The sequence below is a fragment of the Adiantum capillus-veneris genome, chromosome 13 (genome assembly GCF_014529385.1).
Source record: "Adiantum capillus-veneris isolate H3 chromosome 13, ASM1452938v2, whole genome shotgun sequence".
NCBI classification, from domain to species: Eukaryota; Viridiplantae; Streptophyta; class Polypodiopsida; order Polypodiales; family Pteridaceae; genus Adiantum; species Adiantum capillus-veneris.
Genome location: NC_140943.1, coordinates 150300277 through 150369393, shown reverse-complemented (window position 1 = coordinate 150369393; position 69117 = coordinate 150300277). Strand labels below are relative to the sequence as shown.

Here is a 69117-nt window from a genome sequence, read left to right as displayed (position 1 = left end):
TTCATATTTTGCGTGATTAATTTGATTTGAATGTGTTGCTAATTTATTGCTAAAATTAGGTGTGTAAGTAAATTGACATACTTTGAGAGCCTAATTTGATTGTTTTGGAATGAAATTGAAGGTCAACTTTGACTAATGAATGATGTGTGTGTCAAGATTAAGCTTGATTTGCAACAAGAATTCATGTGTGTGCATAAAAATCATTGTGTGTGTAATGCACCAAAGAGGAAAAAAACTGCATAAAATTCAAGTGCGTGTGCACCTGATCTTGAGTATGTGCATGCATAGAAATTGATGAAATTAATGATTTATGAATGTGCAATCATGTAAGTGATGTGTATGCTAGGTTAATTCAATCATTGGATAAACCTAAATGCCAAAAAATTGGGCAAAATTTGTGTGCGTGCCCATCCAATACCACTTGATTTTCAATGATTGATGGTCAATTGGGGCACCCAATTACTTTTTGATCGTAAAATGTGCATCAAATATGTGTGCAATCAGTAGGTGTAAACCTAATTGCATTGCCAATTGAGCCAAATTTAAACTTTTGTGCTTCATTTTCGAGTGTGTGCATTGCTTGATTAGGTCAAAATAGTGTTAATTTTGTTGGAATTAGGGTTGCAGAGAAACACACACAACTTGGAGAAGACGAAGGAAGCTCAAGGCACACAATAGAGAGTGTGTTACTTGGTGTGCAATGGAAAGATAGATAGCCCTAGAGTGATGGGCGTATATACAATGCTCGGGGGAAAAAACCTCCTAAAGAGGGAAGAAATGCCCTGGCGGTCCTAGTGTGTTCACACACATCACTACCACATGTATATGGTAACAAATCTCCCCTGGAGTGATGCTGTGAACGAGAGCTGGCACATGAATAAAGAGAAGTGCCATGCCCTGAGGACATGATCACTCCACAAAGGGGAGTAAGCCCAAAGCTTTGCGGAAAGCTTCAAGCTTCTCACGAGACAATGATTTTGTGAAAAGATCTGCAAGGTTGTCTTGTGTTGGCACATAAGCCAAGCTGATCTCTCCTGCTAAGAGCCTCTCCTTGACATAGTGGTAATGCACCTCAATGTGCTTTGTGCGAGCATGAAAGACTGGGTTCCTCGCAACTGCCAATGCACTCTGATGTCAGTGTAGATAGTGTTGGCAGTGTCCTATCCAACACCCAAATCAGCCATAAGGCGTCTGAGCCATACACACTCAACCGTAGCTGTGAAGACTGCCCTGTACTCAGCCTCACAACTCGAAGTGGCCACAGTAGGTTGCTTCTTGCTCAACTATGATATACATGCACTGCCAAGCATGAAACAAAAACCACTTGTGGACACTCTCGTGCCAAAACAAACAGCCCAATCTGAGTCCGAAAAAGCATGTAAGTCTGGCGGCAATGATCCCCTCTTGGGATAAAACAAGCCAAGATGTAAAGTGCCACTAAGATAGCGGAAAATCCTCTTGACAGCCTGCCAATTCTTAGACCCTGGGCTATGCATAAATCTGCTGACCTGTGAGACTGCAAACTGAATATCCGGCCTTGTGTTGCATACATAAATGAGGTAGCAAACAACAGTTTGATAAAGAGTGACATTAGCAGGATCACCAGCATCATGTAGACTCAACTTCAAACCTGTTTCCATGGGAGTGGCAATAGGTTTGCAATTATCAAGTCCAAACTTACATAGCAATGTCTCTATGTCACTTTTCTGACACAAGGCAATACCACCATCACATTGCTTAAACTGTATACCGAAGTAATGATGCAACAGCCCCAAATCTTTCATCTTGAAAGTAGCATTCAAATCAGCCTTAAATTCAACAATATGTCTCTCATTTGGTCCAGTGATCAGCAAATCATCAACATAAAGCACCACAATATAGAAGTACATCACCCTCACGCTTTACATACAATGTTCTTTCTGTTGGACTGTTATGAAAGCCTTGTTTGACCAAATGAGTGTCAGCTTTCTCATACCAAGCACGAGGAGATTACTTCAATCCATACAAAGCCTCGTTACATTTGCACACTTTGTCCTCTTGTCCTTTTATGACAAAACTGCGAGGCTGCGTTACATAAACTTCCTCAAATATGTCACCATTCAAGAAAGCAGTAACAATGTCTGATTGATGTACATCCCAACCAAAATGAGCTGCCAATGCACATAGAAAACACACTGTAGTCATACGACAAGTGGGAGCAAAAGTCTCTTCATAATCTATGCCTTTTTGTTGTGCATAACCCTTTGCAATAAGTCGAGCCTTATGGCGATCGATCTCACCATCCGGCTTGCGTTTCAACTTGTAAACCCACTTCGTACCAATGGCGTTTTTGCCAGGAGGCAAATCACATAAAGTCCATGTGTCATTTTCTATAAGTGCATCATATTCTGCTTCCATGGCAGCCATCCAATTTTCTGAATTCTGTGCTTCATCAAAAGACACAAGCTCCTCAACATCATGTAAACTAGACACAGCCAAAGCATAACAATCTGATGCATAAGATGCATGGCGAGAGCCTGAACGAGTACGACTAGACAAAGGTGCATCCAATTTACTGTCACGCAAAGTGTGCACCAGCCATTTTGGCATACCTCTTGCCTGCTCATTTTCAGCCCTTTCCTCATCAAGTACATCATGTACATTTGCATCAGTACTAGGTTGATCTGTAACATTTTCAGAGAACCCCCATAGGCTGTACATTTGCCTCATTGGAACTTACATTCGTATTTCCACCACTGAAAAGAGGCAACAAAGTGTCATAAATGTCCTGTGAGCTTACATTACTGTCTTTAGTACATGACAGCAAGGGTTGAACAGAATCTTTCACAAACACTACATCCCGTGAAACCAGAATACGTTTTGTTTGTGGATGATACAACCTGTAGCCTTTGCTTTCAGCACTATAACCAACAAAAATACATTTGACAGCTTTATCATCCAATTTTCTGCGCTGCATTTGTGGCACCAAAGCATATGCCAAATAGCCAAAAACACGCATGTGCTCAATAGAAGGCTTTCTATCATGCCATGCTTCATTTTGAGTAATAGATTACAAAGCTTTCGTAGGACACATGTCAAGTACATAAGTGGCACACATGATGGCCTCAAGCCAAAAAGAATGCGGCAAAGCTTGACTTTTGACCATACATCGTGTCATTTCCATTTGTGACCTGTTTTTCCTCTCAGCAACACCATTTTGCTGAGGTGTATAAGGCACTGTACATTGGTGTTTTATCCCACGACTAGCCAGAAATGCATTAAATTCATGAGACATATACTCCCCCCCTCGATCGGCACGGAGGGTGCCCATAGTACATTTCTAGACATTTTCAGCCATAGCCAAAAATTGTTTGAAGCACATAAAAACTTCGGACTTCTCTTTAAGCGGAAATACCTATGCATGCCTGGAGTAATCATCAAATGAAAGACACGAAGTACAGGTAATTGCCCAAGGACGGAGTTTGCATGGGCCCACAAACATCACTATGCACAAGCTGCAACCTGCATGTGGCCCAAACTGAACCATCCTTTGGAAACTTAGAATGCTACATCTTACCCAAAATACAGCCTTCACAAACATGTTTGACAGGTGCTTCAAGAGGGGAGGCGGCAAAGAAGCAACCATATCAGATTTTTGCAAACGCAGCAAACTGGCAAAATTCAGATGACCAAAACGTGCATGCCAAAGTTTTGCATCTGAAATAGCCCTTGAATCTGCAACAGCATTTGAAATTTTTTTTCCACACTTGTCATACAAAGTGAGCTTATACAGCCCACGGCACAAAAGGCCAGATGCAACAATTTCATCACCAAAACTGAGATCATGAACTGTACATCTGTCATCCACAAATTTGACTACAAGTCCAAGTCTAGCAAGTGCAGATACAGACAAGAGATTCTTCTTGATCCCAAGTACATAAAGTGCATCAACAAGTGTGAAAGAACTGCCATTAGCAGCAGTAAGCACAATCTTTCCAACTCCCTGAATTGGATAAGAGGCATTGTTGACACAAGTGACTGAATTCCCATGAGGGACAGACTCGAGAGAGGTAAACAATTCACGATGTGAGGTAATGTGCTTTGTAGCACCAGTGTCGAAATACCACACATGGACAACAAGATTATAAGTGCACTCTGCACTAAAAGCCCATTCTACATCAACATCAGCATTACAGTCTCCTTTTACAGAAGACTCAACAATGGCTGCATTTGTAGTGGAACCAGCATTTGCAGTGGAACCACCCTCTTTCTTCTTAGCCTCTTTTGCCTTCAACTTAGGACACTGCTTGATCAAGTGATCATTAGCTTTACAATAATGACACGTATCTTCTTTTTTCCCTTATCACCAGAATTTCCATACGAATTGCTGTCAGCAGAAACATTAGGAACAGAATTTTTGCCACTCGCAGCAAAACCATAAGAAGTGGCTGCATTGCTGTTACCACCCTTTCTTTGAGAAGCAATAAAAGCATGTTCAACTGCACGCTGCCTAGTCCTGTTTTTTCTGGAAAGTGACTCTTGCAACAGCAATGTGCATAATGCATCAAACTTGACAACTTCAGGATTTCCTTGGGTCATAAGTCTCCAAGTACTAGCAAAAGTCTGGTAAGAATCTGGTAAGGCATCAAGAACAGTCTGCACAAGGGAACTGTCTGAAATAACTTCACCTGCAGAAATAAGTTGCTCATTGATATCCTTGACACTAGCAAAGAAAGTGTCCATATCTTAAGACCTCATGGATAATCTTCAACTCCAACTCTTTACGCAGCAAAGCAATTTTAGCCTTATTGCGACTTGCATAAAGACTTGCTAAAATATCCCAAGCCTGTTTTGCAGATTTTGCTGAACGGATGTGAGGAACAATGGTGCGCTTCACAGACAACGCAATCAATGCGTGAGCCTGCGCATCCTTAACATCCCAACAAGCTTGTTCTGCCGTAGGCAAAACAACTCTAACAGCTGCGATCCTTGCAGCAAGACCTGCAACATCCTCAACATCGCCTACATCCTCAGAACCAAGATGTACATAAATGCCCTGCACAATGTTCCAGATGCCCTTTGACACAAGAACATGTTGCATCATATAAGCCCACATAGGGTAATTGTCCCCATCCAACCTATCCTCAACAGCAAACATCTTGAACACATCTGTGTTGTTGTTGTTAGCCATGGTAAATGATGCACCTGATGTGAAAACTGCTCAAAAATAGGAGAAACGAAACGGGAACAACACGTGCTATATAGCACAAACCGTAGAATACTGTAAGGCACCTATTATGCAGAAAAGGGCACTGACAGAAATTCTGCACAAAATGACGAAATTGCCTGTGCAGACCTGTCTGTAGTGGAAACAGAGGCCAAAATGAGCCCAAATCAAAAATTCACCTGCGAACGCTCGCCAAAGCTCACTGAAATCAAAGAACGTGAGCAGGCGTGTACTGGAGCAGCTGGCGACTAAGCCTGGGAGGATGCAACCTGCTCTGATACCAATTGTTGGAATTAGGGTTGCAGAGAAATGCACACAGCTTGGAGAAGACGAAGGAAGCTCAAGGCACACAATAGAGAGTGTGTTACTTAGTGTGCAATGGAAAGATATATAGCCCTAGAGTGATGGTGTATATACAATGCTCGGAGAAAAAAACCTCCTAAAGAGGGAAAAAATGCCCCGGCGGTCCTAATGTATTCACACACATCACTACCACATGTATATGGTAACAAATTTTTGACAAATTGAGCATGCATACCTTCATTTATGCTTGATCGAAGGTACAATTTGAGCATTACAATGTGGAATTGATGGCTTTTTTGCATATGATTTTCGGTCTAAATTTGGGTGTGTGTGTGCCTACTCAATGGCGTTTGATATCCAAATTGTGGATGAATAATTGGGAGCAATTACCAATTATGATGATTATTAGACCTAAAATATTGGTGTGTATGATTGATTGAATTGGATGATTCATTTAGTAGTCAATTGAAAATGATTTATGTGCATCACCATTCTGATGCTTTTGTACCAATTTGATTGAAAATGGTGAAGATTTCAATGATTTGTGCATGTGCCTATGCCATAATCAAATGTGTATAGCCTCACAAACTAAAATGACAAATCCAATCGGGTTTGATTGATTAGGGATATTGGATATGAGCAATTCAAGATTGCAATGATGATAATCGGGAATGGTTATACCAACTTCAAGTTATTCACCCATTTTACGGACCAAATTGTTACAACAAATAACTTAAAATGGGATTCTAAACGCTCAATGTGGAGGTTATACATAATTGATTGAGTTGAATATCAATTTTGTCAATTTTTGTGCAATATTGGATCTCACTTCATTGAAAGTTGGAGTGCGGCATGGTGAATGAAAATCAATTTTATGGAAAGAGTCCCAAGTTTTGGCATAAAAGTGCATTGAAATTGAGTGCATAACCATGATCTATAGAATTTTCCATCATTTTTAAACCAAAAATATGAAAAACTGGGCTTAGTCCGTTTCTTGCCAATTGTTTGTGTGTATGGAGAACAAAATTACGAAGGCCCATGTTGGTTTTGTGATTTCCCAATGTATGCAAGGTTTACATATTGTCTAGGGAGCCAACTCCATAGCCTTGTATGCCTCTTGGCCAAAGACACTCTCCCTCGCTCACCCACTACATGGCCAGGACCACTATCAATCTCTTGCGCTAGTGGCCAAAGGTAAAAATTCAAAACACACCAATACATGGCGTGGGAAAGTCCTCTTGGGGGATAGGTCAAAAAAAGAAAGGAAAATTTACATACTCTTGTGTCTGGTCTGCCATGCTACATTGAATTGGGGCATGCCTTTGTCATCACGTGCACACTCTTTCCTAATTTTGCAAATGGCGGATGCGTTAAATTGTCTTCTTCCGCTACTTGCGAATAGTCGCACACCACCACCCTGATTCTCTGCACCACTTTCCATGTACTTATTGTACCTAGCTAGCTAGTTGTCGAGGGACTTTCCACTTTCACTTCATACTGGCAGCTGTAAACGAGTTACGAAATGCCCACGGAACAACTCCCAAACAAAAAAGCACCCACACACTCGCCTGCTCGCTACAGAATTGGTGGGCTCAAACCAGGGTCTGCGCAAAACCTATATGGAAACCAACTAAAATACCTGCGTCCCAAAATCTTGGCCAGTTTTTGAGATCTCTAATCGGTTTCAAAGGGAAAGAAGAAAGATTAACCGGTTTTTTAAAGAAGCCCAAAAAATTTACCGTTTTTTTTTAAAGCAAGACAAAATAGAGAAAATGGACCACAAAAATATGTTTTAAAATGGAAAAACAAGAAAGTAAATGCATACCTCTATTGGTTTGACATATTGCTCATAAATATATCACTAGAATCGTTGCTCATTCTGAAAGAAGTCATCTAGATGGACAATTTATCAAAACAAATGCCAAGATTTACATTCATACCACATAGCTTAAGAAAAGTAACAAATACTTGCACCTTGAATGACCACTTGATCTTGGTATGTCAACCTGCATAAACTACAACCAAACCAAGTAAGAAGAGAGTAGGGGATTCGAACCCCATCACCATGGACGCAAATCCATGGGCTACGCCGAACTCTCTACGGAAAGAAGATAGCTGGCTCCCTCCGATTGCTCAACCGAGACATGTGCAAAAAGAGGATGCCAGCTATCCTCCCCCCAAACAAACAAGTCAGAACATTAGTATGAATATGAAAAAATTCAATTCCATAAGTAAAACAAATTAAAAAAACATTGAACTTACCGCATCTACCTATTTGATATGGCAACCATAACAAGCTATTATCCATAACAAACTATCATCAACATATATCCACTAATAACCAATCATCTTCCTTATAACCAACCATCTTCCTTATAACCAACCATGACAAAATCCCAAAATCATGTTGCTCATGTGAAGTGATAACCACCATAACCTCAATATGACCAATTTTGCACATACGCATGACAAGCCATGACCAACAATATTGTATATCAGTCGTAATATTGATAAGCAGTGAGCATCATCTTGTGCATGCGTCATCAAACCATGATCACAAACCAAACCAAACCATACCCTACCACATGTTTAAGCAACCAAAACCTGTCACAAACTCTGTCATGAAGCATCATAAGCTGCCATACGCTTTGCCATACATAACCATGGCTGTCCAACGATAAAGTCTCCTGAAATAACCAAAACTAACCACATGTTTAGCCAACAAAAAGCTGCCACATACTCTTCCATAAAGCATCATAAGCTGCCACACGCTTTGTTATACATAACCATGGTTGTCCAACCATAAAGTCTCCTGTAATAACCAAAACTAACCACATGATTAACCAACAAAAACCTGCCATAAAGCATCATAAGCCTCCACACACTGGGAGTCATACATAACCATCATTGTCCAACCATAAAGTTTCTTGGAATAACCAAAACTAACCATGACAAGCAATCTCACAAACAATGAAGCATCAACCTCCAAGAGATATGAATCAATCCTCCATAAAGACTCCATTCATCCTGCATAAGAACAATGGATAGTAAGATTGGTTCAATCAATGCACGTTGTTAGCTGATCAAGTACGTGAATAACCAAGAACACATTTAAGACACTACCTTTTGGACTCGCTGAAGAGATGGCGACTTGTCTTTGCTCCATTTCTCCACAACTTAATGGCATCCTCAAATGCATAAGCTCTCAATGGTGGCCCTTCAATGGATACGCGCATTAGAGCGTCTAAGTTGTGAGTGCTCAAATGGCTACGCAATCGAGTCTTGATAAGATTCTAGACACTGAAACCACGTTCGCAAGCAGCTCTACTTGCACATTGTAGCATGGCAAGCTCTGCTAGTTTCAAGAGGGTTGGATATTTCTCTCTAGTGGTAGGATTTCTACCAATAGAGAGCCATACATCTTTTAAACCCCTGCCCTTCCACTCATAAGGTGCTTGCTCTCTAAAAACATCATACTCTCTTTTTGCATTTACTTTACTAACTAGAGGGTCTATAATCTCCCCATGCAAGACCTTTGGCTCACCATAAAATGACAAAAGGTTATCAATCATATCATATCCAAAGTTCCGATATGCAATGCCAGTTGGAAAACAACATGGAGATAAAGCTTTGAAAGAACTCAATAAACCCATATCGGGAAAGCGTTGTCGCAAATTAGCAACAATGAATTGTGAAAATTGCTTTTGAAAAGAAATAGCAGCATCCATATCCTTACCACATTTTGCTCTTTCAAGCTCAACAGATCTATACATGTTTCCCCAAATAGAGACGCGGAGAGCCGCAAGCTGTCCATTACGCGGTCCATAATCTAGAATCATAGGATAATCCAAGCCATCAAGCACAAAAGCATTAATATCAATGACAGGAACTTCTATAAATTGTGAAGTAATTAGCCGCATCTCTGCTTCAATCAAACCAACTACAGCGGTTATATCAACAAAAGTGCTCTGGAATATCTTTGACAACATCGCTAACCGCTGCAAGATGTCATCCATAAAGTGCAAGCTATATACAAACTGAAAACCTTTTACCTTGTCAAAGAGAGAAGAGTTATGCTCCTTCAAAAAGACGAGTAGCGCTTCAAGAGACTCGCATACCTTGTGCACACACATAGATCTACTTAACCAACGCACTTTATGAATGCGGCTCATTTGCAACACTCCACATCCAAATTCAGCTTCAAGATCTGCCAATTTAGCACTTCTAATCGAGATCTTACTAAAAGTGGATGCAATCTCATTCATAATTTGATCAATATATTGTGCATAAGCATTGCCTTTCACTGCATCAACCAAGCATAGACTGGCTCGATGTGCAATACAATGAATAGAAGTCATGTAAGGGTTTTCTCGTTTTAAAATGAGTAACCACCCCATTGTGCCTTCCTATCATTGCAGATGCACCATCGGTCCCAATACATATCATTTTTTATCTATCAAGTTGCAACTCAGCCAAAAGGAAACTTGCACGCTCATGCAAATGCTCAGATGTACCTTCTGCAACCTCCAAGAGTCCCAAAAAAATTGTAACAGGATCTGAATCCTCGATGAAGGACGCATAGACGATCATATGCTGGCATGTGGCTATATCTGTTGATTCATCCATCATTATGCTATAAAAGTTTGAAGCATTTAGACGCAACAATATTTTTGTCAGCAAGTCCTCACTAATATAACGCACAAAAGAGCTGCATGCTTTATCATTTTGATACAAATCTCTCACCAAGTTTGGACAATCACAAAACTCAAGTAAATCCAGAGTAGAAGTAAACTTACTAAAAGTCAAAGCCTCCTTGGCAACATGGTAGGCAGCAGCAAACAGTCGTTTACTACTTACCATCGCAACATCTTGACGCTTTTCAACCCCATCTTCAATGGTTATCTTATTTTTTCCAAACATATAGTGTGCATCTCGATGTGCTTTAGTACCTGCATGCTCAGTTAGGGCACTATGCTGGACATTAGTAGATCCGTTCTTACCAAACTCACTGCGCGAGTTATTGACGTGCTTGCAATATTTACAAAACATCCTAGCACTAACAGGATCAAATTCAGCCCATTCAAATGCACCCCTACTTCCATCCCAAGAAGGGTTCCATGCAAGCCTACGAAGTTCCTTTTTTACCTCAGAATCTTTATCATCAAACTTGGAAGCATTAGAGCCATCATTATTACTACCTGTTATGTTGTCCTCCACTTGAAGCTCCACCACTTGTTCAATAGAGGAGCCGGCTTTTGCACGACGCCTCTTCTTTGATTTCTTGACAGGTGGTTGCTCCCTTGTGAAGCCTGGCATCGCAAACAACGTTCTTTGAGATATCCTAACATAAAAGAGAAATCACTTTAATAAGATATCATACCCCTCTCTCTCTCTCTCTCTCTCTCTCACACACACACACACACACACTCACTCACACACACACACACACGTGCACGCGCGCGCGCAAAGTATGTGTGCACATACATAAAATATCCCCTCTAACTATGCATGAACATTGTATAATTGAGCCTTCAAAAGAAGTATCTTAACTCAAAGCTATGCCACTTCAAAATTCAAGAATGCCTGTTGGAAGAGAGGGGATTTGAAAAATTCCTCTAAAATTTGAGACACATAAGTTCAAAAACATTTACAGCCACTCCATGGCTAAGTTTTTCTTTTTCAAAATCTTAAAAAGGAACTGTGTGTCGTTAGAAACATGACTTCTCCCAAACATTATTGTACATTTAGATTCATAGAAGTAGAAATACATACAAACATATTGGGTAAAGAAGAGCATGATCCCGATTCTTAAACATATTAAGCGGCACACAACTTCCATTTTAAAATTTTGTTAAAATCCATAAATCAACCACAAGAAGGGATGATAACAAAGATTGCATATTGGTTAATCTCAATCACATACCTTAAAAAATAAAATCTTTGTGAGTTATGAGTGAGGAGACACCCTCACCTTAGTCCTTTCGTGCGAATACGGACTGTCGAGAGCTGATGGTGCGCAAGCTGGAGTTGATTGTTGCCTGAGGCCTCTTTGTTGTGAGTGCACCAAAATCTGCAGATTGGGCTGGCTCTCCAATCATGCAGATACAACGGAAGCTTAGGGATTCTCCTACATGCTCTTCCTCCTCTTCTACTTCGAACTTTCGAAACCTCCTTGCATCAAAGTGGTGGGTGATTTGTATTGCGCTCAGTGCTCACACGAAAGTGTGTGTGGCAGTGTGCGACGCGTGAGTTGTGAGTGTGTGTGCGTGCCTGTGTGGAATTTGGATGAATGTGATGCGCGAAAATGGGCATGCATTTGCATGCGAGTAGCGTGCAGTTAATACTCAGGAGTCAGAGACTAGAGCTGGAAGTATTAGGTGCACGATCATACTGTGTGTTTAATTCTAGAATCTGCTCCGCCAAGCCCCATGGACCATTTTTGAAGTTTGATAATTTGATTCCAATTTCTTGCTGCCTCGTGCCACTTAAAAGTTGGGCCTTGGCCCTTTGCCTATTTCAATTTCCAAACACTTATAAAGTTATACGTATCTCCAAAGTCCACAGAGTCAAAAACCACTTATATATATCTCCTTATAATCTAATATTCCTTTTTTTAAAAAAAGCCTATCCCTAGTGTAAACCTTTATCTCAAAGCCCACTTTTTTTCAAACTGGTATTTTAAAGATTTCCCCTATTTGTTAACCGGTTTGCTCTAAAGGAAGGGTCCTACGAGACCCGGTTTTTGTGAATTCTAGCCGGTAATTTTACACACAACCCCGGTTTTTTTCAGACACAGCCTCAAACCTATTCCAGCTTGAATTGGTGGGGTTGTCAAATCTCGCCATCCATGCATCACACACACCAGTTTTTTCCTTTTATACGCGTTAATGGACGTTGGTTTGGTGCCAGCTTGCCTGGCTGATGTGATGCCAGCTAATTAGCATCCACTGCCCGCCAAAGTTTCGTGCCTCGAGTGCAAGCATCCTTTGTCTCTCGCCTTACTGTTGATCTGAAGAGATATCCTAGTTGCACTCTAGTTGGCACCCATTTAACATAAAGAGACTTTAGAACTGGAAATGGCTTTCACTATTGATTGTTGTTAATGCTACGTGCACATCTATCCGACATAGTGCAACTCTTGCTATTCTTGGTTGCGGTTAATACACAAAGCGTGAATGCGAAGATGCATGCAAGACCCTTCACTTCTCAATGATAGCAACACCAACATGGTAGGTCAAATTTCTATTTGCCCCTCATTCATGGCGCGCGCAGTCTTGCCAATTTGCAAAACGCAATCTGAACTCTAATATTTCAATCACGAATCTTTCTACTACAGACTAAAGATCGTGCACCATACACACCCCTCACACGTAATTTTCAAGCCCGCCATCTGCCACTAATAGTGTTTCAAGGTCGTAGCTACCACTATTGTCGTGCTCTTCCACATGATCGCAACATAGCATCACATACATCCTTCCCTCCTGGTTGATGTGCTCATTGCCGCCTTGACCATCACCATGTACACAACACCTATCCTTGGTCCCTTGCCTGTAGACCTACTTTGTTGTGCTCCCTTGCCCCACTCACAAGTAGCATGCGGTGCACTGCCGGAATCCATGGCCAATCACCTGACTTTAAATTCCAAGTCCTGAACCCTCACACTACCTTGCTCATCCTGCTTGCATTTGACTACTGACTACGCTAAGACCCACTATCAGCCCCTTTTGGTCGATGCTCTGAATGGTCCCTCTCCCCATCTTGTGCTAAACTTAATGTCGCACACAGACCACTAGCATTTAAAAAAAAAAGTCGATATAAGATGTAGGGGGCGCTTCCCATGGGATCACCCTCCTCCCCTTCAAAAACTGCATGTCCTTGCGAGATTGATCTGAGAAAATTGAAAGCCACTAAGCGAAGAATGAACAATCACTTTGATTCTTTTTGCGAAGGTAAATAATAAGGGCCATGCAATTGCTTTTGACAACAAATGTCACACCTAATGCCTAGATCAAATGCAAGAGTATTTAAACATTTGTTTCATGGTGAGTGCTCTTGCTTGATATCTATGACAATTTCTATAGGAGGTCTACCAATCCATTTGCTTGGTTGCATGGATGATCATTTGTGTGCATTATGCAACTTTGTCTCTCTTTTCTTGCCTCCGGTGTCAAAATTGCTACATAAGAGCATGAGAGCATGTGCATTAGAGAATTTCCATTGTGATGATTGTTTGCATGGAATGCATAAACAATGTGGGCTTTGTTGGTCATGAAATCATTAGTGTACATTTTAATGACAAATGCTTTGATGCACTAATTATTGAGCTATATCATAGAGATATCGACCAATGGCACAAGAATAGGGTTTTGATTATCTCATAAGAGTTGAAAATTCACTCAACACATGCTTTCTCTCCCATTTTCTATGAATTCCATATGTGCTATACATGAGCATGCTGTTGACATAGGTTGCATATGGTTTGATTGTGATGGCTTCTAGGCACAAATGACCTTACTTACGCTAATAATTTGACTTGTGCTAATTTTGTGTAGCATTTGCATTTCACTCAACAAAAAATTCTTTTTGACATGCATGCAAGCATCAATTGAAGAGATACATTGATGATGTAGGGATGATTGGTGAAAAGTGTGTATCAAAACTTGAGCTTGGTATTGCTTATTGCATCTTGGTGCTTGATTTGAATGACAAATCCTTGCATAGCACAATCCATTGAGCTTGTTCAAAGGGCCATTAAAAATTTTTTTTGGTTTATGATTGAGAAAGAACTTGATTTGCATGTACAAATGCAACACTAACAATTGTGCTTTATTTTGAAGGGATGTGGGTAGGCGTGTGCTTTCAATTGATCCAAGGAGGGTTCAACATTGCAATGTAATGCAATATATTGCTATTAAGAGCCTTTTGATTTCATTTGACCCAAGTTGTATAAATTCTAGCTCTAATTTTCTTCTAAATGCAAATTTTTCCATTTGAGCTAGTGTAGACAACTTTTTTGAGAGCTTTGAAGTACAAAATTTGGCTATTGAGAGCCACTCACTTTCATTCCAACAAGTTGTAGTCATCTCTAGCTCATAGATTGCTCTAAAATTGTAAAACTTCATTTGAGCAAGTGTTTAACCAACTTGTTTGGAGCTTTTAAAAATGTAAAATTTGGCTTTCAAGGCCACTTCAAATTCATTCAAAAATTGCATTTTTTCTAGCTCATGGCTTGTTTTAAATCTTCACTTTCATTTGAGCTAGCAATGTATCAACTTTGAATCATGCATAAAAGATTGTAAAAAGTGTAAACTTGCTTATGTAGAAGCACTGTCTCTCTCATTTTTGATACGTATGCATAGATTTGCTACTAAAGAGCATCATGTGCATAACCAAAGACACTTTTTTCCCTTTGGTATATTTGGGTATTTGAGACCCTAGCTTTAGGTTTTCAATAATGTTTTTTGTGTGGCTTTCAATAAGTGGCTTTTGTATCTTGTGTTTACACTTAGCTTCAAGAAGCTTGGATTGTAATAAAAGGGATCAAGAGACTTCTCTACCAAGTGGATGCTTGCTCAAGGATGCTCAAAAGAGCATGAATAGGTGAAATCCTTCCATGTTATTCCTCTTTTGTTTCTCTCTATTCTCTCTGCTTGGATTAAGTGAATCTGCTTCTAAGCTATGGTTCTTTTATTTTCAAAAACTAGGCATACTAAAGTTTCAACACTTTGGCTTTGTGAATATTAAGCTCATTAGAAATTTGATTTTATGTGTGCTAATCATAGGTAATTGGCCTTGACCTTAGGTTAATGTAGGATCATTGCTCATTAGTCCTACACTCTTAGTGATAGTCTTAATACTCCATTCATTTTTAACATGACCTAGGGCTATGAACAAACTTTAGTCCCTTAGTTCAATTGCCATAAACATCTCATGTTGGAAGAAATAAAAAAGTACTAAATAATGAAACAATGAAGAAAAAGAGTGTCAACAAAAAGTAGTAAAAATTCTACTAGACAAAAGAAAATTTCTATGTTGTGTTGTGTCTATGCGAGGCCTAGTGCCTTATTGGCACTTGACAGCGAGGGGAACCACCTTGGCTTGCTTGGTCAAGGCCCTAAACCAATGCCCTGGGCTGATAGGGGTTAGCGGTTGCCTTGGTAGACTAGTAGATTCTTGGAACACAGTCTTGGGGGTTCAAGAAGTCGAGAGTCGTATCTAGAATTGCCTTGGGGTGGTAGCCTTGTATTGTGATTTACTTTTTTGTATGAATGACAGAAAAAAATCTTCCATGAGCTTCAAAAAGCTGTGACAATATACTAATAGATTAGGAATTTTTTAATAGCCCGTAGACTTGATATATTTGGATGCTTTATTAAGATTGATCATATAGTTTTTAGGCTAGTAGGTTTATGAACTTGCATCAGCCTAGGGTCTTACTTGATTGCTTGTGTTTCATGCATAAAATTGAAATTTCAAGTGGTTTAATCTTCATGATAGTTTAAGTGTTTTTTTTGCTTTATGTTGTTTAGTTTTTGACTATGATTGACCCATCTTTTAGAAGCAAAAATTCACTTTGCATGATTGTTCATTGTACTTCATGTTTTATTTATCCTTGTTGGCCTTTGATGCTCATTACTTGTTTTATGTTTTGCAGCTCAACATTTCTTCCATGGACGTGCTTTCTACCATGTCTTTGTGCTCTGCTTTAGCAAAACACGAGTACGGGCGCCAAATTAGGAAGGGGGGAATGTTAGCAGCGGCTTACACATGCGACACCGATTATGCACCAAGTTGGAGTTTTTCTATGGATGTGTACAATATTTCCTATCCACATTGTATAAGGTCTTGGGCTCATTGGGAGTTCCAAATTGTATATGCCAAGAGGGCTCAAACTTAATCCCATAGTAGAAAGGATTGTGGTCCAATTGTATGTGCCAAGAGGGCTCAAACTTAATCCCATAGTAGAAAGGATTGTGGTGCAAGCCTTTATAAGAAAGCCTTTATGCAAAGAGGCTTCATTCTTGAGTATCCATTTTTGAGAGATCTCTCTTGAGTGTTCACTTTATGGATGGCCTAACCTTGAGCTCAATACCCATGCTTAGAAGACTAGTGCTAATCCATTGTAATTAGAGAAATATTTCTGAATCTAATCTCTACTTTCTTCATTAGTCTTTAATTCTTCTATATTCCATTATGTCATGAAGTAGTTTCACCTTCTCATTATTCTAGATTTGAGTGTGTGTGATGACTTCTTCCTTATTGACCACTCCTATCCTTCTATGAGCACTCGATTTGAGATATTTAACATCTCTAATTAGGTTGATTATTAATCTTGTGATTAGTGTATGTGCCCTATTGTTTGCTCGTGTGTGGATGGGTTTAATGAAACTCTAGCACCATTCACCTTGTGTGTAGATTTTGGAAGTACCTTGATTGGCATGTGATGATTGGAGAGGCCAACACCAATGCAATTAGTGTGTGCTTGTCATGAGTGTGCTTTGAGATTCTATTCTATGGCAAGTCAGATTTGGGCTTAATGTGTGTAGGTGATGCTTGATTGATGATGTGATTAGAGTTAGTGATTCATGGCTAATCTCTATTGCATTGTAAGAACATTCTCTTGAATCCTCTCATTCAATACATCCAATGATGCTCATGCTTCCATGCCCTAGCCGGGTTGTGGATCCTAGGATTGACAATTTTGTTGGTCTTGGGTTGATTAGGTTATGCTACGATTTCCCCCAACATCTGCAATAGATGTAGAGTCAAGGAGTCTTGCCTAATCAAATAACTCATGGTTATGCCTCAAGGGAATTATGCAAGATGTTAACGCACCAAAAAACTCAAGCTCGAGGAGTGCATTTCTTTGGAATATTTTGATTCTCATATATGCCTAATATTTTATAAAAGCAATAAAGAGGATCGCAAGTTGGTGCAAAACAATGCAAGGTAGTAGGAAAAAAGTCCACCATGAGTGCATGGTCTTGCTGAGTAGTGAAAATGTGGCTAGCATATTGTGGTATGTGGGTGTGCGTTGAAGATTGTCAAGTCGAAATGCATCGCGCAGGACAAAGGGAGGACAAACAAGTGCATGGGATGAGTAGGTGTTTCTTATGAGTGTTTTTGAGGACATGGGTTGAAAGAGATAGAGAAGGAGAGAGCTTGAGCTCTTGCAAGCACACACCCACACTACTAAGAGATCACATAATGGAGATTGAGGTACGAAGCTGCTGGTTCTTCTTCTTTACTACTTAAAAGAATGATAGGTTTCTAAAACATGTGTGGAAAATACAACATAATAAGAACTATGTATAACGGTCAATGTGAACCGCTAGTGAGTGAAATGGCAATATAAGGGGTCAATACTTGTGGTAGGTAGACCATGCCCATGAAGTTTAGTTGTAGTACTACTCACAATGGTCCTTGTGTTTGCTACCTTGTGCGAGTGATAATGTAGTGAGAAGTCATCCAAGTGGTGTTGAGGTTGATATCTTAACACTCCCCAAACAAGCTCAACGTCATCTCTTGTACACACATAGCTTGAAATCACCTCATTTTCTTTGCCCCCAGGGTTTCTGTGAAGGTGCTAATAACGTGCTCATCTGTACTCATGTACCTAGTGTCAATGCCGCCAGCCAAGACCCCATCTTTGATGAAGTGATAGTGTACCTCAATGTGCTTCATTATCGCATGGAAAATTGGGTTCTATGCAAATTGTATGGTGCTAAGATTGTCGTAGTGAATAACAAGCGGCCTCTAAATATATACATCCAACTCTTGAAGTAGCATCTCAGCCATACTATTTCAAAAGCTACCATTGCAACACCTCTATACTCAGCTTGTATGCTCAGAAAAACAATCGTAAGTTGCTTCTTGATGTTCCATGTGATAGCAGCACTCACAAGTGAAAACATGAACCCGCTAGGTAAATTGCCGATTAGATATGCTAGCCCAATTTGCATCCGTGTAACCATGCAGCTATACCTCCATGACCTGAAGGATTCTATATAGTGAAAAAATAATTATATCCCTATCTTACATGTAAGGTTTTGCGTAGTTGCTTCAAAACACATTACAACTAAAATTAGTCTTTGAAAATATACCTTGATAGGATTCTTCTTATTCTTCTTAAGACCATAAGTGAGGAAAAAAATGAAGAAGCACTTTGTAGAAGATCCTTGATGGTAGCATGTGAGTAGGGACATGAAAATTACAAATATTGTGCACCTAATATATTTATCAAACTATCTATTTATATCAAATGAGATATTGGTCATAGAGAGTATACATTTCTCTTTTCAATATATCTCTATCTTTTCTTCTCCCCCTCTCCCTCTCCCCCCTTCAATTGAACTTGTATCCACCCCCCCTCCTCATAAGTTTAGAAGGGAAATCATTGGGGGACTATCCCTAACTTATATGTTTATCTAGCCTTTTTTATAACCCCTCCCCCCCCCCCCCCGGTCCCCATCTTTACAAGGTACCAAAAGTTTTCCATGGTGGGACACTAGGTCTTCATACAAGCCCCATAACAGAGTGAATAATCCAAGGTAGCACTTTCATAGTGCAATGTGTGCCTCATCGCATCCAAGTGTAGCTTCATGAGAAGCTAAAAAAATTGACTTTGACTTTCATACCCAACCATGTAACTTTTAATCTGGTTGTGAGATTGTCAAGTAGATTAAGCAACCCATTGTCTTCCTATATGTGGTAGCATTCTCAAGCACATTACCCACATTATCTCACACCTTTAAAATTTGGTTCAAGGGAATATGAATAGGCCAATCAGCCATACCATAATTTAACATAATATCCAATGCATATTGCTTATGTGATAGCCATGTGTCCTCTATTGTGTGTATAGTCTCAATGCCTAAGACGTAGCGTATCTCACCCAAATCCTTCATGTCAAACTCATGCCTCAAGATGCTCTCTAAATGCTCAACTTCAACCTCATGATTTCTACCAAAAATCAGATCATCCACAATAATGCATATATGACCACATTACCTCCCTCATTCTCCCATACATACAAGGAGTGATATGCATCAATAATATAAAAACCAATAGTGAGAATAGGTTGCAATCCTCTCGTGCCAATTTCTTGGTGCTTGTTTCAATCCATAAAGTGCTTTTCTAAGCTTGCATACATATCGGAGATGTCTCACATCCTCATGTCTCTTTGGTTGCTCCATATACACCTTCTTGCAAGTCATTGTGCAAGAATGTATTCTTCTCATCCATTTTAACACCCAATCTTTTGCTATGACCACTGCAAAAATGGTACATACAATAGCTATCTTAGATACAACGTTCAAAGTCCCCTCATAATCAATGCCATATGTATATGCATAACATTTGGCTACTAATCTAGCATTGTGCTTACTCATTGTGCCATTTGCATCGTGTTTTACCTTCAAGACCTACTTACTTCCAATCATTTTCTTACTTTTTGGCAATGCCACTAATTCCCATGTCTCATTAGCATCAAGGTCAACCATATTTTCATCCATAGCTTGATCCACTTGGGATCTCCAATAATATCCTCATATAACAAGTAGATCGTATCATCCTTAGTTTCAATGTAACCAAGATTGACCAAAGTTTTCATGTCTCAAAACCATTCGCCATGGCTGGTCATGTGATTTGATGATGCTTTCCACATACCATACATTATCACCAAATCTTGATACATTTGCAAACATCATGTTGACCATATGCTGCATAACAAACAATCTCTTTGGATCATCCATACCTCTAATAGTACCTACAAAGGTTGTTTTGTTGCCTTGTCTGTTGAGAATCGCACTCGAAGTAGCCTTTCTTAACTACTTTCGACATCCCCTAGCATTATTCTGCACATGAGTGATGTGAAAATTTCCACGATCTCTTTGACTGCCTCGAACGTTTCCCTTACCACATGTATTTTGCCTTTGATTCTCAAACATACACTAGTTTCCTTGATCCTATTTTCCACAACCATGGCCAATTCCTTGGTCTGCATCACGTCCTCTATCTCTACTTTTGTTGTTGTAGTAGAAGACCTCATCAAAATTACCTACATTTTGTAAATATGAATCTTCAATTATGTTCTTCTCTTCCACTTGTGAATGATGATGCAAGATTTGGAAAACTCAAAATGTTTTCTCAAGTCTGAATAGAGGTCTTGAATTGCCTGTACGTTGGACCTAAACCACACAAGTATGCTTCCATCTTGTCATCATCATCAATCGTAACACCATTGGATCCGAGGAATTCACATATGTTATTTATCTTCAACACCTATTTATGGACATGTGGATCTTCCTCACAGTGTTGAGGTCTATTTTCAATTGCAGCTTTTTGCTTTATAGTTGGTCACAATTAGTAAGATCAAATTCCTCCATGTCTCCTTAGAATAAGTGGCATCTTGTACAATCATGTTTTTTTTTCTTAAAATGGCCAAACTATTGATAGTATGGAAACCGTTGATCAACACAATCAAACACCAACTCAAGGGGAAGATTTTGGAGGCAACTTTAATCTTTGTTGTCACACCCTTCTAGCAATGCTCCCAATGCAAGAAACTTTTGATTTCTTTTCGCTTCATGCATCAGCATCCAACAACATATATGATATAAGATGGTAGACACAATGCATAAGCTAACACAATGTGGATGAAATTGCTACTAAAGTCATACTCAAAGTGCAGCTAAAACAGCATGAAGGGGCCCATTAGTTGTGTGATGAGGCAATTCCATAGGAGATTCTTCTGATTGCAGGGTACTCTCTGGTTATTGTTCTTGTTTTCAATGTTACAACGGTCCTTTTCACTGAGAGTCAGTTGAGCATTCATGCCTTAAAGAGGTAATCTCTTGTCTCAAAGGCAAGAGGCCTTTTTGGAGGGTGGTTGAACCACCCCCCAAATTGGAGGCTCTTTTTGCTTGGCTCTTGCAATGAGCCTACATGCACGCCTTTTCAATTGGGGGGGTGCCTTCAAAGGCTGTTTTGGAGGGCTTTAGGAAGGGCCTCTTAGGTTTCAGTAAATGTTGCTTGGATGCATTCACGACACTATGTAGTCTGGAATCCGACAACTACACAATCCTTAAAAGTTATGAGAGCCTCGTTTGATAACTTGCACGAAGTGACCGCTATGAGAGCGTGCAAATGGAAACACACGTTCAAATTTAAAATGGGGACCAATTTGTGTGTCGCTCTGCGTATTACCTTTGATTCTAGCATCGTCAGTTATGCAAAAAGTTGGCCATTCTTCCTTCGTCTCCAACTCCCAGCATTCATTGTTAGGGCCTTGCATCAAGCTTGGATGCTTCCACTAGCTTGCTCGCACTCTCTAACAGAGCCCTACATGGACAATTGGCCGTATGCACAAGAGATAGAAGACGGCCACCAGGTAGGAGAGGATGGAAGCTGCTAGATCATGTTGTGAGTATAGGTAGCTTAGAGAATAGGTAGCCAATTGGTCGCATGCACAAGAGATAGAAGACAGCCACCAGGTAGGAGGCGAAGGAAGTTGGCTAGATCATGATGTGAGTATAGGTAGCTTAGAGAATGCAAATTAGAGCATTGGCTCTGGATATTTAAACCCTCCATTCTTTGGTTTTTGTTGTAGGTTTTGCAACAACCCCTCCTGCTTTGTTTATCAGCAAAAACGTGGGTCACTAAGAGCCAAAATTTGACTTTCTTTCAAAAAAGTCACTTTTACTTATTTTTGACTTAAAACTCCCCCCCAACATATATACATACCAAAAAATCATTTTTTGACCTTTTTTTAAACCTATAAGCACTGGAAGTCCACCTTTTCAAACCCCCCCCCCCCCCCCCTCCAAAAAAAAAAAGAACCTTTGTTCTTACCTCCTCCTCCCTTCTTTGTCCCTCTCCTCTCCCTCCCTGCCCCCTTATCTTCCTCCCTCTCCCTCCCCCCTCTTGCTTTTCATCCTTTGCTTCCTCACGCAACAAGTGCCATGGTGCTCACGGACATCACAAATCATGTGCCTTCACCACCATGTACTCCATACACCAAAAGCGTACACATTCACTTGTCCACAATATTTTCTTGAAGGCCGCACATGAGGGTGAGCAGAGATCATCCCAAGAACGTCGTACCATCGGTGAGACGAATGTTCACATTTGGGTGGATGGCCATTTGTACCCTTACGATCCTATAAGCCTTTTGACGGTTCTTCAATATCTTGGGAGGGGAGAAGCAGGCTTGCTAGGCTACTGCAAGCAGTTGTGTATGGGTGAAGGTGCTTCTTTACATTCGTGGATGCATAAATGTCAAGCTCTTCAGCTCAAAATAGTGGCATCACAAGAAAGTATTGCCTCTTCGGAGAGGGAGGTTAAAACTCTCCAACAACAAATGCAAGAAAAGAATGTCCACATTATGAAGCTTGCCAACACCATCACATATTTGAAAGAAACACCCCTTGGTGCAAGGGAACAATATACTTCTTACTTTTGGTTGTGTTCTTCTTATCATAGATTTTGAAATCTAAGGTCTTGCCTCTACTTGTTTTTCAGTGCTTGGCATAAAGGTTTCTTTTGTGCTGAAACTCGATGAGTGAAAGGTCAAAGTTTAGAGAGGTTAAGTGTCACCACTTTTCCTCTAAAACAACCTTCTTTGTTACATCTTGCAAGTAGGTGCTTGAGATCCATGCTTATTAGAGGTGGGTAATCTCATCATAATGTATATTTTAGGATTGCTTATTCTCACTTGGATGGAAATACTTCCAAATTTGTACAACATATACTTAACAAGTGTCTTTATTATACACCTTGCAAGTATTGAATTCATACATGTTTTTGTTTGAAGAACATGTCACTAATGCGTCATGGTACAAAGTGACCTCTTACTATGCTAGTTGAGGGGTGGTGTTTGCAACAATGGCTCAAGGAACTGGCATGACATGAATATTTTATGGTGGCACAAAGCTCTCCTCAAGCAATCACTACGCCAAGAATCATTATGCTAACATGGACAGATCCCTAGTAGGACAATACAAGAGCTTTCCATCAGCAACACATTCTTTCCTAACATGAGGGCACCCCCACCAAAGATATTTTTATGTGATAGGTCACTGCGTGAGCATACCATGTCATGGAATGGATGCAAGAACTATGACCACACTACCCCGTGGAAGTTGTTCATGAATGTATGTTTATCAAAGTCAATGAAAAGAAAGTTGGACTTTTTTGTTTGTTGATGTGTAAGAGCACTCTAGGTCTACCATATTTTGAGATTGTTTGATAAGTTAAATAAGATTTGTAGTCATTTAAAATGTAAATTTGTTTTTGTTTGGTAAGATTGTACATGAGAAGACATGATCAAGTGAAAGAGATCTTTAAGGAATAAACGTCGGTGAGATTCCTACCATCATGCACTTGTCACCCCATATCTCTCCTTGTTGAACCCTTTGATTTCTATCGTTGTGGGAAGTCCAAGGGCAGCCTATTTTCAAATTTTTAGCAATAACTTTTGTTTGAAGGAAATTTTGGTTGTTTTAAAAGTTTGTACACGGTCTAGGAGTTCATTCTGATTGTTTTCCTTTAGTTTCAAATTTTGACCGAAGGCACTCCTTGGAAGTCACTTTTGAAGATATTAGGGTGAGATTTTGGGAAATTTTTGTATGTTGAAAATACAACCCTTAACACAATGAAAAACATTGGTTCTTTGAGTATTTTCAGATTCCATGGTTTTGATGCTCGTTGGAGCCTGTACATAAAGGAAAATGTAAGAAATATTTGTTTTACATCAAATTTTTTTAGAAATTGCCAACTTGCACATTGATTTTTGGAGAATCCGAGCAAGATATGACTTTTTTGCATCACACAATGGTCAAAGAGCGTGACAAAATGAATAAATTCATGTGAGACAAGCCCGGACAAAATCAGGGCCGATTGGGAGCTACAAGCTGTTGAAAACAGTCTAAAAGTCCAACACTTATTTTTTTATTTAATTTTAACTTAGAACTTGAATCATGGCCAAACAACTAAACTCTGCTTGTATTTGTCATTTTAAGGCCCTAGGACATGGTCTTTTTTTAATGCATGGCCATGAAATAGAGGTGTAGTGTTTGATGTACTCAGAAGAAAACCTCCCTTCCCCCCTTCCCCCCTTTTTGCTATGTGTTCAAAGGCTCCAATGTATTCACTATGTAAAATTTTTCTATACCACGTGTGTTCACCAATATGGATTATAACTACACCTTATAGGCCTTATCTACACATGTTTCTATAACTTTACAAGAATATAAAATCCCTTCTATTGAACACATGTGAGATGTATACATGTTACATATACTTTAGTGAATTCCCCGGGTCAGTGCACTAAACATTCATCACTAGAAATCGACCAAACAAAAGGCCAGTTTTTACTTCCTTGTGTTCACCCCCTATTCTTGGGAATGTTTTTGAAAAGCCATTTCTTTGGTATTTGAAACCACATGTGTTCCCTATTGTTATAGTATCCAACCAAAGGCTTCTTGATTAGCAGTTTACATAGGCTCGAGTGGTACATATCTTCTATGTTAACAATGCATGCATCTATAATTTATGTTTACACTTTATCTACCCAAATGAGCTGCATAGTAAAAATCAAATCCACAATTTAACAGTTAAGTTCACAAGGTGATAGCTATTGATATCATCTTTAGCAATATCAAAGAAATATGGATATTTAAGAAGATTTGATACCAAAAACTTGTTAACACTACTCAAAAAGGTGGAAATTCAAAGGCTTTACAATATATGTATGTTAAAACACGAATCAATAATAAGTTAATTGTTCACCTGTCATCACCACTATACATCGACACCTCCATCTCAAGTTATCCTTTCTCTAAGTCAAGCTTGACATAGGCATAGTATGGAAACAATAACATGTTGGAAAGCAAGAAATTAACTTTCTCAACTTGCCAAAGGTGCTAATGAAGCAGGATATATTCAACACCCCCAAATGAGGACATCTTGATAAAGGTTATGATTCACTTAAATAAGAATAACCATTAATGATTAAACTAAAATCAAAATATTTCTTGAATTTCTTCATGGTGGAGTGATTAAAACTTGAGACCTGAAACATCTTATAGGCAAATTAAAATATCCATAAAGGTCAACTATGTTTCTAAAATCTGTATGAAACTCCAGTAATCTGAATTAAATACTCTCACTCAATGCAACACTATTTAACAAAAAAACATATTTATATTGCACCAAAATAAGTATAAATACAAAAGCATTTATAGAGGAATCCAATCTCATGAAAATAATTACAAACGAAAACAATGTTGTTGTCGTCAGGCTTCTCTTACAAGTATTTGTCTTCCTCATCTAGAGATTCATATACACTTGAGTATTTGTGTGTCTATGACTGTAATGGAAATGGCCTATTAACTTGAGAATAGCGGAAATTAGAGAGAATATTTGTGTGAATTTACTTTGTGAGCATAGAGGGTGAACATAATCGATGGTAGCAACATAAACATAGCCTTTAATTAACTTGGCATGAACAATACTTTGCAAGAGAGAGAGTTTAAAGAACATGACAACATTTGAGGACCGGATTTATGTGGAGCCGGTCCCCCCTCCAATAGGCATTAGTATTATAGTTTCTCCCATCAAGAGAGACTTGTTACAATACAATCTTTGTGTTCCTTGTGACCTAAGTGATGCAATGAATATGGAAAGCTTCATGCATCACAACAATAACAAAAACTTTGTGGAAAGCATTAACTATCCCAAGCCTCAGTCCCAAGACCTCAAACACCTTCGAAGGTGGACATAGCTAGCAGGGAATGAGGGTAGAGAAGAGGAAGAAGAAAAATTTCATAGAAGAAAGAATTAGTTCCTCACTTATCATCACTCTTCTTGCTAGCATACATGATAGCATAGTAATGAAGAGGGAGAAGATGTCAAGCTTAAGCATTGAAGCATGGTACTTGGTTGGATTTGTAGTCCATAGCCAAGAGTGTTGGTGTAGGCTCCCAACCTCTCTACTTGCTTGGAGAACGAGAGGGAGCTCTTGCACTTTGCACTTCACACAATATGAGAGAGAGAGAGAGAGAGAGAGAGAGAGAGAGAGAGAGAGAGAGAGAGAGTACCCCCCAAGCATTCCCCTAGCTTCCTTGGTTGACCCCTCTTGTAGCTCATGCTTAAAGCTCATTGGACCCCTCTAGGCCTAGCCAATCACAAGCAGGAGGCATTACAAGCAACAAGGGTGGTCTTGGGACAAGTGTACTTCTTTTCCCTTCGAGCGAGAGGACTTGATAAGTGCAAAAACAATTAATTAAATATTCTAAATGATCATTGGACCCCTTGGGTGGCCAACCAATAGGCTTTAGGCACACAATGAGGGCAACATGAGGAGGAACTTGACAAGTGTTCCTTTTGCTTTCTTTGTACCAAGCTTGCCTTGTGTGAGTGTGTGTGTGTGTGTTCTCTCTCATCCCCCCTCTTGTAGGGCTCACCCCCTCCTTGTAGGGATTGATGATTGACTTTTTGACACCTCATGCCCCTCAAGCTTTGGCCTGGTTCCCACCACAAGCTTGGCCCTTAAGCCCCTCAAGCTTTGGCCTGGTTCCCACCACAAGCTTGGCCCTTAAGCCCCTCAATCTTAGGCCGGGTTCCCACCTCAAGTACAACCCTAGCATCTCAAGCATGACAAGCACCTCAAGAATCTCAGTCATCAAGCACCTCAAGAACCTCAAGCATCTCAGTCATCAAGCACGACAAGCACCTCAAGCACCTTAAGCTTGGGCCGGGTTCCCACCTCAAGCACAACCCTAGCTTAACTAAGGTCAAAGGACTTTTAACACTAGCTATTGTAGGTCTTCAATGAAACTAACCCTAAGGTCTTTATGCTCCATTGGTTAGTCTTGCTCTTTCACAGAGGCCCCGTGTTGAGATAGATCTATAAGCACATTTCTATATTCTAACCCTTGTTCCCATTTATTCTTGCACATTAAATGATCAATTTAATATGAGAAAATCATTTGGATTGGTTAGATATTAGTTTTTATGGCATTACCTCTCTCTTGAAATCATAGTCGTCCTCGACTATGAGGTAGAAGAATTAAAGCCTTAGCAATTAGTAAATTGTTCTTAGCGGGTAGAGGATCCCTTTTTACCCTACGACATCATTCCAAGATGGATGACTAATCCATTTGGTGTTTGGGAGACATAGCTGCGCCAAGCATATCTGCTCTTTAGTCCATTTCATTCTCCCAAAGTAGAGTGACAAACATAGTTCTAAGTATGCATACTAATCAAATTTGTGCACAATGAAAAGAAGAACTAGTCTTATAAGACAAAACATTGGTCATTTAAAAGAAATTTGTACATTTGCTTACTCTAATGTAGCATTGTAAGGATTGACAAGGTTCATACTATCCTTAATCTGTATTCCTTGCATCCATCTAGCATCTTCAAACGGATAATTTTTGAACTTAATAAGATACTGTCGGATAATCTTACCATGTCGTAGTACCTCGTCTTCATGCCGAAGAATAGCTTCAGGTTGTAGCATCTCTTCTTGGCCTTCAACTTCGGGAGGGTCTTCAATAATTGGTTCACTTGGTGGCTCTCCTTTGTAGGGCTTGAGTAGGCTCACATGAAAATCATTGTGTATGAGCCAATGGTTGGGCACCTTGAGTTGGTAAGCCATCTCATTGATAGGTTTCTAGATTAGGAAAGGACCATATTATCTTTTTGTTAGCTTAGCATAATACTTTTGATGGCCCATAGGATTTTTGCCCGTCATTTGCCTTAATCGAGCCTTAAGAAACTTAAGTAAGACCCAATCATTTTCTTTGAATGTTATAGCCTCCTTAATCTTTGAAAAGATTCTTGTAGGTCACGGCTATACTCATCAGCAACGAAGATCTTCCCATGTACGTTGAGTAGCAAGGGACTTTTAGGTTTTCCCTCAATGATCTCAAAAGGTGCTTTTTTTGTAGAAGTATGTACAGTATTATTGTAGGCATACTCTACAAGACATAAGTACTTTTTCCATTGTGAGCGTTGATCTACTTCTGTAACATAAGTCTTTAGTAGATTGAGTATCGTAAGATTGGCTATCTCACTTTGGCCATCCGTTTGTGGGTGATAGGCCGAAGAGAAATTCAATCTTGTTCCTAGATTTTCAAAAGAGACCTTTCCAAAAATTACTGGTCATCCTAGGAACTCTATTTGACACGATGGATGTTGATAATCCATGGTGTTTGAAAATTTGTGATATGAAGAGAGTTGCTATTTGGTGTGCCTTAATAGTCTTTTTTACAGGAGTAAAGTGTGCTTGCTTGCTAAACCTGTCGACTATTGCCCATATTCCTGTATTCCCATGGATAGACTTGGGTAATCCAAAGATGAAATCCATGGATATACTCTCCCATGGTGAATTTGGGATAGGCAATGGCTGGAGTATTTTAGGTTGCTTCCCTCTATCATACTTGGTCTTTTGGCATACTACACATTTTGAAACATACTCTTGTATGTCCACTTCCATGGTAGGCCAATAGAAATACGTCTCTACTCCTCAGAGAGTAGATTGAATGCCTCTATGTCCCGCATAGGGAGGAGCATGGGATTCATACATAACTTTCTCACGAAGGGAATGGGTAACACATAGCCTATTGCCATGGAGAAGATAACCATCTTGCAAGGTGAATGATTTCTCTTTCTTCCCCAAAGGAAGGGCTGTCATTATGTCTCTTAAGTCAGGGATAAACGTAAAGATGGAGACGATGTTAAGCTCTGAATGTAAGCTGCAAGGGTAGTTTTCTTACCATTCTATCTTCATGTTGGAGGTGAACCCTTGCAATTCCCACTCACTATTCACACCTCTTGTTTTTTTACCATGAAATAGGTATGGGGACCTTTTAAGGAGGGAAAACTTGAAAATTAATTTTTTTTTGAAAATTTAATATTCTAAGTGTAATTTCAAATCCGGACCAAAAAGTGGGGGAAAAAGGTCAAAGTGGTCCCCCTCGCCCCATCCCTTTCCCTTAGCCACCTCCTTTAATTTCTCACTAGGTAAGAGGCCACTAAGAGGTGTAAGGCTACCTTGCCCCACTACTTTTTTGAGGATATACAATGTGTCGACCACCCTCTTCCTATTGGCTAGCCTCTAATTAACCTTAGTCCCTAGAGGGTTCATACTTTTCCTAATGACGACAATGCATTGTAGCAGCAGCTCTCTCAAGAAGAAAGGAAAGTGTCCAACATCTTCTCTTCAAATAATAGGCTAGATTTTTGAGATCTCATACGCACATTGGTGGCGGATTTGGAGTTGGCAAGGAAGAGCATACATGCGGTAGTGTCTGAGAAGATGATGCTGAGAGAAGGGGCAACTGGAATGCTTGGATGCTCACACTTGATAGACAAAGAAGGCAAGTGGAAGAACTTGCAAGAGAATATAGTGAAGGTGAAGCATGCAAGATTGTATACAAGCGTTGCATGCCAATCATTGCCAGTAGGATCTTGTAACCCAAAACTCGTGTGTGTGTGTGTGTGTGTGTGTGTGTGTGAGAGTGAGAGAGAGAGAGAGAGAGAGAGAGAGAGAGAGAGAGAGAAAGCAGAATAAGAAGAAGAAGAAGAATACGAAGAGAAGTTTTAACATTGTATGAACAATCCCTGAAGACCTCAAAAATCTCTCCAAAGAGCCTTGAACAAAACACATGTTGAAGAGAGAGCTACAATGTGAAGGCAAAGGGGCTTGCAAGACGTCATCATATGAAAACATGTCATCCATTATAAAGACTCTCTTAACATGTCATCCACTATAATATCTTGTACATTTTCCGTTTCGATCAGTACCTAAGTGGAACATGTTTTTTGTGGTCAATGTCTATAATCATGTAGTGAAGGAATGCTTTGATAAATTTATATTTGGCTTTAAAATGATCCACCACCAACCACCTCACTGAGTAGCAAAGGCACGTTTGGAACATCGCCAGCTTGATCTGGGGCACCCTTTCTCTAGGTTTGTGGCCTCCTTGAACAAAGGGGGGGTGCACTCACAACAACATTCTTGAAGTGATGGGGGCCACCTTTGTTATCCCTCTATCCACGAAGTGGAAAAAAAAAAGTGGAACAAACCGGTGTACCATGTAACACCAGTGGTATCAATAGAGGAGAACTTAGGCTCCAATATCAAGAGGCTGGGAGCCGCCATCGGATGGGGCAGGACGGTGCACCTGAGTAAACTCGGACATTTGTGAACTAGGACCGTCGGGAAAAATAGGGGCCGCAATCAAAAAACATCTAAAAATAAACATAAATACATTTGGGATGCATATGGAGAAAGTTAACCCTACTCTTAATGAAAGCAATGAAGGAATGAAATAGCAATCATGTTTTCACCACACATACATTCAATGCTCCAATATAAACGCACATGCTGCTCAACCCACACTACTTTAACAAAGGAGAATGATGCTAATCAACTAAGCAAGCAAGCAAACAGACACATTTTACCAGTTTAAGATTGTGCCAGTTTTAGGTGGGTGGTTGAGTAGGGATATTGGACTAGGTGGGGACTCACCCCGTTGATCATGTGCCATCATTTACCCCTCGGTTGCCTTTCCCCAAGTTGCTTAGCCACAAGCTCGACAATTGATTTCTTGCAGACATTTAGCCTCATAATAGTCACCCGCCTCCACATGCTTGGCCACCTTCACTCACCCCACCATTGACACCTAGATGACCAATCCACTTAGGACACCTAAACGACCACCCCACCTAATCCTACCAAACCCCCCTAATCCTTTTCGCTCATTTTTTATTAAATCACCCCCTTGTTGCCTAACAACTTGCCCTAACTACTCACTCACCCCGTGCTACCTGCTGACTCGTTCCTGCACCCCATCGTGCAACCACTTGTTACTACCTTCGCTTGCACGTACTTTTGTGTAGAATCATCTTGCCCCACAAAAATCAGCTTTACCCACAGTCGCCTACAGATCATTGCCATAACTGTCACACCTATTCTCTCACACTAACTTCCCACCTTGCTCAGTTGGTCACACCAACAAGCTAAACCCACCCAATTGTGCCCCATCACTTGTGGTTGCTTGCCTACGACCACCTACCCTTGTCATTCTGCACTCTTATTCAACACGTCCAGACTCCACTAATGGCTCCTCCCCAGTCTTAATTGCCCAACCATGCATCTTGATTGCCAAACCACTAGCTTGCTCTTTATTTGGATCAACCAACCACCTGGTCTACTCACCCAACCCCGCTTGCCGAGGCCGCCCCTACTAATCACGTCTAATCCTAGCTCTTGGTGCTCCATGTTTGCGCCATAGTTGTGCTAGTTAGCCCTACTGCTCTCTTGCTCCCTTGAGTAGCCCCACACCTTGCACGTTGTCACTCATTTGGCCCAACCTACACCCCAAAACACACTTGCTATCAAGGACCATTTCCTTCAAACCTTGCCCACACCATGGATGATGCTTAGGTGGTAGCAAAGGACCGTGTGGGTTCTAAACCCCTTGGTGGCGTTATTGGCATCGCCCTTTGTGTACGCCCCTTTTTCGAACGATTTTCATGATGTCAACCTCGGGACTCTTGGTTTGACCTGACTTGATATCCCCTAAATCATTGCATTGATTTTTCTCATTCAAATTCTAGTCCATCACTTTCACTCACTTTAGATTGGCATCCAACATGAACAACACACATTTCCCTCAAATGCTAAATTTTCTCTAATTTACAATGGAGTGTCCAACACCAATGAATTGCTTTCAACATCCACCCCAATTACATAAAAATAAAAAATCAATGTCCTATCATACTACTTGTTCCACGCTCAAACCAAGCTCAATTTCATACCCTGCCAATAGAAGGCTCACACCATCTACAATGTTTTTTGTTGCATGGTAACATGCACATCTACCCCTTTCATTGCCTTGTTCTTGATCATTTTAGGGATAGGGCAAAGAGGTTCAATTAGCATATCAATAGAAGCAAAGATTTCATTGTTACTTCACCTCTCCACTCATTTGATTCATTTCTTAGTTTTTTGCACCAACATCTTCGCCACACTTTACCTTAGATAAAGGCAAGAGGACAAACACTTCTCCTCCTCCCCAAAATCCTCTCATAAGGAGCATAGCTAGAGTGAAGGTGGTAGACTCTACCAATGTCCTTAGACACCTCACTTTTTTAGACTCACAACATCCTACCTTGCTACGTCTCTGATGCCCCTACCATCTCCATTAGCCTCACATTATCAATACCTCTTGCACTTGTTATCATCTCCCTCGATAAGTCGCCCTTTGGTCATCACCCACTATGCCATCTCCCTCACGTTCATCACAACCTTTTAAGTTCCTTGCATCACCTTCACTACCTTGGTCCTGCCCACATCACCCCTCACCACCCATATATACCGCTTTTGTGTGATAACCCACACTTTTGTTCGATTTTGCACATGATCCACCACCTACATCCACTTCACCTCTTCATGGCACACTTCCATTTTGTCCACCTCAATGTCTACACAAGATGCACATTGGTGGATGGGTGGCTACACTATAGGTCCAACTACTTGGATGAGTGGCCCAAGTGATTGTGCATGAAAATATGGATCCCTAGAGTATCTCTACGCCACTAGTGGTCTCATTGCAGAAGCATTGTAGCTCTTACAATTGAGAGTATTATATTCTCTCTTCCATCTTTTGGGGTGAAATCAGGGAGCCGGTTGTATCACATAGAGTGATCAATCCAGAGTCAATGAGAACATGATAGTTCTTGATGCATATCTCTGTACTAGTGCCAAGGGTGAAGGTAGAAGGATACCAATTTATAGTGGAGGGTCAGGGCATTAGAGGCATAGAGTTATGTCAAAGATTCTCCACATCATTCCTAACCACTATTTACCTCCTAATTTTTGGGGAGAAGCCATAATGACAGCGGTGTATATCATAAATAGATCACCTAATATGCCATTAAATTTCAAGATTCCACAGGAGATGTGGGCTAGCAAGAAGCCAAGTTATGATAGATTACATGTATTTGGACGTGAGGCATTCTCACATATACCTAAAGATCTATGCAAGAAGCTAAATCCCAAATCACATAAGTGCATCTTTGTTAATTATGGTGCAGATGGAGAGGTGGGATATTGTCTCTGGCACCTAGAATTTAGAAAGGTTATTTGAAGCTCACAGGTTATATTCAATGAGTCTAAGATGCATAGACAACTTGTCAAAGAGGTGGAATATAGGAACATTAGATTCAAGCATGTAGCCACCCATGAAATGAAACAGACATCTTAGTCTATTGCTGACGTCCTTGCCACTAGTAGTGCTCCAGAGAGAGCCTACAATCAAACAGTGAGAAGATCTACGAGAGTCTTAAAAATTCTCTATGAAACTTCTCAAATAATTCAAGCGAAATGGTCTCTAAACAAGACATAAAAGTGTCTCAGGACTTAAAAGTGTGCCATTACAAATCTAGTGTTAAATACATTCAATCTAAAAAGATAAACGTTACACTCACAAAAGGGCGTGTTGGTGAGAGTGTCTATTGGACAACTGTGTACCCCTAATTTTTTTCCGTCTCAATCTCATGTGTGGTGAGGGATTAAACAGCCCCCCCCCCCCCCCCCCCCTCAAACAACGAGTGCTAATTGAGTATTTAGCATAGGCATCTCACACCACGCTAGCATGTGAATCAACCCCACTCTAAACTCATGCTCAAGCATCACAATCCCCATTTATTTATGAGTCTCTAGCTAATCATTGCATTGCAAAAAATGATATTCAATTTAGTCAACCTAACTTGATACAAGTAAAAGAAGTATCCTATGATGTACATGTGAGTGCGCAAACGTGGTGCGAATGCGGAGAGAGAGAGAGAGAGAGAGAGAGAGAGAGAGAGAGAGAGAGAGAGAGAGAGAGAGAGAGTACACAGGATGTGGGTGGAGAAACTCAACACTATGTGTGTGAGAGAGCCCCTTGCTATTCTATCTAGTAAAGAATAAGGTGTGTACAAGTAATGGGCAATTGGACGTCTCTGACGTGTCAGACAGAGGTAAGAGGCAGGCCGTCTTTGCCCCAAAAAAACACCCACTTAAAGGCGATGTGCTAATAAGTGAGACCTACTAGCTAAACTACCAGTATGTACAAAAAACTAAGTGAGAGATTCTCTCAACCTATGCCCAATGGCTCACTCTGTCGATCTACACGCAATCGTATCGGCTCTGGTGGTAGGCGAGTGTGCGTACCCACGCTAGAGCTTGCATGTAAATCCCTCATACTACTCTATATGGTCTGCAAAACTCCACTATGCATCATGTTAGTGTCAGCCATCGCACAAATGACAACCCTTGTTGCAAATGCTCCCACTGCAGCAGCTGCTAGATCGGGCCTTGACACTAACAAGTTGAACATGAGACATATGAACGCTAACAAAGTCTACGCAAACCTGGTTGTACTTGCCTCCCTTGTGCTATCTGCAATCACTGCATCATCAAGACTACCCATCGCATATAGATATGTCAACACCGACACTGGGGAAGCTACGTCCCTCTCACCCATGGGCAAAACTGTGCATCCTGGCACCAACTCATTAGCCTCTAGCATGAGCATATCAAAGAATTCCATATTTGTCATCTCTGTCTGTGTCTCTAGGGGAGCATACCTGCTCTACCTCTGCCTGCACAAAGTCTGACAACACCTGTTGTGTCTCACTAGAGAATTGCTACTCTATCTCTATCTCTACAGAGTCTACTGACACGTCCTGCACAGCTAAATGCTCAGTCTCATGAGCATGGTGGAGCTTACTTGCAAAAGAGACACGTCTCGTCTCTCGCTCAAAGCATGCCAACAACAAAATCGAGACTACCTTGTCTCGAACCTGAGACACATGCATAGGATATACCAGGCCGCTGCGAGCTCCTCTAGCAATCATTAATGAACCACAATGCATCTGGAAAGACTAAGAAGTATCTAACAACCAAAATCTGCCAACTGTCTCACTGAGATCAAGCTCTATCTCAGCTGAGGAATGTAGCACACATGACATAGCGTGTATGACGCACCATTGGTGGACAAAGACAAACAAACATCTCCTGCACCCTCTATCTCAAACACCGAAGCATCGACCAAGTGCACACAACCAAGTCTCCCACTAGAAAATGTGCTAAACCACTCACGACATGGTGTGACGTGGAAAACTACATCGCTATCTAGTAACCACTGTGGAGAAAGTGTGCTATCCATAGACAAATTTGCAAGAGGTACACTCGAGGCAAGCATGACATCACCATCACTTGCATAGTCTACCACTAGAACTGCCTCTCTAACATCTGTCAAAGTCGTATCTTCATCTCGCATACATCTCCGCTATTGTCTCATACGTTTGAAACAACGGCGTCTGGTGTGTTGTGTGGGACCACAATTCTAACAACGCAAGTATCGGCAAGAACGAGATCGTCGTCTCTTCATTGTTGTGGACTCTAATCTTTCACACATATCTGCAACCATAAGCAAATGGCTAAGAACCAAAGTATGGTGAGAAATCTGGGAGAAATCTAGCATAATCTCCCCTGTAAACTGAGCAAAAACTCAAGTACAGTCTCTACCATAAACCATAATACTACTCAATGTCAATGAGTAGAAATGCCAAAATGGCTCTACATCTTCACATACAATAGCAATCCGCACTCAACATACATCAACGAAATGACCGTGCATAAGCAAGTGCCAAAAGAGTTGCAATCCAAAAACTTGATCAATGCGAAAACAATGCTCTCAAGGGAGCTCACAGGCACATGAAAGTGCTCGCCAAAATGCATGTACAATGGGCATCAACCATGTGCCATCACCATATGCAAACCATCTTCAAATACCATGAATCCAAGCACAAAATCACTGCCAAAGTATCCTATGAAAACCTGTGAAAGAAGCTCCACCTGTCTGTGCTCCAAAAACCGTGTCTCTCAAGAGACGACTTCGATGGTGTGTAAATGCTTCCGTGATTCCTTGTCCAAATCTACCAAAAATCCTCAAACCACAAGCTCTGCACAAGCTTAAATTGCATCTTCAGCTCAGAATTTATGCATCCACTGGGAGCATCTGTCGTGCTTCCAAAAGTGCATCAAACTTGCACACTATGCAAAAACAAAAAACCTACAATTTCTGTTTACAATCAATCTGAGCTGAATATCAGCAAAACAGTGAAGAATTTGCAAAAACTTTCTTTTGCAAAGTTGTAGACCACGTCAAAATGGATGGGCAATGAGAGCCAAAATATTCAGATCTATTTTCTACAAGGAGAAGAAAGAATTTCAAGACAGTGTTGCTGTGCACACAGTTTTTAGGACAACACCTTCACTTACACACAATCTTCCACACACTTTTATGAGCTTCCACAAGAGCATACATCACTCTCAGTGGAGCTCACAAGCTCCCATTGCATTCTCACAAATCTTTCAAGCTTTTTTTATCTCTCCACCACTGAGAGTGAGCAAGCTATCACCTCAAAGCTCTCAAAGTCATTGTGCTCTCCGCCATCGCCAAGCCATAGCTATGATACCAATTAAAGAGTTCGCGAATGCGGTGCGTGTGCACAGAGAGAGAGAGAGAGAGAGAGAGAGAGAGAGAGAGAGAGAGAGAGAGAGAATACAAGATGTGGGTGGAGCAGCTCAACACTATGTGAGTGAGAGAGCCCCTTATTCTTCTATCTAGTAAAGAATAGGGTGTGTACAAGTAATGGGCGGTCGGACGTCTCTGACGTGTCCGATAGAGGTAAGAGGTAAACGCCTTTATCCCAACACAGGCATGGCCCTCCTACACCTATGGAGGTTCCGGTCCATCTACCTAAGTTCCTTCATCCACGATGGTAGATCTAGACCTTAGCGGGCACTCTCTTTGCGGGATGAGTACCTCCATTTGAGGGAGGGACTATTTGGCCGCTACACTCCATAGTAGCTTACGACATACGATCTTTCCTAGCAGACCACGTTATGGGGGAGCCAGGGAGGGACTCCCTATATCCAGAGCCTCACACTAATGACACCCCCTTCTATGCTCCCTTCTTACCAACCTACTCCCCTTTCATTGTAGGGCCCCATGCCACTCCATTCCACTTATGCACCCGAGCATCGTAGATGCATTTCTTGTGGCAACGTGTGTGTTGATGTTCTTCTAAGGCCAGTGAGCATTCAAAGAGGCAGAGAATCGGGGAACATTGTGGCTTTGCTTGTCTTAGTTAGGCAGGGGGGGGGGAAGTCCCCTATTTCAGAGCGTGCCACCCCAGATGCAGAGGATGAGGATACTGACGCACCCATGCCAGACACACATGTATACTACTATAGAGTAAAGTATGGTGGTGAAATGGACTTTTGGTACATCACAAGGCAGGGCGTTTTGATGCCATCTTCAAATTCTTATACACTCGATGTATAAGAATTGTTTTGTAAAAAAAGACCAGCAGCCCAATCATGTACGCTATATCGAGGAAGCATTGCATGCTCAATTCCCAAATGCCCCCAATAAGAATTTTTTAACACAATGGTTGGAGGGCTACATTAAAACATTTTTGAAAAACAAGCTGTCAAGTGTACGGTGCACAACAGTCAACCAAGTTAGAGATCTAGATAGGAGCTATCGTGGAGGCAACATGGCAGATACGGAGTGGGAGTGGGCAATGCAAAAAAAGGGCGAACAAGCTACGACAGGCTCATCCTATAGACAACAATGCGAAGCTTGTGCCAGACAAACTCCCATACACAATGGTTGGAGAGGCAAAGCAGCTTGGAAGGACAAATATGTAATTTTAGTTAAATTGGAACCTAAACCAGTTCAAAAAAGGTTTTAGTTAATGAATTACTTTTGCTATTGCTAACTTAGGAAAATATCACCCTGAGTCGACCAACCAGAGAGATGGTCAAGTATTGAGAGCGGCACACGTAATTTCAAACTTAGTGATGATTGTTGGAGAACCATCACATCTCTCGCGAGCAATTTGACTCAGCGGTCGGATCTCTACAGGCAATAAGTCTAGAAAAATCCTATTGTATTAATTATTTTGAGTAGTTAATTTGTTTGATTTAGTTTTGGTTAATGTAGAATCAGGGCGATCAAACGTATGAACCTATGGACGAGGAGGAGAAGGAGGAGGAGGACTTGGACAAAAAAAAAATTGCTTGTAGTCCTCTCTTAAAGTCCCAATGTGGCACAAGAAAAACTCTATGAGAATATGTATATACAATTGAACTAAAATTTCCATCTCATTGAGGCTAATCGCACGATTGAGTATGTCACAAAACAGAGAGCGTATCTCAGCAAAAATAGACAAAAATATGAATTTATAATCAAGAGCCAAACTTGACAAGAGAAGAGAGAGGAAGAGAGAGAGAGAGAGAGAGAGAGAGAGAGAGAGAGAGAGAAAATCAACAAAGTACTGGTCTCCCCCCTTTGAAGAATATCTTCATTAACAGGGAGAAATGTTATACGAGCACATGAGCCAGAGGTGGGGCACTATTCCCAGGCTCACTTCTATCTCTTCTTCTTGATGAAAACTCGGGAGATCACTCCCACTCAGAATCTTGAAAAGCACATGCTTCTCTCAACTTAGAACCTTTAGAGCTCACGCTCTTCTCTTGTGGTACCACAATAAAGTACTCTCCAAAAATGTCCTTCTCACATTCTAATCGTGAAATCTCTCGAGCAGAGGCCAAAGCCTTCTCCTACTCCTACTCCTACTCTCTTGAAGAGAGAGAAAGATCTCACTTGCAAAACACAAGTCAAAAACAAGAAAACTTCACAAGATCGTCACCTGTCACAAAAGCTAGAGACAGAATCTCCATGCCGATTGCTAGACTTCTTGTGGCTATGAATCTCATGCATTATTCGTGACAGATCTTCTCCAATAGGGTCTCCACATGCAAACTCTTCCACGAACCAATGCCAAAAGTGAGGGAGAGGATTCCTTTTATACGTTCTAGGTCTTGGGAGTCGGCAAGAATAGGGAGTGCATTTAGGGTTTATGGAAGAAATAGATGGGCCAGATCCACAACAAAATCATTTCCTCTATTTGGAATATTTTGTAAAAGTGGATACGTATCACCTCCCATTCTTGGTGGTTTATCACATTGGGTTCTTACGTGACCAAGATCTCCACAACTATAACATGTAGGTGTAAACCATCTCCCATCATACATACCATGCCCATGTCCACCATTCACATTAGCAAGGGCCTCATATGGTTGAGCACCTCCTCTAGCATATCCACCTCAGTCTCAACCACCTCCAATTACACTTAGACGTAGCTCTTGCATCATGGTCATCATATCTTGCATGTTACATTGCATTTGTTCTTGATCCATTGGTCTATGGGCTACCTGTTTGCTTTGACCACCATTTGCTTGGGCTTCTCTTTCATCTCCTTGAGCATTTGCTACCCTGACATACATACTCATTAAGACATTGTGCTTTCCATTCTTTCTCCCTCACGATTGCTACTGCATCTTCAAATGTTGCAAGACTCTTCAAATCCACTTTGAACTTTAGACTTTCCATCCCTCTCTATAAATATCACCTAATGAAACATTTAGGGTGTCCCTTTCTTCTCACACTATCTTAGGCTAACCCACATTTCAATGAAACATTTGGCGTCTACCTTAGGCCTCTTTATACTCCCTCTCTGAATCTCTCTCTCTCTCTCACACACAAACTCACACGTCAATGAAATTTTTAGGGTCTCTCTCTCTATTCACACTTAAGGCAAGGTTTTGGGTCCCTCTCTTCTCTCCCCCTCTTTACATCCCTCTCTAAATCTTAGGTTATCCCATATATTGATACCACATTTAGGGTCTATCTTAGGACTCCTTACACTCCATCTCCGAGTCTCTCACACCCCCACTAAGTATGGCTAACCCACCTCTCATTGCAAAATTTAGGGTCCCTCTCTCACTAGTCACATTAACACCCACTCAATGCCACATCTAGCTCTCTCTCTCTCTCTCTCTCTCTCTCTCTCTCTCTCTCTCTCTCTCTCTCTCTCTCTCTCTCTCTCTCTCTCTCTCTCTCTCTCTCTCTCTCTCTCTCTCTCTCTCTCTCTCTCTCTCTCTCTCTCTCTCACACACACACACACACACACACACACACACACACACACACACACACACACACACACATGCACACATTTTTTGGGGCACCCTCCTCATCATGTGTTCTGATAGGGAGTGTTGGCATGGCATGGAGATCTTCTACATGTATTCCATACATCTTCAAGCACATATCCTTTAAAGACAAAGAAGATACACCTAATAGAAGCATCACTTTTTATTTGGTGTGTGCAGCATGCCCATACGCTCTTTGGGTTGTATATTGTGTGCACTATTTCCTGGTTTGATGTACTTTGTACTAGTGCATGGGAGCCATCCTCCCTAGCCATCATAGACACATGCTCATCGGGAATTTTGATTGCCCTCTCAAACAAATTTTCCACCAGATTCTCAATTGCGTTGTTACAAACAAACCCTTTGTCCTTCATCATTTGAACCTACCAATAAAAAGGAAGAGTCATGGAGGTTAATTTGTGCAGGAGCCAATCAACTCTCGGCCAACCATCTTCCTTGAGCTCGCAAGAAATTTGGAATTTAACACACCATGATAGGCTTCGATGGACCCATTTGTATCTTGACTTGAATGTGGGAGTGTTCTGGCTATACAAAAAAAATCACATATACAGTCAAGCCAAGAAAGGAGAATAAAGTGTTTCCACATGACCTCTAGCCACCATACATACCAATTTCAAAGAGCCAATATTTTTTGAAGTACTCAATGAAGTCCTCCTCCTCATGATATTTGAGGAAGAAGGAATCTAGCATTCCTTGAATACGTTCCCGCATTTCCACCTCAGACATGCTTGAAGGCCCTCGCATGTGCATGATGACTCCAAGGATATAAAACATGGAAGCTCTAGTTGGCCAACCCTGTACCTTCCTAACAAGATGCTTGAGCCAGCATCAGCGCACATGCCACAAGCACAAGTAGATAGGAACATTGAAAATGTGCTTGGACCCACATTGAAAACAATGATCAATCAAAGTGAACCAAAAACTGTGCATGTATCTACATGGCAGAGGGAGGCGTAATACTTAACTGCATAAATTTCTATCCAGCATGAAAGCAAAAGGTTCCCAACATTTATGGTAATCAAGCATATAATTTCTAAATTGTGATAGCCATAAACAAGTCACCTCCAACGTGGCACTTGAATTCAATACCCAAGATATGGGCATGCCATTGCGATGGGCGTAAAAAATCGACAAAGGTGCCCATTTTATTATGCCAGCAATTAAAGTACATGCAGGTAGAGAAATGAAGTACATACCTTGAGTTTGTTTGTTCCAAATGTGGCGTCCATTGCTATAAGGTTGTTATCACCATACAATTTGCACATCCCCTTTTGCCATGCCGGTTGGATGTCAAGAATGAAATCCTTGCCATGTGTGAGGTCTTGCTCTTGGTAGATAAAAACCATAGCTTCATTCTCAAGACACCACCGCCTCGTGCTCTCAGCATCGTCCTCATACAATTTAATCGTCTTAACCGCCACTATCTCTCGTGCTATGTTGAGAATATCAAGTATGGAGGAAAATCATCTCTCATGTTAGAACGGAGGGGATCCATTGTAAGTTGATTGTGCAATGTTTTGACATGTCCATCCAATACCCATTGAGGAGTGAAACCTCGCCAAAGTAGTAATTTCTTTTCCTTGGTGGACACCCACGGAGAGAACAAGATTTGAGAGCCCTCACCATGACAAACCAAATCATCCTTATCAGTTTGATAGGGATGAACATATGAGATCAACTCAAGGCTTTGATCATGTTGCAACAAAGCGTGTATTGTACCAAATCTCTCTTTATGGGAGAAGCTATAATACAAAATCCTTTTGGAGGGGGGACCGACTCCACATATATTCGGCCCTCAACTGTTGTCAAGTCCTCTAATTATCTCTCTTGCAAAGTATCATTCATGCCAAGTTAATTAAGTATAATGGTTATGTTGCTACCTCTAATCAAGTTCTCTGTCTATTTTCTCAAAGTATTCTCATAAAAATGCTCACTACAGTTCTCTAAATTCCGCTATTCTCAATGTTCATAGTCCATTTCCATTACATTGGTATCAGAGCTATTGGTTTCTCCTTTCTTGCTTAAGAAGAGAGATCCTTAAGTTGTCCATGAAAGGTTGGACCTGTTCATTGCAAGAGGGTAAGTGGGACAAGGATCTATTATCTTGGTTGAAAAGAATTTAGTTCGAGGTACACCATTGGGAACTATAGACTTAATAATGGAGTCTCTTGGGGCTTGCCTTTGGATTAACCGTTATTGAGCTGCTAGCAAGTTCAATAGGAATCATAATCAACCGAGCAATGTTAGAAGCTCTCCACTACTCTTTTCAATCAACAATCTCTAAACCACTGGTGTGGCTGCTTGAGAGCTAATTTTCAAAGGTAAAGAAGAGTAGCAATTGAGGTTCTTGAGGGTACCAAAGCACAAAGTAGCATATACATAAGTTAAGTTAGCATGACTGGCATTAATAAAGAGAGTAGAATGAATATTGACAATTTTAATTTTGCACATGAAGGTGCTACTGATGATGCCCCAATGTTTGTGAACTATCCTGTTACTAGGTTGCAATAAGTAATGGGCAACCCTGCCTTGCAAGCCAAAGTTACCCAACAACTTCGTCGTTATGGGATTTCCCTACCTCTCCAAGGAAGAGAGAGAGCTTAAGAAGCCTCCTGTTGAGACTTCCAAAAGAAGACTCTCTCCGATAAGACAAGAGAAGGAATCCAATGAACGAGAAAGAAGTGAATCTCCGAGTTCATCTGAAGATGTGGCTCTATGAAGACGGCGATCTAGACAATCCCTAACTCCTCCCAAGAGGAAAATTTCATCCAATAGTCCTTCTCCTCCACACTCCAAAAGAAAAGAGAGGAAACAAAGGGGAAAAAAGGCAAGAAAGAGGTCACCCTCTTCTCCTTCTTCTTCACCTTCCTCTTCTTTCAATGAAAGTGGCAGTTATTCTCCTAGAGAATACAAGAAGAGAGGAAATCGCAAATCCTATCCTGTTTAGAAAAGGTCCCACAAGCTTAAGAAGTTCAAAGAGGGAGGAAAGAGTATCTCTTTTCTCACCTATGATGACACCTTTGGTGCTACTGACAAAATATTGGACTTCATCCAGCAATTTGATACGGCCTTTGGTGATGAGGGCTTCATTTAATCCTCCAAGCTACGTCATCCATGTGGCTATGCACCTTCAAGAATATGCTTGTCTACGGTGGGCTAGCCTTTGTGGCAATAGAAAAGCTCCAAAGACATGAAAAACTCTACGAGTTTCCATCATGAAGCAATTCCTTGCAAGCAACGCCAAAGATAAAGTGCTCACCGAATGGTGGAGTATGATGTTACTTTCCAATGAGTCTATCCACAAATATGTAGACAAGTTTTGGAGCTTACATCTCAAAGCTACAGTCTTTCAAAAGATAGACTTATCCAAGCAAAAGCAACAATTTTGTGCGGGATTACCTGAATAAGTGTCAGAATATGTCAACTTCCAATGGCCTGGTTCTATCACGGAAGTCATCCACCACACTATGGTTGCATCTCATATCAGTTTTTAACAAAGGGCTAAAAGGAATGTGAAGCCCATGGAAAACAAAGATTGAAATGATGCAAAGGGGAAGAACAATGCTCAAAGTTCTTCCCAAGGCAATTCCAACAACAACAACAACAACAAGACCATGGAGAAAGGAGTTTACAAAGGTAAAAACAAACTCTCTCATGAAGAGCTAGAGGCTTTACGTAAAGAATACAAATGCTTTAGGTGTGGGGAGCAAGGACATGGCTATAGTTCTTGCCTCAAAGAAATGCCCACAATGAGACTCCTAGAGCTTCCACGGTCGAAGCTCCAAAAGAGGATGTCCATTGCAAAGGATCATCCCTTGCATATGCTTGGGGGAAGGTGAGGGAACATGATGCCTTCATCCTATTTGATCTGGCTCTACTCACAACCTCATATCAACAGAGTTGACCACAAAGCTGGGCATACAAGCTTTTGAGATGGGAGATACTATAATTTTCGATGGGGCTTTCAAGGGACAACAAGCCCCCCGTTACTCCCGTGATTGGGAAGTTGAGACTTCATGCCCAAATTTACGTCGACAAAGAATACTTTTTTATATCTCCTCGCCAACATGAAGATGTTATCCTAGGGGCACCATGGTTCAACCGCATGGCTTCCAACATGAAGTCCCTGAAAGGAGAATCTACTTCACTTACAGGGAAAAGAGCATGTATATAGATGCTAATAAGTCCGTTCATACTATATCACTTGTAAATTCACCTGCTTTTGATAAGTTAAAACTTAATCAAAAGCTCGGTTTTCTCGTACATGATTTTTGTCAAATGAGTCTCTAAATGATCCAATGTTTTAACAAAACAAAGTGGTAGGAATCAAGAAGAATTAGACTTGTCTAATTGTCTAAATAGATTCCAAGATGTATTTATCGATGACATCCCTATGGAGTTACCCCCAAAGCAAGGGGATGATGACCATAAGATAGAGCTTCTACCTGGAAGCTCACCGCCTAATAAACCTCCTAATAGAGTTTCTCAAGCTCAACAAGAGGAGATTATGAAGCAAGTGCATGAGCTGGTAGACAAGGGGATGGTGAGGCTTAACTCCTCTCCCTTTTGTTCACCAATCCTATTAGTGCAAAAGAAAAATGGCACATATTGTATGTGTGTCGACTATAGAAGAACACTAAACCGGATCAATATAAAAAACAAATTTCTCGTACCGTGGGTAGAAGATCTCTTTGGTATCTACAAGGTTTGACCTACTTCAGTAGGATTGACGTTAAAAGTGGCTATCGTCAAATAAGGATAGTGAATGAAGATATCATAAAGATCGCATTCTGCACAACATTTGGTCTTTATGAATATCTTATCATGCCTTCTGGTTTGACAAATGCTCCAGCCACGTTAAACCGCCTAACGGAGAAAATCATTAAAGCCTATCACAATTTCACTGGAGTGTTCTGATTTAATAAAAGAATGGCCTAACCCAAGGAATCTACATGAGCTACAAAGCTTTATTGGTATGTGTTTATACTATAGATGCTTCATAGCTAAATTCTCCCAAATAGCAAGACCACTACATGACTTGACTAAGGAAACTGTTAAGTACATATGGACTGCTAAAGAGCAAAGTGCTTTTGAAAAGCTTAAACAAAATCTTACCTCTCAACCCGTGCTTACACTATTGGATCTCTCAAAACCATTTGAGGTCTAATGTGATACTTGGAGATTACCTTGGAGTGGTTTTGCTTAAATAAGAGCATGCCATATCATATGAGAGTCGAGACTCAATTTGGACGAGCAAGTATTGGGCATCTACGAGAAGGAGCTACTAGCTATCCTACATGCCCTCAACACATGGAAGCACTATCTTTTGGGGACTCCATTCATCCTACACACGGATCAACAAAGTATTAAGTACTTCATGACGCAAACCAAGCTCTCGGACAAACAAATGAGATGGGAAAATTTTCTTTTGTAATTCAATTTTCATATTGCTCACGTTGTTGGCAAGCACAATTAAATAGTTGATGCACTATCATGATGGCCAAGAGCCAATGTGGTGTCCATAGCAACTCACCGATTTTAAAGATGTAATTTCATTCCTTGCCTTAGGGAAGAAAGAAGAACCATTCACCTTGCAGGATGGTTACCTCCTCTATGGCAATAGGCTATGTGTTACACATTCTCTTTGTGAGAAAGTAATTTATGAATCCCATGATACTCCCTATGCGGGGCATCTAGGGATTCAACCTACCCTTCACGGAGTAGAGATATATCTCTATTGGCCTAACATGAAGACATATATACAATACTATGTGCCAAACTGTGTGGTATGCTGTCACAAAATGTAATATCTAGCTTACCCGAATGATTTTCTCATATTAAACTGATCATTTAATGTGGGAGAATAAACGGGAACAAGAGTTAGAATTGAGACATGTGCTTCTAAACCTATCTCAACAGGGGACCAAAAGGAGAGATGGTTGCATCTCAATACGGGTCCAAAAGGAGATGGTCTACCAAAGAGCAATATGCAATAAGTGCTTCTAGACTTATCTCAGCAAGGGACCAAGAGGAGAGATGGTTACATCTCAATAAGGGTCCAAAAGGAGGTATTCTATCAAAGAGCAACGTGCATTTAATGGAGCTTAAAAGACCTTAGGGTTAGCTTCATTAAAAACCTCCAATAGTTAGTGTTAAAAGTCCTTTGATCTTAGGCAAGCTAGGGCAGAGCTTGAGATGGGAACCCGTGGAGGTGCTTGTCATGCTTGATGACTAAGGTGCTTGAGGTGCTTGTTGTGCTTGATGACTAAGGTTCTTGAGGTGCTTGTCATACTTAATAAGGAAGGTGCTTGAGAAGCTTCCCATGCATGTAAGGGGCTTGAGTCAAAAAGAGACCCTACAAAGGAGGGGGAAAGTCCCAAAGTTAGGGGAATCTTTGACTTAACGTCTCGCTCACCCAAAGGGCACCCCTTTTCTCAAGGGACACATGAGACACATGTCAGACTCTCCCTATGCTTAGCCACATGGTGTGCTTGAATGCTATTGGTTGGGATAAAGAGGGGTCCAATGAGCTTCTAGCTCCATCCAGTGAATATCTAGATATTTTCAAGCTCTCTCTCTCTCTCTCTCTCTCTCTCTCTCTCTCTCTCTCTCTCTCTCTCTCTCTCTCTCTCTCTCTCTCTCTCTCTCTCTCTCTAAGGGGTAAGAAGGACACTTGTACAAACACTACCCGTGTACTTGAATGCATCTTGCATGTGATTCGCTGGGGGCAGAGGGGTCCAATGAGCTTGAAGCATGTGGAAAGGCTAGAACTCGCCCCAAGCAAGCAAGGGGGGTGTTGGGGGGGTATACACCACACACATACACTCGTTTTGTGGATCATTTCACTTGGTGAAAGTAGAGAAACTCCACCTCCTTCTCCAAGCTTGTGAGAAGTGAGAGTCTACACCAACACTCTTGGCTATGGAATGCAAATCCAACCAAGAGCCATGCTTCAATGCTTAAGCTTGCCATGTTCTCCATCTTCATTACTATGCTATTATTTATGTTAGCAAGAAGAGTGATGACAAGTGAGGAACTATTTCTTTCTCCTATGGAATGTTTCTTCTTCCTCTTCCCTACCCTCATTCCCCGCTAGCTCTCTCCACCTTCGAAGGTGTTTGATGCCTTGGGACTGAGGCTTGGGATAGTTAATGATTTCTACAAAGTTTATGTTATGCTTGTGATGCATGAAGCTTTCCATCTTCATTGCATCACCTAGGTCACAAGGAACGCAAAGATTGTATTGTACCAAGTCTCTCTTGATGGGAGAAACTATAATACAAATGCATTTTGGAGGGGGACCACCGGCTTTGTATGATTTCGGTCCTCAATTGTTGTCATGTTATCTAAACTCTCTCTCTTGCAAAAGTATTGTTCATGCCAAGTTAACTAACTACCATGTTTATGTTGCTACCATCAATTAAGTTCACCCACTATGCTCACAAAGTAATCTCACAAAAGTGCTTCATCTAATTTCCTAATTCCGCTACTCTCAAAGTTCATAGGTCATTTCCATTACATTGGTATCATAGCATTTGGTTTCTCTTTTCTTACTTAAGAAGAGAGATCCTTAAGTAGCCTATCAATGGTTGATTTTGGTAATTATACTAGGGTAAGTGGGATTGGGATCTATTATTGGTTTTGTTGAGCCCACTATGTAGGATATGGTGCACACCTCGGGAGCTTTGGTCTTAATAATGGAGTCTTTTTAAAATTGCCTACGGCTTTACCATTATTGAGCCATAAAAAGTCCGAAAGGAGCTATCCCTCGGCAACTTCGCTATGTTAGACTGAATCCATTACTCTCTATAATTAACCAATTGGAGCCGTGGGTGTAGATACTTAAGTGCCTATTTTGAAAGGCTAAGAGGAGTAGCAACTAAGGTTTTGAATTGCCAAAGCATACACTAAGTAAACACATAAGTTTAATTAACATGGTTGACAATAACCAAGAGAGTAGAATGAACATTGATAACGTTGATTTTGCACATGAAGGTACTAATGATGAATCCCGCATGTTTGTTAATTATCTTATCACTAGGTTGCAACAAGCTATGGGCAACCCCACTTTGCAAGCCAAAGTTACTCAACAACTTCGTGCTTATGGGATTTCCTCTCCTCTCCAAGAGGAGAGAGAGCTTAGGAGGCCTCTTGATGAGACCCCCAAAAGAAGACTCTCTCCCATACAAGAGGAGGAATCCAAAGATCAAGAAAGTAATGAATCCCTAAATTTCTCCAAAGATGTGGCTCCACAAAGAAGGCGGACTAAACGATCGCCAACCCCTCCCAAGAGGAAATGGTTAACCCATAGTCCTTCTCCTCATCACTCCAAAAGGGAAGAGAGGTCACCCTCTTCTCCTTCTTCTTCACCTTCCTCCTCTTTCGACGAAAGTAATAGTTATTCTCCTAGAGAATACAAGAGGAGAGAACATCACAAATCTTATCCTGCATGACGAAGGACACAAAAGCTCAAGAAGTTCAAAGAGGGAGGAAAGAGTATCTCTTTTCTCACCTATGATGGCACCTTTGGTGCTACTGACAAAGTATTGGCCTTCATCCAACAATTTGATGCGGCCTTTGGAGACGACGGATTCACTGAGTCCTCCAAGCTACACCATATAGCTACGCACTTCCAAAAACCAGCTCATCAATGGTGGGCTAGCCTTCGTGGCAACGGCAAAGCCCCAAAGACATGGAAAACTCTACGAGTCTCCATCATGAAGCAATCCCTTGCAAGTGATGCAAAGGACAAAGTGCTCACCGAATGGTGGAGTTTGAGGCTTCTCTCTCATGATTCTATCCACAAATATGTGAACAATTTTTGGGATTTACATCTCAAGACTACTGTCTTTTAAAAGGTAGAATTTGTCGTGAAAAATAAAACAATTATGTGCAAGATTACCCAAAGAGATGGCCAAGTATGTCAACCCTCAATGGCCTGGTTCTATCACCGAAGTAAGCCACCACACCATGGTTGCTTCGCACATCAATTTCCAACAAGGGGCTAGACGGAATGTTGAGCCCATGGAAAATAAAGACAAAAATGATGCCAAGAGGAAAACCAATTCCCAAAATTCTTACCAAGGCCATTCCAACAACAACAACAACAATCGGTCCAGGAGAAGGGAGTTTACAAAGGTAATTATAAACTCTCTCCTAAAGAGCTAGAATCTTTTCGTAGGGACCAAAAATGTTTTAAGTGTGGGGAGCAAGGCCATGGTTATCATCCTTGCCCCAAGAGAATTGCCTGCAATGAGACTCCTAGAACCTCTATGTTTGAAGCTCCAAAAGAGGATGCTCATTGCCAAGGATTTCTCCTTTCCTATGCTTGGGAAAAGATGCAAGATCATGATGCCTTTATTTTGTTTCAACTTCATATCCACGGAGTTGACCACCAAGCTAGGCATACAAGCCCACTAGATGGGAGATACATAAAAAGCCGATGGAGCTATCAAGGGACAAGACGTCTCAGTTACTTCTTCATCCCCCCTCTCAAACATGAAAAAGTTATCGTTGGGGCACCATGGTTTTACCGCATGGCTTCCAACATGAAGTTCCCTTAAAGGAGAATCTACTTCACCTACAGGAAAGAGAGAATGTACATAGATGCTAATGAGTCGAAGAACACCATATCCTTGCAATAAAGGGAATCAAGAGGATTTAGAGTTGTCTAATTAGATCCCAAGATGTTTTCATTGATGAAATCCCTAGTGAGCTACCTCTAAAATGAGGGATGATGACCATGCAATTGAGATCCTACCAAGAAGCTCACTGCCTAACAAGCCTCCTTATCAAGTTTCACAAGCTCAACAAGAGGAGATCATGAGGCAAGTGCATGAATTGGTGGAAAAAGGGATGGTGAGGTCTAGCTCCTCTCCATTTGTTCACCATTTCTTTTAGTGCAAAAGAAAGACAACACATATTACATGTGTGTCGACTATAGAGCACTAAATAAGATCACTATCAAAAAATAGATTTCTCGTGCCACGGGTAGAAAATCTATTTGATAATTTACAAGTTTTGGCCTGACAAATTCTCCAGACGCATTCAAACTCATGATGGACAAAAATCTTCAGGCCATTCAAATTCTCTTGAGGAGTACAAGATAGATCATTGTCCATCTCACAACAAAGGCAAAAAGGGATGCTGCTAATAAGCACAAAAGAGCCTTAGCCTTAAAGGAAAATGATTGGGTCTTGCTAAAATTTCTCAAGGCTCATCTAAGGCATACTACGGGCAAGAATCCTTTGGGCCACCAAGAGTATTATGCTAAACTAGCAAAAAGATACTATGGTCCTTTTTAATTTCTTAAGCCAATCAATGAGATGGCTTATCAATTAAAGTTGCCCCAACCATTGGCTCATGCACCATGTTTTCCATGAGAGCCTATGTAAGCCTTACAAAGGAGCGCCATCAAAAGAAGCAATAGTTGCAGACCCTCCAAAAAACGGAGATCAACTACTTCAATCTGAGTCCATCCTATGACATGAAGACAAGGTATTAAGAAAAGGTAAGATTATCTGATGATATCTTATTAATTTTAAGAATTATTCTTTTAAAAATGCTAGATGGATGCAAAGAACCTAGCTTAAGGATAATATGAACCTTGTTAATGCTTACAATGATGTCTTAAAGTAAGTATATGAAAAGGCATTTTAAATGAACAACGTTTTTGTCTTATAAAACTAGTTCTATTTTATTGTGCACAAATTTAAATACTATGCATGCTTAGGATCATGTTTGTTGTGATGACGTCTCACAAACACCAAGTAGAACTTGTCACTCTACTTTGGAAGTATGCTATAGACTAAAGATCAGACATGCTTGCGGGCAGCTACGTCTCTCAAGCACCAAATGGATTAGTCATCCATCTTGGAATGATGTCGAAGGGTAAAAAGGGACCCTCTACCTGCTAAGTAACATGGACTAATGACTAGGCTTTATCTTCTCTACCTCATAGTCGAGGAATCATAGTTGAGGACGACTATGATTTCAAGAGAGAGGTAATGTCATAAAATCTAATATCTAGCTTACCCAAATTATTTTCTCATATTAAACTAATCATTTAATGTGGGAGAATAAAAGGGAACAAGAGTTAGAATTGAGACATGTGCTTCTAGACCTATCTCAACAGGGGACCAAAATGAGAGATGGTTGCATCTCAATACGGGTCCAAAAGGAGATGGTCTACCAAAGAGCAATATGCAATAAGTGCTTCTAGACTTATCTCAGCAGGGGACCAAGAGGAGAGATGGTTACATTTCAATACGGGTCCAAAAGGAGGTAGTCTATCAAAGAGAAACGTGCATCTAATGGAGCTTAAAAGACCTTAGGGTTAGCTTCATTAAAGACCTCCAGTAGTTAGTGTTAAAAGTCCTTTGACCTTAAGCAAACTAGGGCTGAGCTTGAGGTGGGAACCCGACCTAAGCTTGAGGTGGGAACCCGACCTAAGCTTGAGGTGCTTGTCATGCTTGATGACTAAGGTGCTTGTCGTGCTTGATGACTAAGGTGCTTGAGGTACTTGTCATGCTTAATAAGTAAGGTGCTTGAGAAGCTTCCCATGCATGGGAGGTAAGGTGCTTGAGTCAAAAAGAGACCCTACAAACGTAATGAGAAAGGCGCTTGAGAAGCTTCCCATGCATGGGGGGGTAAGGTGCTTGAGTCAAAAAGAGACCCTACAAAGGAGGAGAAAAGTTCCAAAGTTAGAGGAATCTTTGACTTAAGCTCCCACTCACCCAAAGGGCACCCCTTTTTTCAAGGGACACATGGGACACGTGTCAAACTCTCCCTATGCTTGACTGCTATTGGTTGGGCTAAAGAGGGGTCCAATAAGCTTCTAGTTCCATCCAACAAATATCTAGATATTTTCAAGCTGTCTCTCTCTAAGGGGTAAGGAGGACACTTGTACAAAGACTACCCGTGTACTTGAATGCATCCTGTATGTGATTGGCTAGGGGGAGAGGGGTCCAATGAGCTTGAAGCATGTGGAAAGGCTAGAACTCACCCCAAGCAAGCAAGGGGGGTGTTGGGGGGCTATACACCACACACACACACTCATTTTGTGGATCATTCTCTCTTGGTGAAAGTAGAGGAACTCCACCTCCTTCTCCAAGCTTGTGAGAAGTGAGAGCCTACACCAACACTCTTGGCTATGGAATGCAAATCCAACCAAGAGCCATGCTTCAATGCTTAAGCTTTCCATCTTCTCTATCTTCATTACTATGCTATTACGTATGCTAGCAAGAAGAGTGATGATAAGTGAGGAACTATTTCTTTATCTTATGGAATGTTTCTTCTTCTTCTTCCCTACCCTCATTCCCCGCTAGCTGTCTTCACCTTCGAAGGTGTTTGAGGCCTTGGGACTGAGGCTTGGGATAGTTAATGCTTTCTATAAAGTTTATGTTTTTCTTGTGATCATGCATGAAGCTTTCCATCTTCATTGCATCACCTAGGTCACAAGGAACACAAAGATTCTAATGTACCAAGTCTCTCTTAATGGGAGAAACTATAATACAAATGCCCATTGGAGGGGGGACCGGCTCCATATGAATGCGGTCATCAACTTTTGTCATGTTCTCTAAACTCTCTCTCTTGAAAAAGTATTGTTCATGCCAAGTTAGCTATGTACCATGTTTATATTGCTACCATCAATTAAGTTCACCCGCTATGCTCACAAAGTAATCTCACAAAAGTGCTTCATCTAATTTTCTAATTCTGCTACTCTCAAAGTTCATAGGCCATTTCCATTACATATGCCAAAAGATAAATTATGATAGGGGGAAGAAACCTGAATTTCTCCAGCCTTTGCCAATTTCTAATTCACCATAGGAGAGCATATCCATGGATTTTATCTTTGGATTGTCCAAGTCCATCCATGGGAATAGAAGAATATAGACAAATAGTAGGCAAGTTTAGTAAACAGACACATTTTATGCCCGTCAAAAAGACTATTAAGGCACAGCAAATGGCAACCCTCTTCATATCCCAAATTTTTAAACACCATGGCTTGCCAACATCAATAGTTTTGGATAGAGATCCTCGAATGACCAATAATTTTTGGAAGGGTCTCTTTGAGAATCTAGGTACTAGGCTTAATTTCTCTTAGACTTATCACCCAAATTGAAATAGCCAACCTTACGATTCTAGATCTACTTAAGACCTATGTTACCGAAGTAGATCAACGTTCGCAATGGAAAAAGTACCTACCTCTTGTAGAGTATGCATACAATAAAATTGTCCATACTACTACGGGGAAGGCACCTTTTGAAATCATTGAAAGAAGACCTAAAAGTCCCTTGCTACTTAAGGTACATGGGAAGATCTTCCCTGCCAAGGAGTATAGCCAAGACCTACAAGAATCTTTCTAAAAGATTAAGTAAGCTATATCCATCTCGCAACAAAGGCAAAAGGCTATTGCTAACAAGCACATAGAGGCCTTAGCTTTCAAGGAAAATGATTGGGTCCTACTCAAATGTCCCAAGGCTTGATTGAGGCAGACTATGGGCAAAACTCCTATGGGCCACCAAAAGTATTATGCTACACTAGCAAAAAGATACTATGGTCCTTTTCAAATCCTAAAACCAATCAATGAGATGGCCTTTCAGCTCAATTTACCCAACCATTGGCTCATTCACAATGCTTTTCACGTGAGCCTACTTCAACCCGAATCAATTCTTTGACATGAAGACAAGGTACTAAGACATGGTAAGATTATCCGCCGACGATATCTTATTAAATTAAAAAATCATCCTTTTGAAGATGCTAGATGGATGCAAGGCACAAAGCTTAAGGATAGTATGAACCTTGTCAATGCTTACAATGCTACAATAGAGTAAGCAAATGTAAATAATTTTTAAATGAAAAATATTTTTGTCTTATAAGACCAGTTCTTTTTTTAATTGTGCGAAAATTAAGTAGTATGCATGCTTAGAATCATGTTTGTGATGACGATGTCTCTCAAACACCAAGTAGAAATTTTCACTCTACTTTGGGAGAATGAAATGGAGTCAAGAGCAAACATGCTTGCGGCAGCTAAGTCTCCCAAGCCCCAAATGGATTAGACATTCATTTTGGAATGATGTCGTAGGGTAAAAAGGGATCCTCTATTTGCTAAGAAACATAGACTAATGACTAAGGCTTTATCTTCTCTACCTCATTGTCAAGGATGACTATGATTTCAAGAGAGAGGTAATGTCATAAAATATAATATCTATCTAACCCAAATGATTTTCGTATATTAAAATGATCATTTAATGTGGGAGACTAAACGAGAACAAGAGTTAGAATATAGACGTGCTTTTAAATTTATCTCAGCACGGGACCAAAGACAATGCGTCCAAATGGGAGATGGTCTAACAAAGAGCAATACCAACTAATGGAGCTTAAAAGACCTTAGGGTTAGCTTTGTTAAAGACCTCCAAAAGTTAGCGTTAAAAGTCCTTAGATCGAGGACCTTAGGCAAGCTAGGGCTGAGCTTGAGGTGCTTGTTGACTCAGGTGCTTGAGGTGCTTGCCGTGCTTGATGATTAAGGTGCTTGAGGTGCTTGTCTTGTTTTATGACTAAGGTGTTTAAGGGGCTTCATGGCTAAGGTGCTTAAGGGGTGAGGTGTTCCAAAAAGTCAACAACATCCCTACACAAGGGGGGGGCGAGCCCTACAAGTAGGGACATGAGAGAGAACACTCACTCACTCACTCAAGGGAAGCAAAGTCTAAAGAGGCACCAACATCCCTACACAAGGGTGGGAGAGCCCACAAGTAGGGACATGAGAGAGAACACACACTCACTCACTCAAGGGAAGCCAAGTCTAAAGAGGCAACAAGGACACATGTCAAGTTCCTCCCCATGATTCCCTCATAAGGTGCCTAAAGCCTATTGGTTGGCCTCTAAAGGGTCCAATAAGATTTTAGTGTGTTTAATTTATTAATCAAGCATTATTCAAGCCCTCTCTCTCAAAGGGGTAAAAAGGATCTAATGCTACCCTTGTTGCTTGATATGCACAAAGCATGTGATTGACCAGGCTTGAGGAGGTCCAATCACTTTCAGGCTTAATCTAGAAGAGGGGGTCGACCCAAGCAAGGTGGGGGTGTGGCGTGGGTGTACTTGATCATATACTCTCTCTCATTCACTCACACACACTCTCATTCTCATGGTGTGTTATGCAAGAACTCCATCTCCTTCTCCAAGATTGAGAAGTTGAGAGCCTACTCTTGGCAATGGAATGCAAATCCAACTAAGAGCCATGCTTCAATGCTATGCTAGCCATCTTTTTCATCTCCTCTACTATGCTATGCTAAGCTCTATGAGTAATGGTATGAGAGGACACTACTTCTTTCTTGTAAGTTAATTCTTCTTCCTCTTCCCTACCCTTATTCCCTACTAGCTCCCTCCACCTTCGAAGGTGTTTGAGGTCTTGGGACTGAGTCCGGGGAAAATTTAATGCTTTCATTAGATTAAGTTACGGGCATAATTGTGGTGCATGAACCTCTCTATCTTCATTGCATCATCAAGGTCTCAAGGAACACAAAGCTTGTATTGTACCAAGTCTTTCTTTATGGAGAAGCTATAATACAAAAGCCTTTTGGAGAGGGGATCGGCTCCACATAAATCCGGTCCTCAATTGTTGTCAAGTCCTCTAATTATCTCTCTTGCAAAGTATTTTTCATACCAAGTTAATCAAATATAATGGTTATGTTGCTACCTCTAATCAAGTTCTCCCTCTATTTTCTCAAAGTATTCTCATGAAAATGCTCACTAGAGTTCTCTAAATTCCGCTATTCTCAATGTTCATAGTCCATTTTTGTTACAAAATGGGTCTAGTAGTCAGTTTTTTCTTCGGCTCTGCAATCTCCGAATGTCCCCATGTAAATGGAACACCCTTCCTAGTAAGAGCATGTAATGGAGATGAAATCTCCGCAAAAATGTCTGATAAACCGACGATAATAGGAACATAACCCAAGGAAACTCCTATCATCATGCACATTTTGAAGAGGTTTCCAACTGCACATAGCCTCTTCCTTAGTCGGATCTATGCATACTCCTTCTGGCGACAGAATGTGGCATAGAAAGCGTATCTCCCGCATGAAAAACTCGCTCTTCTTTCCATTGATCACCCGTCTATGCTCGTTGCTAAATAGATGCTCTCTGTGTTCCTCCTCAGACTCAGAGAAATCGATGATATCAATGTGCCCACAAATTGTCTATGCTCTCGAAAGATCTTGTCCATCATCTAGGTGCAATCGTGATCTAATGATATCCACCCTTCAAGTCGATTCTGCTAAAGCACATAGATTCATGTAGCTTGTCTAGTATATCATTGATCTTGGGAATCGAAAACTTGTTCATGATAGTGATCTTGTTGAGAGCCCCGTTGTCTATACACATTCTCCATGATCCATCTTTCTTTTGCACTAAAAGCTCTGGTGAAAAAAAGGAGATGAACTGGGTAGTATCAGTCCCCTTGGCCAAGAGCTCATTTTCTTGGCTCACGATCTTTTCCTTGCTCAAAGAAAAAATGTACCAAACATGGCACTTAGGCTGACTCTATTCAGCCTTGGGTTGGCTAAGAAGATTCAGCCTTGTTATCAGGATCTCTCTTTTTGGTTGGGCACATGGGTGATATGTGGCCTTAGCTCCCCACAAGCATAAGACTTGCCCTCCTTGTACAACTGAGCTCTCTGCTCGGCTAACAGGTGGATAGAAGATGTTTCTCTCTTCTTCACAAACTTATTGCCCTGCTTCCCGTTGCTCTGGTTGCTCCTAGGAGTAACATGCTCCTCCTTTGTAAAAATTGTCATGTAAGAAGATTGTATCCGCCTTTGGCATGCCCCATCCTAGATAAATGTAGACTTTTGCTTGAGGCAATACTTTTGCAACTCGGAAGGTAAGCACAATAGAATCTCTCCATTTGCACAGCCAAAAGAAACTAATCTGACGGAGGCTACACGGAGATGAGCACCCCAAAACCTCTGGCAATAATCCAGTATAGTATTGGACTTGTACATTCAAAGTTAGTTCCAAGCTGTAATAATCTTTGCTTTATATTCCGCTGTCAACTAGATAGAAGCAAACGAACATTTGAATTCTACCCATTTTTGTGCTGCTTGCCCGTTTAGCAGCAAGGTAAACCACTATGGCCTTTGCAGTCCCTTTCAAAAAGGATGCTGCCTTCCTGATCTTGGAAGACTCTGTCAAATTGCCTCCCAAAAATGTTGTTTTTGGGTTTTTTGAAATGCCTTGTTTAGCCTATAAAAAGCTCCCAAAGCTGCCACATCAGCAGTCTCAAAAATTCGGCCGTGATTCATGGCCTGCCACATCAGCTAATCTAAATATTCAGCAACTTTTTTCCTTATTTCAATATCAATTCAAGGGTGGATATGCCACGTCATCTCTTTGCGGGTAGATGATCCATGTGTATGGAGAACCCATGTGTGTGACCTGCGCATACCATGATCCTCTCTAGATGCCTGAAAAGCTTTGTATAATAGTCTGTCCTGTAGTTTCAAACATTGCCCAACCAGGGGTGTTGATAGTCGATCTCTTGTCCAGGACACATCCCTAACACCGGGGGCGGAGGCACATGCTTCTTTTTGGGTGCATTTTTTCAAGTTCAGTTTCCAGTGATAACTCGTGATTCATGTCCAAAGTGGGTACTGTGTTATGGGCGATATCATTCTTATTTGTGCATATTGTGGCCAGCTCTCCTAGGGGAAGGTGTGCTTCTCCTAGTCATGACAATCGTGGTGCCATGGCAACACTTTTATTTTATTCACCTTGATGTTTCGTCTTTGCTTGAATGCTTGAAGAAATTATGAGGATTTACCTCATTAGCTCAATTGAGATTTCGGTTGTCCCATGACGAGCTTGGCACTTTGAAAGCAACTTTTGCATATTCTAACATTAGCTGCTAATTGCTAGGGCGGTTCCGATGCAACTTTCACAGATTTTAGTTGTGTCATGTGCAGGCTTGCTAAAACTATGTTTAACGTTGCTCTAGTTTTGGGGACTCGATTAACTGTTCTTGGTCCCAAATTGTATGAATATCATTGATTATTAAGCAACTTTTGGAGTTTTTAGTAGCAGCATGTGCATGTTGTGTTGAACTATGCTAAGCATAATTCTAGCAGTGTCATGTGCTATGTTAAACGTTGCTCTGGTTTTGGGGACTCGATTAATTGTTCTTGCTCCTAAATTGTATTACAATGATGAAGAGTTATCATACATGGACATTGTCTTCTCAAAATTTTGATTTTGATGTCTTTCTGAATGTGGCATGCTTTGTATAGGCAGCCTGTGTAAAGAGCTCAAATACAGATGGACCCCAATGGATGGAAGAGGATGAGCCTTCAATAAGGCAGCCTATCGTTCCCTTCCCATTTGATTCGTTCTGTGGCTTGCCTAATCTGGTCGATTGCCAGCTTCCAGAGGACTTGGGCTTGCAGATGATCAGGCTTTTCAACCTCCTTTCTAGGACACAAGCCCCATTGTCTCACAAACAAGAAGTTCAAGGGAAGTGCAGATTGTCTGGAGAGATGATGTTGAGCCAAGGGTGAGGTCTCGTGCTACGATTCTAGAATAAAAAAATACGCACTTGCCATCACAAAGTCCTACTGATATTATTAGCAATGAGGATGAGGTTTCAAGGCCTGCATCTGCGATGTCTAGAGCCCGAGTTGATAGGGTACCATTCAAAAGAGTGACCTTCCCACTAATCCCTTGCATTCAACACATGTTTAAAAGAATATCTATCGTGGAGCTTCTCACATGGCATGCCCACCATTGCTCAAATGATGGAATGATGTGTGTCCCTACCGATTCACTTGCATGGAGGCACATAGAGACTCAGTGGCCATATTATTTTTAGAGCCTTGACACTTAAGGCTTGGATTGGCAAAGCGGCAATGTCAATCAATTTGGCACCAAGTCCACTTCACAGAGCACACTACAATACGTCGTGCAAATATCGACGTGCATACCGACGGCCAAAAGCTTGTTTTAAAAATAAAAAGCACCGATGTAAGCGTCGATATATACATCTGCATTGTATCATCGATGTGCACGTCGGTATATTATTTATCGGAATACTCAATGTTATAACCGTCGATAAACCTGTCTAAATAAACACTATATTGAGAATATTATTTCAACACTGCTCTTGACACAAATACCAACTCTGATTTTGACGGCTTTTAATACCTAATGCTTACTAAGGGTTTTACAATTCCTTGGTAGTGCCTGTTCGATTTCATAGATGTGTTCGGTGCAGTAATGCAAGGTTCTTATCGATTGGGAGTAAATTATTCATTTGGCAGCTCTTAACTTGAATTTTCGTGCCAGGTTCAAAGTTTGCCTTGGGTACCTATCAATTATTTTCTTGGACTAAAGAATGCCTATTTGTACTTGAATTAAAAGGTATTCTTAATGGATCGAGGATTCCTAAACCCATTAATTTGTGTGTGACATTCTCGGAGAATTTTGTAATTCAAAACGAAATTTAGTCCATTGGGCTGTCACTATCAATGTCTATGTGCACTCATCCCGTGTTGCTACCTCTACACACTTCTCTCTCTCTCTGCCCAATTTTTCTAGCCATGCGGCCCTAGATTTCGCCTCCTCGAGTTGTTGCTGCTCATATGCTCCCGTCAAAACCTATTCCTCAAAGCTTGAGTGGAGTTTATCACTTCTTCTTTATCTTTTAAAAAACCTTATTTCTTTGACTCGATCTCAATTTAACTCGTGTCTATTACTCATTATGCCTTATTTCACTTTCCTATTTTACATAACTACACACAATTCTATCTAGCATTACTATTATAATTTAATTTGGCATTTTGAAAACATTATCCTTTGTGTGCATGTGGCATGATTTCCATGTGTTGGTTTGCTGGGACACATATATTATTTTCTAGCCCTATTCAATAGAGTTGGCGATCTAGGAATCTATACCATTCTAACTCTACCATTGTGTTTTGTTGTTTTTCTTTTAATTACTTTGTATTGACGTTCTTCTTTGTCAGATAGTCATAGAGATGATGTTTGTAATCTGAGATCCCCATTCAGTGATAAAGTGTTACATTTTCTTTAAAAGAATCCTTTTTGCAAAACAAGTGCAAGTTTGGTCATATTGAATAGCATTTAGGTCAAGTGATGACCACCAGTACCCTCGAAATCTAATCATTCATACCATTTGGTATGGGGCCAACTATTGACCACTGGACTAGACATATGATGCTTGGAGTAGGAGGCAATTCATTAGGGCAGGTGATGTTCCTTATAATGAGATCCTTGTCCACATAGTATAGATGAGCCGCTATCAAGGTAAACCTTTGATTGGCTTTCATTGCTATGTTGATTGATTTTTTACCATGTCCGCGTCCTTGCTGGTCAATGTTTAGTACTCTATAAGAGGTTTGATTGATTGTGTATGGGTGTGTGTTTACTTGTAGTCAAGCATTTCTACTTTGAGTTGGAAGGAAATGATAGGGACTATCATGACTGTTTGGTCAAGGTACTACCTAAGCACTAGTTCCTCCCTCCCAATCTCTCAATACTTATGTCAATAAGATTAGCTAATGAGAATTTCTACACGAGTGTATGCACATGTTATGTCTTGCTAGAGGAAACGTTAAGCATGCGTAAAATTGTTACAAGAAATATGCAGATGAACAAAGAAATATCTCCTTTGAGGAAGGGGAACAAGTCTTTTTGAAGGTGCTAGAGTTATTAAGCAAGAGGAAAGAAGACCTAAAGAAGGTTGAATTCACTTGGGAAAACCTTAGTGTGCTTGCAAATTTCTTTCTCACTTTTGTTTTCATGGGCAAAAACTCTTCTTCAAGGAGAGAATAATGTCAAGATAAGGGTTTTTGGATTAGATAAGCTAAGCTAGGGTTACCTATCTAGGGAAAAATATGGGCTAAAAGGTGAGAGGCATGTTTGTTCATCATGGAGGGGCACAACCCAAATAAAAGGTGGGAGGAGGGCCCCAAGAGGCAATGCTCTAGTTTCCTTGGGTTGCAAGCCAAGCTCCCCTTAAAATAGGCCAAAATTTAGAGTTTCTTGTTTACTCGTCCCAAAGATCTTAAGCTTGACTCTCTTTCTCATATAAGCTTCCATAGCTATGCTTCTTTGTATGAATAGACACACGTACATAGATTATCACTTCTATCTCGTATCATATTTCTTATTCTTCTAAGTTTTGATCTTAAACTTGGAAATATCTTGGCTTAGTAAGTGTTTGAGGCTTTAAGATCGAGACCTACGTCAAGATTCATAATGTGCAAAGCTTTGTATCAATTCAAAGTCCCCTTAATAAAGAGAGAATTAGTAATACAATTTCTTTTCAAAGTGTTATATTAATCCAAAAAATTTGTCCCTCTAACAACATCTCTCTATCAATTCAAAGTCCCCTTAATCAAGAGAGAATTAGTAATACAATTTCTTTTCAAAGTGTTATATTAATCCAAAAAAACTGTCCCTCTAACAACCTCTCTCTCTCTCTCTCTCTCTCTCTCTCTCTCTCTCTCTCTCTCTCTCTCTCTCTCCCCCCTAGCCGTTCCTTTCCCCTCCCCCCCCAGCCTCCCCCTGGGCGAGGGGTTGCCCTGTGGGGAGGCGTTAAGCCTTAGCTCGCCCCCCATACAACCCAAAAGCTCCTGCGACCTAGGTCCGACCTGGGTCCCTGCACAAGCTGGTTCGACATGACCTCAAGAAGCAAGATCTCGTGCCTCTGACAGTCCGTGTGAGGCAACAGTTTGTGTGCGTGCTCGTTCGACCTCAAGAAGCACGAGCTCGTACTATGACAGTCCGCGTGAGCTTGCGAGATAGAGTCGTCTGTGTAACCCTGCGAGCGACAGAGTGCCCTGCGAGACAGTCTCGTGCATGTGACAACCTGGTTCGGCCCCTCGAAGAGGTTTAGCTCATTTCGGTCTGTCGGCCTGGTTTGCTGCGTGAGATTCACCACCGCCTGACATTCTGATTTCGGCTTGGTTCACTGCTTGAGATTCACCCGAGCGACTTCAAACAATTTCAAGAAGGTTGGCATTCCTAAGGTCTTGTCTCTGCACTGCGACCTCAAGAAGGCCGGATTTTTCAAGAAGTTCGGTCTTTACTACTCGGACCTAAGCAGCTCATTGCATTCATGGCTACCTGGGCCGCGTCCCGAAGTAAGCTTAGTTTTGCCGGAGTCGTGGAAACACCTCCGAAGGTAGACAACATCACCTGCCTTCAAACGGAAGTCGAAAGCCTCCGCAAGGAGAATGACGAGTTGAAACAAAGGCTTGCAGCTTTATAGGCTCGGCTAGCCACAATAGAGAATCGCAAGGAGGAGGAGCTAAAACAGATCGAAATCAAACTCACAAAGGCAAAAGAAGAAGTAGAGACGACCGTCACAAAGGAGGTCAAAACTCAAGTACAAGAGGTAATCTCTCGCAGGGTCGAAGATCGTGTGGCTTTCACGCTACGTGAACGGCAACGACAGGAGGATATCGCCCTCAACGTTCGCATTGGTGGGCTTCCAAGCGATTGGAAAGGGGAGGGGGATCCCAAGTTTAGTGAGTCATTTGCCCGCATCCAATCCGCAATCCCTATGGTACAGTGTGATCCAGCAACAATCACTTCTCTTGCACACGAGAATCGCACCAATCATGCAATCTACACTTTCAAAACCAAGAGGGACCGGATCACATTTCTTGAGCAATCAAGACTTCTAAAGGACACCAAAGTGTGGTTTGCAGAAGATCTTACACCCGCTCAACTCAAGCAAAAGAAGGCAGAACTACAGAAGATGCGAGAAGCGCGCATAGCAGGAAAATGGGCAGTCTACCGAGGAGGTAGAGCCATTATTCAAGAGTTTCGAACTCCCAAACCGGTTCCCTCCTCACCTCCTTCTGCATAGATTTTGTTCATCTTATCTTATCTTAACTTTCTTTTTGGACCCTCAGTCCTTAACTAAGATGTATCCCACAATCCCCTCACGTTTGTAATGTTTTGTTTTTGGTCCCATAGGTCATATCTGACCTCCGTGGACGATAATACAATCTATCTATCTATCCATCTATCTATCTTCAAATTTTAATATCATTTGCACATGTACATATGAATTGGTCTATAATTGGCTAGAGATTGTTGCTAAATGTTATTCCAATGCAAGTATTAATCTACTCAATTAATTTGAGAATTTTTTTGCATAACAATGTAATTGATAGGCCCAATACTACTTCAAGATGAATAAGAGTAGACTAATGGATAAAGCCCTGAGCCATCATACACACCTTGGAAAAATGGCCACATTATTTGTATGGCACCGAGTTTAAGATAGTCTTTGGCCACAAGAGAATCAAATGGTTCACTTCCCAAAGATATTTGAAGCATTGTAAGGTTTGATGGGTAGAGATTCTTCAAGAATATGAATTTAAGGTATGGTATTGTAAAGAATGATACAACTCAGTAGCAAATACCTTGAGTTACATGCCAGAGATAAATGTACTTTTATTGACTTAGATCAAAATAGTGATTTTTAACAAATTATTTGAGGGAAATACAAGAATAATCAATCATATGCGAAGGGGTGAATTCGTGAAAGAATGAGGTATGCTTCTCACTTTTTGAGAGTGCATTAAAAGAATCTATATGCAACCCCACTTTTTAAAGTGATAAACAACAACAATGGAAAACTTTCTCCATTAAACATGGGTACCTAGTACATAACATGAGGGTATGTGTACCTACACACTTAGGCATTTGATGCCAAATTCTTTTCAAATGTTATGATAGTCTCAGTGCAGGCCATCATGGGATTAGGAAGGCATATGCACTATCTAGACAACAATTCTATAGGCATGTTTGCACAAGGATGTACAAGAGTATGTAGTCCATTGCCAAAAGCATTAATGAAGTGTCCTTTTGCATTTTTTGGAGATTCATAATGGAAAATGGAAGAGTATCTCTAGAGAATTCATAATAGGTTTAATTGCCACCAATTGTGGCCAAAGTTTGCTATGGATGATCGTAGACAAGTTGACTAAGATATGTAGGTTTATTGTAATCAAATCTCTCAAATTAATGAGGCTATTTGTGGATAACATTTATAAGTTATATGGCCTTCCTTGTTGTTGCCCAGGTTGCAAACTGGTTGCGATGCTCCTCCTAGGAGAGGAGGTGGAGCAGGCTGGAAACCACTAAAAACAACAAAAATTTTCTCGCTTTTTTAGCTTTGCAAAAAAAAAAAAACTCGCAACTTTTAATGTATTTACAAAATTTTGGCTTTCCATATGAATTGAATACGTGTTGGTTATCGGTTGGCAACCGATTGCCAACCGCCATTGCTCCACGTGAACTGGCTCTAAGCTACGAGTAGATTTCGGCTGTAATAAGCAGGTGTGGTTGCAGTAGATAGCATAGACAAGGCATCTTTGAGAAAGTTGATAGGCCATTTATGAGCAGGGCAATGTAGTTGATGATAAAGGCATACAAGGGGTACAGGTGATGGCATAAGAGCACCTCCCCTTAGAGCAGCTAAAGTTGTTGTTAAGAAAAAGGTCCTCCAATTTATGACGGGCCCTCCAGAAATCCCTTGCAAGCCCATAGAGTAGTAGATATCACCGCACAGAGAAAGGACTTACGACGTGGAGCAGCTAGTTCATTTTTTGAGGGATGAAAGCTATAAAGAGTTTGTATAGATAAAAATTTACACGGAAAACCTAACACAACTTTATAACCATGTTCTTTGAGTAATTTAGATGGGTCAGAATTGGACGAGTAGCCACCCTTCACAAATACACTATAATACCAAGAAAATCATAATATCTTAGAAATTTAAAGAACAAGGGTGCCCCTAGTGAGACGGGGTTCCAATGAGCTAGACAATATAATCTCTCTCTCTCTCTCTCTCTCTCTCTCTCTCTCTCTCTCTCTCTCACACACACACACACACACACACACACATGCATGATTGAGGTGATCGAACAATGCCGAGAATAACACCAAAATTAGGTTGGCCACTGGAGGAAACCAATGAAGATGCTCCCTATGGATGTGTAGGTTGGTTTAACCACCCTCCAATTTAGCGATCGTTTCAACCTATGAGGTGATTCCTAATGGGGTATGGGAAATGGGTGTTCAACAAGAGGCCCTCTGAGTAGCGCAATTGCTCTCTGAAGCAAACAAATGTCTACAATAAAAGTAAAATAATTTGATAAAATGCTAGATGATTATGGTGAACTATACAAACATCTAGAAAAATATTAGGCATTGATTAAAGCATAGATAATCTATAAGGCACTGGCTAGAACAGCCATTGATAATCCATGAGGGATATTGATGATGACACAGTACAACAACTCAATGACAAATTGGAAGAGTCCTTTCTAAAGAAAAGCAAACAACATTTAGATGCACTAATAGAAGCATCTTTCAAAAAAGCTCAAGGATGAGGCAAATAAAATAGAGATAGAGTGAGACAAATAGCTTTGAAAGCAACCAAGGCCAAGAAAACATGGATGAGGAAGATCAGGAAGACAATGACCATGAAGATAATGAGCACCAAGATGAAAGAAATGATGTTGCTAATAATAACAACTATGAACATGATGACACCACATAAGCCAAGCCCCAAGAAGTGGGGCCCAAGGAACCAAAATACTAAAGAGGGTAGAGCTAGCTCAAGTAAGCCTACAAAACAAACAATAGAGCTATCACAAACAAGCAACATAAGATGCAAAGACTATGATTACTATGACTATGACTATGATGTGAGTTATACCTATAATGGGATGAGCACCAACTACTCTTGTAAGGTAAAGTTTGGTTCTAGGCATTGCAAGACAAAGAAAAGGACTTAACAAGAAATGTAGAGTAGACTCTTGAAAGGCCATAGGTCCCTCAACCCGAGCCTTTGTAGCCTCAATCCTGTGCACGAGACAACATAGGGGAAAACCACATTGAAGGCCCACCCATCCAACTCCTCATATAGGCTAGAACCTACCCATAGATATAGGACCCCTTGTCATAAGTGTTTTTTAGGCTACTAGCCCTGTAGGCATCTAGCCCTTTAAGCTTGTAGCCATAGGACTTGTGTCATGACATTATTTCCCCTTTATAGGAGATTTTTTGTCCTCAAAAGCAAAAGAGAAAAAACCATCACAAAAGAATACTAATGTTCTTCTTAGGCTAGCGTTTTCTAAGGTATAGCATTGTCAAGCCATATAGAGAGTATCCTTTGACTAGAAGGACTCTCAATGTAAGCATATGATCCTACTTGTTGTAGAGATGTTCCAACTAAGGAGAGATATTTCTCTTAGCATGGGTGCACATAAAATTCACATGTGCAGTAAATCACGTCCAAGAGGGATGGAGTAACATGTTTACGCCACATGCAAATGATAGACATCATAGCCCACACAGTAAACCATGGATGGGTCATACCCCACTTTGTCGTGTAGTCAAGAAGAATCAAAATATGAAACGTTTTGTAACAAAATATGAAGGTTGTCAAAACATAAATGGGCTAGTGCTCATGTAACTCAACTGAGAAATAGACTCCTTGAGTCAAAATATGCATACATAAAAGTGCACTTCCTTGAGCGTCCTAACCTTGGTGAGCCTAGTATTCCTCTTAAAACACTGCTCCTAATAGCATGACTACTACGTTAGGATCGCTATTAGCACTAAGTAGCCATAATTGTTGCATTATCAATTCTTAGTATTAACAAGTCCATCAAGTAAATGCTTGCAGATTAGGAAAGCATGGATAGACAAGAACTAATTGTCCTAACTTTTAGGACCTCAACAAGTACTTTACAAGTTGGTCACCACAATTTTAACTTTTAGAATTGCGAGCATAGTACATTAAAAGTTATCACAAAGAGAATCAAACCACCTATAAAGTGCATGCAACACTACTACCTAGATCAATATAATATCAATCGAGGACACAGATGACACGATAGGCAGACAAAGGTAATCTTTGTAGCTTGTCAAGTTGAGACCATCCCACACATATAACATTGTGGAAGGCCAACTAAACCAAAATCAAGAATCTCACTTCTCTCAACTACACCACCCAACCCACATACACACAAACAGAAGGAAACTCACCAAATCATACCAGAATCATAGGAAACTTAAGGAACACCATCCCCTCACTAGGATACACTTGTCTCAAAGCCTCTACACTAAAACTCCTTGCTCCAAACCCATCTGCAAAAACACGTATGAAGATAGAGCAAACTTTTGGAAGTGCCCGAAACTAAAATCTATGAGTACATGTGTGTAGCTTATGTCATAGTGGACTTTTTAATGCCAATAAATATTTTGGTGCATGTGTCGAGTCCCAAGGAACTCTCATACTCTCCACTTGTGGAGCATGTCCGAACATCAAAGGCATTTAGCACTAAAAAGTGGAATTGTGTGTAGAGTTATCATAAACATTGTTGCTACAGTGAGAAGGATGCTTCATTTGTTTGGCCTCTTAGCCCCCTCTACACGTGTAAGTATGGTTCTCATCATGCTAACCTCAACAATAAGGAGACGTGACTTGTCATACAAATAATTCCATATATCTCTTGAACATTATTGCACTATCTTGTTGTATACAATATTGCATTTTCACACTCTATACTAGAAGAATCGCTACCCGTGTAGCTCATGGAAACCCAAGTATTGCAAAAGTTTCACCAAGCTCTGCATATCCTCAATACTTTCTTTTAAACATAGATAGAACCTTTCAAAGTATGCCAAAATTTCCCTTATGGAAAAGCATCCACAATCCAAGTAGGGTGTTAGGAGCAAGCTAACATGAGCTAGTAGGAGCTCAATTTTTCCATTTCTCACCCAACCATGAGTCAAAGAAATCTCCTTGAGTCCAAAATATTATTTGTAATGATTATTCTTCCAAAATTTGTACAGTTGTATAATGGGGTCAAGAGCTTCCAAGTTGTAATTGTCTTTGATTAAGCCATAGACTTAGCCTCATTCCATCCTTTTAAGCAAGTTACAATTTCATTTCAAAACCTTTGGCTAAGTTATAAAAGCCAACTTATGTAAAGATGACCTAAGTTTTTGGATAATGAAAGTAGCGTACGATTGTTCTGTGTACATCTCGTACATGTTTTATCTTCTTTCTCCCTCATGTGATGTGGCATTGCAATTTTGCAAAGTGCTTCGAACTTGCAGGTGAAAGCTCTCTGATTTAGTGTAAGTTTCTTGCATTATTTTTGTGTTTTTAGATGTGTTCGTCTATGAGCTATTTTGGCTCATATTCCACAAATCATCATTCTAAATCAAATTTTGAGCATAGGAATAGAAAGGACACAATTTAAATTGCTATGGAGTGATTAGGAAACAAAAACAAAAACCTAATTTTTGTTATTTATAATCGATGTGATTTTGTCCAAGTTTTTAAACCGACATTTTTGAGCGTGGCCACATCTACATTATGGCGTGCTCAGTGAGTGTATCAATTTTGGGTCCC

The 69117-nt window shown here is 40.7% G+C and overlaps 1 protein-coding gene across 1 annotated transcript; it reads right to left on the bottom strand.

The window, feature by feature from the left end:
* Positions 1–8508: 8508 nt before the first annotated feature.
* On the bottom strand, positions 8509–35124 carry LOC147445076 (uncharacterized). Its single transcript, XM_086528168.1, has 7 exons — positions 34937–35124; positions 10575–10850; positions 10367–10421; positions 9245–9338; positions 9054–9176; positions 8633–8726; positions 8509–8536 (listed from the first exon to the last, which is right to left on the bottom strand). Exons 1-7 carry the CDS (start codon positions 35122–35124, stop codon positions 8509–8511), a joined length of 858 nt encoding a protein of 285 aa, XP_086384294.1.
* Positions 35125–69117: the final 33993 nt, after the last annotated feature.

Bases quoted from the DNA above. Each gene is read 5' to 3' on its own strand.
- LOC147445076 (XM_086528168.1), bottom strand. From the start codon at position 35,124: ATGACAAATATGGAATTCTTTGATATGCTCATGCTAGAGGCTAATGAG. The intron at 9,339-10,366 runs GTAAGTAGTAAA...CTATGATTCTAG, and splicing joins AGCGTCAAGATGTTGCGATG to ATTATGGACCGCGTAATGGA. The intron at 8,727-9,053 runs GTGAGCCAAAGG...TATCCATTGAAG, and splicing joins TAACCTTTTGTCATTTTATG to GGCCACCATTGAGAGCTTAT.